Here is a 72089-nt window from a genome sequence, read left to right as displayed (position 1 = left end):
ATTCAGCTTACTCTTTCGCATGTAGCGTCTTCACTTGTGAAGACACGATAAGTCTTTCATATGTTCTTTGTGGATTTTAGATACATATGCCAAATCTATATTGGTCTCCGTAGAAACAGCTCTTCTGGTACCATGTACCATGCTTCTTCCACTGGTAGCAATTATACTCCCTGACCTCTGCAGGTAGAAGGATGTGCTGATTCTAGAGCCTCATTAAGATTAAAGTAAGCAATAATTGCCTCAAGCCAGGGGTGCATTTTGTAGGGAATGAAGGAAGATACCAGAGGTGTACATTTATCACATCTGCAAACTGTTCTATTACATAGCTTGAAATTTGAAAGTTAGGCCGTTCTATTATTTTATATTTTTATGTTTTTGAGCTTCAATTTTGTTATCTGGAAAATGGGGTTAATAATTCCTACTTGGCACTAGTGTCATAAGTATAGAATGGGGTGATAGATATAAAACCATTTTGTAAACTACATAATGCAGTAGAAGGTGAAGCTATTTTTATCAAATTCTTTTCTATCTTTCCTGCTATTTAGCAGTGGAGTAGACTATCTTCCTGGCTACTAAGCTCCCTATATATGGGGAAATTAAAGCAGAAATGGTCAGACACACTATATAGAGACAGATACAGTGGAAGTGATGATTGGCAAGATGATTACATGGTATTTACCAACTATAAACCTCTGTGACCCTTTGATTTTCATTTACAATTGCATTTAATTGTAAAACATTTTTTGAGGGAGTGGTGATGAGTTTGCCAAATATGCATATCAAGGACTATATATCAAAACAATGTTTTAAAAATTGTACAGATGTGGTAAAGATATTTGATTTGTGTACTATTAAGAGATGAATTGTGACAGGTTAACACCTTTAAGGTCACATTTGGCCAATTCATCTGTGTCTTTTAGAAATTGTTACCTATTCACGGAGACCTGAGAACCTTAAATCAATCTGCAATCTCAAAGGCAAAATGAAAAGCCTGTTACCTCATTTTACCATGTGATTTTCTTCATAAAGTATGGATTCATTAAATACAAGTGAATACTCAGTGCTTAGGTTAGAATAGATGCTGAAAGCACTAACTCTAATTTTTACCTTTAGTTTGATAACATATTTCCCATGGTTTGGACATGTTTGGGTTTATTCAATAAAAGGCCCCTTTGCCCTGTTTTTCTCCCATAGTTGGCAATATCCATCAGATAATGACCTGCCAGTCTAACCTGACTTACTATGCAGAATAATCAAAGTAGGTGAATACCAGCCTCTAGGAGAATCATATTTCCTGCTTCTCAAGTTAATGTATGTGTGTCATAGGAACTCCCTACAAAATTGTGCCTGGGGGCTTTAGGATCCAAGTCAAAGCGATTCGTAAAATGGATGCGTTATAAATCTAGCTGTGGAAGATTGATGTTAAGGCTCCTTAAATGCTAGCTAAGTCCATTCACGAGCAGGGATGGTACAGTTATCTCCTTTTTAGTAGCCTGCCGTTTTATTGCTCTTTAAAGAAATCATTAAAGATATTTGAAGTTGTCAGATTCAGAGAGCTCAAGTTTTGGAGGAATTCCAGGAAGGAAATGCCTTATACAGAAATGCTCCCAAGACGATTTAGATATAGCAAAAGTCTACCCAGTACAATAGACTAGTTCAGGGTTTTTAAAATCACAAATACAATCACATCGGTTTAACTCACTCTTTCATTCATTTATTTATTCATGTATATATTTATTGTGTGTTATGTGAGTCAAGTACAATTCTGGGTGCTTTGTTCTTAACAGGGAACAAGGGACACACAGTGTCTACTTTCATGAAGCTTGTGGTACAGTTTATATCCTCTGGGGAAAGTGGTGATGATATATGTGATCTTACAGTATTGGCAGCACATTAGCATATTGCACTTTGATGCATATTAGCACCTCCAAAAATGGGGACTGGCATCTCTTTGAAAGAAAATCACCAAAGTTAAGAGCAAAATTTCGTAGTGAGAGAGCTGCAAAATGATAATATAGATTTATTGACAGAATTCAAGAAGTGCATACATACCCTGCCTATGCTGTAGGTCAAATTATTGCAGGGAAGAGTTAATTAAGATTATCATTAATGTTTTTAATGATAAAAAACCACATTTCATTCCGATTCAGTAGAGTGAAACAACATACTGTCAGAATAATGGGGAATCCAAAGCCCAGGGAAACTAGGGGGTGTTGATGTTGGTGCCTTTCTATGTTCACTTCCACAATTCCCATGCCATCCTCTTGCTGCGTCTGTCTCCTCAGGATCCAAAATTGGGCAGGCCAGATGGGTGGCTTTTAGGCTTTTAAGGGCGGATATATCCTCACCTTTAAATTTTCCTGCTTAAATGCTTCAATCTCACCATGAATCCACTATGCAAACTCTAGATACTACCAGCAAATCACATGGATGTATGGTAGTGGAGATTGTCCTAATGGAAAGACATTGAGCTAGGTTTTGAAAGGAAAGAAAACAAAGATGCATTAGACAGTCCCTTACTCTCAAGATTTGTATTCCAGCTCTTGAGATAAGAGCAACTATCAGGTTAACTGCTGTTAAAAGATTGAAATAGCATTTTATGATTATAGATGCTTTTTCACAGGATAGTAGCTGATGAATTGCCAAATGAATTGCCCCACCAGGCCTTTAGCCCATTTTATTAGACACAGGAGGATGAATTCTATCATCCTTGTTGCTCAAGAGAACCCTTCTTCAGGAGTTAAAATAGCTGGAGCTTCCTCTCCTCATGTTAAGAATTTGGTTTCTAGTGAACACAGGCCAGGGAAGGAAGAGCATTTTATTATTTATTTATTTATTTATTTATTTATTTATTTTTTTATTTAAAAAAAAATTTTTTTTTTCAACGTTTATTTATTTTTGGGACAGAGAGAGACAGAGCATGAACGGGGGAGGGGCAGAGAGAGAGGGAGACACAGAATCGGAAACAGGCTCCAGGCTCTGAGCCATCAGCCCAGAGCCCGACGCGGGGCTCGAACTCACGGACCGCGAGATCGTGACCTGGCTGAAGTCGGACGCTTAACCGACTGCGCCACCCAGGCGCCCCAGGAAGAGCATTTTAATTGTTTGCTCCGTTTCTCCTTTACACTGTGCCTCTTTTCAAAGCAAACATGCCTCTCTGGTGAAAGCTCCTTTCCACAGGTTGACAATCCATCACCCATCTCTGAGTACCTCTCTCCTTTTTGTTTTTAAGCCTGATGTTCAGATATTTATCTTCACAGAGGTGAACAGAGAGAACATCTTTAAATATGGCGTCGATGTGTCCCAACCCAGATGAAAGCCTCTTAAATCAGTTCCCCTCAATCCTGTTACCACACATTAACTCTGAACAGGATTATCTACCAGCCTGCCAGTCAAGATGTTCAGGGGAAAGGGGAAAAAAAGGAGAGCAAAGAGCTTTTTTGCTCATCAGTCTGCCGTGGGACCAGTGGGATGAAATGTGTTCTGATCTCACTTTATTCACATGGCTACAAGTTACAGTTCCTGCTGTATGTGCTGAAGGAAAAGAAAATCGATCACACACACACACACACACACACACACACACACACACATGCACATACACACGTCCTTCACAGTATATCTGAATTTCCAGAAAGTTAGACAGAAACTTAATCTTTACTTATCTGCATATGTAATTCATAGCATATTTTTAATCAATAGCTTAAATACAGAAGAAATTTAGTAGTCGAGCTCTGAAGAAGTGACAGTTTAGATTGGATTGGTTTGGAGTTAATGAAATAATTAGCACCATTTCAATGTGATTAATTTATAGCTGTATATTAAGTGCTCAATTTGTTTAAGAAACTTGAGCTTCCCAAGTGCTGGGGATATGCTGAAGAAGGGATATGACTCAGCAGTGGCAACGTATGATTGAAATTTAAGTTACCAAAGTCACTGCAGTCAGCTATTGCCATATTTCCACATCACCACAGTGACCCTAGGGAAAGGCTTCTGGAGGGAGCTACCTTAGCAGACCTCAGAAGACTAGATGGGATGTAGTATGTAGTTCAGTATGTAGTATGCCGTATGTAGTACCTGGGATGTGGAGCAGGAGAGCAGGTGAGAAAGACTTGTTTGTGATGTGATTTGTGAATATCCTTTTAGACAAACAGAAAGGGAAGGATGTTAGGAGCTTTTGACTTACAGGTTATGGGGATAAAATATCATTGCCTAAAGCCCTTCAAGTTTCTCTTATATAATTGAAATAAAAATGTCCATTTCGCGTTCTTAATATATCTGATGATTCTGTTTTACTTTTTTGCTGGATAGACTTCCTGACCGCTACAACTCTGCTCTTTCTTGGTACTCCGTTTATTTTGTACTTTGTTTATTTTTGAAGTGCTCAAATATAGTTTTAAACTTCCCAGTTGCATCTTATTCAAAAATTTACAAGTTTGACATTTTTTGATTATAATCTTCTAGAGAACAAGAACATGTTTTCAACTCAACTGTGTATAGCACCTGTCTGAAACTGGGAAAAGTCTGAGATTTTGCCATCCTTGCAAGCTTATTTGTTAGCTTGACAGTTTCATGGATGCTGGCAGAAGGTGGGAGCCTCCTCGGCTAGAGATAAAGGACTTCATTACTAGAAGCAGTAGTAGCACCCACAATGTCAGATTTTTTGGCACCTTTCCCAGGCCCCAGTTTCCACAGGGTAGTGCAAAGAGGGCCAGGTAACACCTGCAGTGTGTTGCTTTGTGGAAGAGGAACACTAAGCTTAGGGGACCCAAATTTTTTATAGTGGGCAGTAAGGAAGTCTGCCTTTTTTTTTTTCAGAAGGAGGAATTGTTTCTGTCTTCTAAGATGCTTCATTATATACACATTATGGAAAAAAAAATAGTCTGGAACAGCTATAGTAAGTTCCTCTGCTTGCATGATACGCAGAAATGTGAGAGAACCACTGACAATTGTCTCCCAGTGGTACACGGCAAAAGGCCTTGTGGAGGAACTGAGCCTGTTCTCTATAAAGAAGCAGACTAAGGAGAATCTGATGTCTGTCTTCATGCAACCAAGTGGAGTTTCATCTGTGTTTCCTGGAGCTCTTATTAGGTAAAACAAAGACAAATGAGCGGGAAGTACATTAAGTCAGATTTTGAATCACTTATTTTGAGTTGCAAACTTATATATTGTCCTTCTAAAAAAATCAGTTAATGCAGAAGTGAAAGCCCTCTTCACAGCTCTCCCCCATCCCATCTTCCTAGGGTAACTACAGTTAATATTCTGGTTCAAGGAGAGAACTTCTAGTGATTAAAGCTGTCCAATGATATAATCGAGTTTTCTGGGAAGTATTTTCCTACCATGGACAAGCTGAACCACATATTGTCAAGATTATTACATGGACAAGATGACCTTTACAGCCCCTTCCAATATGTAAATTCCACAGTTCTGGTAACATTTAAGGTTCTGTGCTATTACTCAGTCTATGAGTTACTTCCATCGTTATGTTAAGGAAAAAATTAAGAGTGTGATATATGCCAGGTTAGCTGTAGGCAAGCAATCATTATTTCCAGTGGTCCTGGAACAGCTAGGCAATAGAGACGTCTCTAATGGAGGGATTTCGATATCCTTTGCTTATTAACTTTCTTATATCAGGATAGAGACCACTTGTCTAATGGTAAAGAGAAATTAGAACCCTTTCTCAGTTTGTTCTATCATGTAGACGGAATATGACATTTCCACTTTCGTTAATGTTCCACACTTGACAAAGATTGGTGGCTAGTGTCATGAAACAGAGGGCATTATCATATTCTTTTCTCTGAAAGGAGATTGTATATTGATTCTTTTTTCCATGGCACTTTTCCCAGGAAGGAGAATGGAAGATTTTGAATATAAGCTGTGGTTGCTCATGAGCGTAAGGAACGCCAGATAAGCAAAATAGGAATGAATTTGTTAAATACCAGTTTTCCAAAATTAGTTAAAGCTGTGGGGTTTTCTGGCAAAGTTAACACGCGAGCTAACTGAAAAATACTGCATGTGAAAAGTAGCCCCATCTTATTTTGAAGAATGGTATGTTTTCCCAAGGTCTCGAATCGCTGTGGAGAGCTGGGGGTATAAGAGATGGACTTGATAGCGGACTAAGCGAGTGGGTAGGGGCGGTCTTGACAATGCTGAGCACCGAGTCTGATGCACAGAAATCACATAGCATTTGTTGACACGTTTGTTGAATGTTGGTGCAGCGAGTGGAATTGGGGGGTGGTTCTTCTGTCTGTGGGTTTCACCTGCCTCCCACTGATGAATGTAAAACTGGGGAGTTTGATATGTCCTGCTGGTGACTTAGTAAAGCTCTGGGTTTTAACAGTATATCCCAGTCTGTGAAACTGAATATACCTGATATAAAAACAGTACCAAATCATAACCTAATGTGACCTTGATAATTTGGGAGGCACAGCTTTAGACCCTTCTTATGATCCTACTTTTATTTTTTTTTTTAATTTTTTTTTCAACGTTTTTTATTTATTTTTGGGACAGAGAGAGACAGAGCATGAACGGGGGAGGGGCAGAGAGAGAGGGAGACACAGAATCGGAAACAGGCTCCAGGCTCTGAGCCATCAGCCCAGAGCCTGACGCGGGGCTCGAACTCGCGGACCGCGAGATCGTGACCTGGCTGAAGTCGGACGCTTAACCGACTGCGCCACCCAGGTGCCCCATCCTACTTTTAATTTGATCTTTAAAATGCTGTTTCAAGGCTTTGGCTATTTTGATTAAATTTTGAAAGGGATCCATGCTTGTAATTGAGTCTGAACGTGAATTAGTGGCATCACCTGTAGGAATCTCTGTGGAATAAGCTGGATATAACTATATCTGATACGCTCTCTTGAATTCTGTGGAGTGGGCCACTTGAACCTTGTAATTTGTTTAATCATTACATCTGAGATGTTTATGTTTCTCTTTCTCAGAATCTCCCCCCATATCTCCCAACATATATGTATGTATCTCCACATATATCCCCCACTTACATCTACCTCTATATGTATATACACACATACCATATTTATATGATTTTATACATACATAATTTAAAAATTTCTTTCCACTATTTTTTCATGTTCTGAGGTAAAAAAAAAAAAAAAAACAACAGATGCACTTATGACTTACTCATGAACCCATATTAATATGTAACCCGGAGAGGCAGAAACAGACCATGTCAATCCCTTTTGAGTCTACTCCTTACTTAATTTCCTTTAGCTCTCTGTCTTGTGCTATAGACTCTGCACATGAATTATTGTTTGTTTTCTTTGCTGCTTTAACATTGTAATTGGATGCTCAGTGTGTTGGCATTGGTGCCCAGGATCCTGATGGTGAGCTCTATTTTCCTCAACTCTTTGTCTTAAAACAACAACAACAAAAGGTTTAAGGTTTCATAATTTATGTTAGATAATTAGTTCAAAGAGAAATCATTTTGACAACATAAAAGTTAAAACAGGATATATGAAAATTACATTTATCTTGAAAGTTTACTATATCCAGATTTATTTTTCTCTTTAACATAAATTCTGGCTAATATACTGAAATCTGTATGAAACCTTGTCCAAGTTTAATTTGGAACATAAATGTGCTGTGTTTAGCTTTTTTTCTTATTTTTATTAATTATTATTATTTTTTAATGTTTATTTATTTTTGATAGAGAGGGACAGGTGCAAGTGGGGGAGGGCAGAGAGAGGAGACACAATCTGAAGCAGGCTCCAGGGTTTGAGCTGTCCACACAGAGCCTGATGCAGGGCTCCAATGCACAAACCATGACATCATTATCTGAACCGAAGTCAGACACTTAACTGACTGAGCCACCCAGGTACCCCTGTTTTTATTTAAATTCCAGTTAGTTAACATACAGTGTTATATTAGCTTCAGGTTTACAATATAGTGATTCAAGACTTCTGTACATCACCTGGTGCTCATCACAACTAGTGGATTCCTTGATCCCCATCACATATTTAACCATCCCTCCACTGACCTCCCCTCTGGTAACCATCAGTTTATTCTCTTTAGTTAATAGTCTGTTTCTTGGTTTACCTCTCTCTCTTTTTTCCCTCTGCTCAGTTTTTTGTTTCTTAAATTCCACATATGTGTGAGATCATATGATATTTGTCTTTCTCTGATTTATTTTGTTTAGCATAATACTCTCTAGTTCCATCCATGTTGTTGCAAGTGGCAAAATTTCGTTCTGTTTTATGGCTAGGTAATATTCTGGTGTGTGTGTGTGTGTGTGTGTGTGTGTGTGTGTGTGTGTGTGTGTGCGCGTGCACACACACACAGCTTCTTTATCCATTCATCAGTTGATGGACATGAGCTGTTTCTATAATTTGTCTATTGTAGATAATGCTGCTGTAAACATTGGGGTGCATGTATCACTTTGAATCAGTATTTTTGTATTCTTTGGGTAAATACCTAGTAGTGCAATTGCTACATTGTAGGGTAGTTCTATTTTTAACTTTTTGAGGAAACTCCATGATGTTTTCCAGAATGCCTATACCAGTTTGCATTCCCACCAACAGTGCAAGAGGCTTCCCTTTTCTCTACATCCTTGCCCAACACCTGTAGTTTCTTGTGTTGTTGATTTTAGCCATTCTGATAAGTGTGAGGTGATATCTCATTATAGTTTTGATTTGTATTTCCCTGATGATAGATGATGTTGAAAATCTTTCCATGTCTGTTGGCCATCTTTTTTGGAAAAATGTCTTCTGTCCATTTTAAATTGGATTATTCAGTTTTTGGGTGTTGAGTTTTATAAGTTCTTTATAGATTTTAGCTACCAACTTTATCGGATATGTAATTTGCAAATGTATTCTCTCATTCCATAGGTTGCTTTTTAGTTTTAATGATTATTTCCTTTGCTGTGCAGAAGCTTTTTATTTTGATGAAGTCCCAGTAGTTTATTTTTGCTTTTGTTTTCTTTGCCTTAGGAGGCATATCTAGAAGGAAGTTGCTAGGCTGATGTCAGAGAAGTTAATTGCCTGTGTTCTCTTCTAGAATTTTTATGGCTTCAGGTCTCACATTTAGGTCTTTAATCCATTTTGAATTTATTTTTGTATATGGTGTAACAAAGTGGTCCAGTTTCATTCTTTTGCATATTTTTTAAAGTTTATTTATTTTGAGAGAGAGAGTGTGCAGGCACATGCATGTGCAAGTGGGGGCAGGGGCAGAGAGAGAGAGGAGAGAGAGAATCCCAAGCAGGCTCTTTGCTGTCAGCATGGAGCCTGATGGTGGGCTCAGTCTCACGAACCGTGAGATCATGACTTGACCTGAAATCAAGAGTTGGACGCTTAACTGACTGAGCCACCTAGGTGCTCCTCATTCTTTTGCATGTTGCTATTCAGTTTTCCAACACTATTTGTTGAAGGGACAGGTTTTGTTTTTTTTTTTTCATTGAATATTTTTTCCTGCTTTGTTGAAGATTAATTGGCCATGTAATTGTGGGTTCATTTCTGGGTTTTCTGTTTTGTTCTGTTGATCTGTGTCTATTTTTATGTCAGTACCATACTATTTTGATTACTACAGCTTTGTAATACAACTTGAAGTCTGGAATTGTGATGCCTGCCTCCAGCTTTTTTTTTTTTCAAGATTGATTGGGCTATTTGGAGTCCTTTGTGACTCCATACAAATTTTAGGATTGTTTGTTCTAGCTCAGTGAAAAATGCTGTTGGTATTTTGATAGGGATTGCATGAAATATGTAGATTGCTTTGGGTAGTATAGACATTTAAACAGTATTTGCTCTTCTAATCCATGAGCATGGAATGGCTTTCCATTTCTTTGTGTCATCTTCAAATTTTTTTCATCAGTGTTTTATAGTTTTCAAAGTATAGGTCTTTCACCTCTTTGGTTAGGTTTATTTCTAGGTACCTTACTGTTTTTGATGCAGTTATAAATGGGACTGATTCCTTACCTTTTCGTTCTAATGCTTCATTATTGGTGCATAGAAATGCAAGATTTTTGTGTGTCAATTTTGTATCCTGCACCTTTACTAAATTTGTGTATCAGTTCTAGCAGTTTTTTGGGTGGAGTCATTATGGTTTTCTACATACAGTGTCATGCCATCTGCAAATAGTGAAAATTTGACTTCTTCCTTGCCAATTTGGATGCCTTTTATTTGTTGTCTGATTGCTAGGGCTTCCAGTGATAGGAGTGGAGGTCCCTATCTTGTTCCTGACTTAGAGGAAAAGCCCTCAGTTTTTCCCCATTGAGGATGGTATTAGCTGGAGGTTTTCGTATAGGCCTTTTTTAGGTTGAGATGTGAGTTGTTTTTTTTTTTTAATCATGAATGGATGTTGTGCTTTGTCAAATGCTTTTCCTCCATCTATTGAAATGATTATATGGTCCTTATCCTTTCTTTTATTAATGTGATGTATCACGTTGATTGATATGTAAATATTGAACCATCCTTGCAACCTAGGAATAAATCTCACTTGATTATGATGAATGATTTTTTTTCTTTTACTGTGTTTCTGGATTTGGTTTGCTGGTATTATGTTGGGAATTTTGGAACTTGATCTTAGCCAAAAGGCCGAGAAGCGATTATGTTGGGAATTTTTGTATCTATGTTCATCGGCGATATTGGCTGGTAGTTTTCTTTGGTTGTGTCTCTATCAGGTTTTGGTACCAGGGAATTGCTGGCCACATAGAATGGATTTGGTCATTTTTAAATTGTTTTATTTTTTGGAATAGTTTGAGAAGAATAGGTGTTAACTCTTCTTTAAATGTTTGGTAGAATTCACCTGTGAAGCCATCTGGTCCTAGACTTTTGTTTGTTGGGAGTTTTTTGATTAGTGATTTAGGGTTTTTTTTGTTTTTTTGTTTTTTGTTTTTTTTTTGCTGGTTATTGGTCTGTTCAAGTTTTCTATTTCTTCCTGTTTCAGTTTTGGTAATTTATATGCTTCTAGGAATTTATTCATTTCTTCTAGGTCGTCCAATTTGTTGGCATATAGTTTTCCATAATATTCTAATTGTTTGTATTTCTGTGGTGTTGGTTGTCATTTCTCTTTTCTCATTTGTGATTTTATTTATTGGGTCCGTTCTCTTTTCTTTTTGATAAGTCTGGCTACAAGTTTATCACTTTTATGCTACATTCATCCTTTTAGCAGGTGTTATTGGTAATATTTTAAAATATCTTTTAATCACATGGTATAATATATATAGTTGTATTCAGAATGTGGGCAAAAAACTTCCTATAACCCAGCTTAAATGCAAAACACTTACCGTTCTAGAATGTTTATCTCTTAGTAATTTGACACAAAAGTGTAGTGAGTCAAACACGATTGGTATAAAATTATGCTTTGGTGTTTTCCTAGTTGAGAATTGAGGCTCTTCAATCCATTGACACAACCAGAGCTAAATGCAGTGGTCTCCATGGTTTTCAGGCTGTTTCTTCTCCCAGCATCCTCATAGAGGTCTGGCTAGCCTCTCTATCTCCTGAGCTGACACTGCTTTCATCCAGCTTGCTGTATTTTACATTTATATAGACACGTGCCATAATGTCAACAATTTAGAGTCCATAGCGCCTTGCCATATGTATGGAGTGGTTAATGGTGTTCTGTGGTATTTATCAAGCACCCATAACGTGGTAGGTGCTTTAATAATGCCTGTGTAATGGTGTCCAGCTTTGAGCACAATATAGCATGGTAGTTTGACAGACTGGATTTTTTCTTGCTAATTTTAATTTCTCAGGCCGAGATGGGAATATTGGCCCATTTCCCCCCTTCTCCATGAGACACATTTAACTTTTTTCTGGGTTTTGTTCCCTGCATACCCACTGACAATCTGAAGATGATATTGCTTGGCGCTTGAAGCTAGAAATCCTTATTTGTTCTGATATTATATAATTTATGTTTGTAATTTCAGGCAGGTACAAATTTCTCAGACTGTATGGTGTTTCTTGTAAGAACATTTAGCAAATTTGTCTCAGCTTCTTTAAGACTAGAACTTAAAAACTTAAATGACTACATTTGGCTCAATAACCACAGACAGTAATGACACCTCTAAGTAGCTAATGCAAGCGTGTAATATTCTCATAGCCCTGATTTAACTTTATTTACAGATTAAAATTGAATTGCAGTTGATTTATTGATATAATAGGCAGAAAGTGATTATCAAGCATCCATCACTGATGGAGGAAAAACCAATCAAATTATGCTCCAAGGTTTGCTTTAACCTAACCTAACTCATCACCTTATAAAACTCAGAGGATTTAAGTCATACGCTCTCACTAAAGTCAATGAGCCACAACTCCCACTAAACTCATATCTGCTCCTTTCAAGGCATGCAGGAGTTATACTAATTTGCACAACCGCAAGTTGTTATAAAAGGAAATGGCAATGGGCTGGAGATTTAGCGTCTGTATTTCCTTGCCATGCTTGCAGCCTTGGTAATATAATTCTTTAATGTTCATTGCAAATCCATGAGGGATTTGTGAAATGATGTCAACCTGTGCTGGAAAGATGTGGGGAGAGGAGGGTGGTGGTGCTTTCAACAATGACAAGCAGATTAGGAAAGGTATGTCTTTTGAAGGGAGAACCAGGGTCAGTCCATGTTTCAAAAAGCAATGAAACACCTTGATTAGAAGCAGGCAACATGCTCACTTTGGTCTTAACATGTTTATAACTCTCTTCTTCAGAACTGGACAAGGTATGGGGTGGAAGAGAACACAGTGGAGTAGATCAACCATCCAGTGCCAGCAGCTGAACTGGGTGCTCAGGGGGCCCTGGCCCAACTGAGAGTGGCCTAGGTTGGATTTCCTTCCATTTGGACCACTAAAAGCTGGTAAAATAAAGCTGAAAAATCCAGTGCTGTCATATTTCAGAATGTTGCTAATGTCATGTGGAATACATAACTAGACAGCACTCATTCTTATCACTTAGAGAATTCTTAAGATGAAAGGTTTTATGTTTATTTACTTGGGTATTATATACCCTGAGATATATTTTTTTAGAGTTATCCTTCTATGAACTATGTGGAGTTATACATCTATGAAGTGTAATGTGACACTTTTAAATATAATTTTTACATTTATCATCATCTGTGTTGCTGCTTTTACTTCATGTTTTTGATGGAAAACGCTGTGTCAAGAAGTACTGTTTAAAATTTTTTTAAATGTTTACTTATTTTTGAGAGAGAGGGAAAGGCATAGCATGAGCAGAGGAGGGGCAGAGAGGGAGGGAGACAGAGAACCTGAAGCAGGCTTCAGGCTGAGCTGTCAGTGCAGAGCCCGACATGGGGTTTGAACCCACAGACCGTGAGATCATGACCTGAGCTGTAGTCGGATGCTCAACCGACTGAACCCCCCAGGCTCCCTAAGAAGTACTGTTTTAATTATACCTTAGCCCTGAGGAGGTTTGGAGAAGGCATAATTATTACAAATCCAAAGCCATATAATGGAATATTCAAGTTTGTTTTTATTACATTGTTCAGTTGTACCTGTGGTGTTGTACATTGTTAAGTATATTCATCTATATTTAGGAAATGAAACTGCTTTTTCATTGTTCTCAATATCATGTTTTCCAAATATAGTATATGATACTCATGGACTTCAAAAAATATTTCTTGTGTACTTAAGTGCCAAAAGGAATGGAGAAAAAGGAAATACTTCCTCTTATTATATAGGTAGATACATGTTCATTTTGCTGTCCCATCTAACATTGTTGATTCTACATGGTAAACTTTTTTTTTTCCTAATGAATATATTTGACTCATATATAACCTTGTTCATCCTCTGCCCCGTATACATATTTACCTTTCATAGTATACAAATAAGTATAATTTAAAGGAAAGAAAAGAAGCGATATGACCCAGATATCAGTTTGGGCATCTCTCTGTTTTGGGAGTAGGCAATACAGAGAAACACTGCTTGGCTTCTTTCTTCTATAGCAGCATGCTTTTCAAACAGGGGGAAACATAAGATTTGTTTTAGTCTGTTCGGACTGCGGTAACAAAATATAGATTAGGTGGCTTAAATGACAGACCTTTTTTTGTCACAGTCCTAGAGGCTGGGATATCCAAGGTCAGGTGTCAGCATGATTGAGTTCTTGGTAAGAGCCCTTTTCTTGCCTTGCAGATGGCCACCTTCTTTCTGTGTCCCCACGGTTGGGGGGAGAGAGAGAGAGAGCTCTTGTCTCTTCCTCTTCTTATAAGGGCATAAATCCCATCATGAAGGTCCACCCTCATAACCTTGTTAGGTATAAACACCTCAAAAAGACCCCACCACTGAATGCCTTCACAACGGGGACTGGGACTTTAGCATATGAATTTTGAGGAAACACAAACATTCGGTCCATAACAAGATTTTATTAGAGGGGAAGTGGCTATGCTCAAATACTTTCATTTAAAAACTGGAGCCTGTGTGTCGTGCATCCAGTCTACGCCCAGCACATAACCACAGCACCATTGTTCTTGCTTCCTAACTGCCTTCATCTTCTTTTCTTTTTTACCTCAATGTGTGTCCCATTATTGTACATGATATGCCCCATATTGCATATGATATTCTCTCCTAGGATACCCTGTGGGTTTCCTTTGTTTCATACTCTTCATCTTGCCACAAATCTCTTTCCATTCTTTGTCATGGAAAGTCTCCTCCATTTATCATTTTAGTGTCCGCCCTTAATAGCTTGTCCTGCAACACTGCTCATCACACATTTCACTGTGGCTCCTTCAGGACATGGAGTCTTCTTCTGTGAGCTATCATGTTTCTCACTGTAACACTGTCACTAACATCCAGTGATATCCATCCACTAAACAAACACTGGAAGCATTTAGTCTGGGGAATTTAGAAAACAAAACTATTGCAGGGCATAAGATTTTCAATGTTAACTTGCATTAAAGATACTGGTTCTCAGTTTTACTTTGAGATGTTGTGCAACAATTTGTTTATTTAGAGGTGGCTGCATTTCATAGCTTGCGGATTATCACAAGAGATCATATGAACCTTGACAAATATTCTGTTTTACTGTGAGAATGTGGTAGTTGGATTATTCTAAAAGAAAAGGGAAAGTCTAGCTGTAAATGCCATTATCTGTGTGCGCTTGCTAGAATTTTAACTCTGGTGCAGTGCTCTTACAGATTACCATGCCTCAGGGGACCTAGGGAGCATTAAGCACAGGCCATTGATAGAATAAACCATGCATGCTTTGTAGGCATGCACACCAAATACTCTTATGAAAAAGCACTTGCTTTTCAGTGATTGAGTTGTAAGCACCAGCTCCTTGACTGCTTCGTGAGAAACTCATTTCATATTCTATTTCATTCAACTAATATTTTATTTAGCCCGTAGTACAATTCATTCATTAATATAAGTCCTAGAAAAATAAAGATGAATATGGTTCAGCTCTTGCCCTCAAGAAGTTTATGGTTTGGGGATGAGAAAAGCATCCATATAGTAGATACAGTGCAGTGAGGTAAGAATTAGCCAATTTAAAAATGTGAATGTGTGAATGGACATATTTATGCTGCCTATGAAGAGTGAGTTAAATTATGTTAGCAAGAAAGGAGCAAAGAGCCTTCTCTAAAGAGACCAACATGATGACCAGCATGGTCCCAAAGGAGGGATTAGATAGCCTGGGACTTTTATTTTATTTTATTTTATTTTAATAGCATTTTATTTTATTTTATTTTAGACTCTTGAGTCTAGGGCTCTGAAGGGATAGTCAGGGCTGGAAATACAGATTTTGGGAGTTACTGGCTTTTTTGTGCTTTCAAAGCTATAGGAAGACATCTTTGAAGGAAAGAATGTAGAGAAAATGTGTAACCCCCCAATAATAATGAATAGTTGGAAGAAGAGAAGATAGTAGGAGACCAACAAAGAGAAGTCAGTAAAGTTTGGATGACAACGGGACTAGACATGCTGAGGCTAAGGGAAGAGCTTGAAGAACAAAAGCAGTTGATATGTATATTCTGTGTAGATAGGTCTAAACCAGTATCTTAAAACCTTGGTCATTCAGCACACTGAAGGATTTTGTTGTTGTTGTTGTTGTGGTAATTGTTTTAAGACATCTTAAAAATCTCCTGAGAGATTTTTCCCATGTGGAAATGCTGAGCATCAAATTAGTTTTTCCTCTCAAATGTTCAAGCCGTGCCATAATTATAACTTTTTAAGAATGCTGAGATTTGATCTTTCTTTCTTTCTTTCTTTCTTTCTTTCTTTCTTTCTTTCTTTCTTTCAGGAGGCCCAGGGTTAGCCCTAAGTACATTGAGAAGTGTATGAAATCAGTTTTGGCACCCTTCCTTTATCCCCAGCCAAATTCTAGAAAGATGGTCTACTGGTACTTAAAAGAGAAAGTGCTAATAACTCACAGCCAAAGTGAAATTGCTTAGATGAGTCTTGCCAAATCCCTCTTTTGAGTTTGAAAGGGTTGTTACCCTGAAGCTCAGGAATTTCAGGGACCTGCTCTCACACAGAGGACAGTAACATTAGGTGAGCCTCAGGTGATTAAGCAACGAGAATGTTGACCAAATGATCATTGCATATCTGGAGGGAGGCCGCTGACCCTGCCCTTTTCAAAACTTTCATCAGCAATTTGGATGAAGTCCAAGGAATACACCAATGGAGAAAAGCCACAGGGATGTAGATATTTGTTCTGCAAAAGGTTATACTTTTTCATAGTTAAAGTCCAAAAATGGTATGGGCCTGTTGATGGCAGAGAGCTCTTCATCACCGGAAGTGGTAAGTGCTATAAAGTCCTGAATGTTTTAGGGTCATTTTCAGCTCATGGTGAGGGATTGGATTAGGTGACTGCTGCTTTCTTTTTCAATTCTAAATTTTTTTTATTTTAAGGATATTCTTTATGTCTGCATATTCTAGTTGTGCTTTCCTTGGAACAAGAGGGAAATAAACTTGCCACAAGAATGGTGTTCCCTTTGAGCTCTTCTCCTTGTGTGTAACCCCACCCTTTTTTCTCCTGTGAGCTTGACTCTATGAAGCAATTGTAAATCACATTCCTGAAGAATTGTGCCAGAGAGTCTATGGCATATTTAGCACTTGTTTTCACTTATTATTTGTAGCAGGTTACATCTCTGTGGCTCAACCTTTCTCTATTATTGAAAGAATAAAATCCTATTTTTAAGCTCTGTGAAGCAGGCAATATTAAGTGAATCATATATATACAGAGGGCTGAAACAGTGTCCTGGAAGTGATTCTTCTTAAGGTCAGGGACACATGCTTGTTTTATATCTAACATCTTTCCAGAATGTGCATCTAGGACACAGCTACTATTATATAGCATCAGATCATAACCTATGTGCTCCCATGTTGTCAGGCTTTGAGCTGTCTGCATTAGGGCCACTAATCTACTTCACTCCACACCAATTAGTTAAAGCAACTAGGGATCTAAATATATGCTTGTTCCTTTTTCAAAAAATCCCTACTTCCTAACAATCCCCATACTTTTCACTTGATACATTTAGGGAATACATGCATGCCAAGATTCTGCACAAGAACTTCATTTTAGAATTTCAGACATTCTTGGATTCAGCACATCAGAATTCAATTCTTTCCTTTTCAGTTATATATTCAGGAAACCATATTAAGCTAACTAATCATGTGATTATTGTGATAATTTAGAATGACTAAATACAGAATTTCACATTTGGCTGATTGCCAGCATTGTCTTTATCTCTTTTCTGACATAAACTTCCCGCAGAAAAGAATCAATGTAAGAGCCAAATAATTTCTGTAGAAATTCCATGGCTATATTCTATTTCCGTATTCCTTATTTTACTTCCAGGTACACATAAAATGATCAAGTTAGTCTAGTATCCCTTTAATCTGCATGCTGTTTCTCATAGCCAATTGCCTTTTGCATTTATGACAGGTATTTGAAAGATTGGTGGCAAACCAACTTTTTTGAAAGACAGTGAAAAAAATCAGGAGGTTTAGAGGTCAGGCATTTTAAAATATCTCATACAATTGACAGTGGTTTGTCCCTGTCATGACCTATTAGTGGAGGACAAAATTCTTAAAAAGTGTTTAATTAACATGTACATTTAGTGTAACAAAAGCTCTTGCCTTAAAGTGCAGGCTACATGGAGAGACAGTCCATGAAATAAAAAAAAAAAAAGTATTTACCTCCCTCTATAATTACTGTGGCCTTTTGTACTAGCATTCTTCATCTTATTAACATCACAGTAGGATGGTATCTCTAACTGGTACTGGCAGGCGTCTATCTGCCCTGCTCCTGGGGAGACTTTTCAAAGAGGTCCAGGGCTTCAAATACCAATTGCTCCTTGTGAACTTTGCAATGCTCCATCCTTTTAAAAAAATTAAAGCTCAAATTTTTACAAAACTGAATTGTCTCATTGATTGAGAGTCCTGAATTTACCTCTTTGAAAACCACTTGGGTTTTACTCGAATACATATAAAGCCTGTGTAGAAAATTTTGCATTTGTTGATGTTTTATAAAAATCCTCATCAAATAATGTTTTGTGTCAACTTGGACACCAGAACCTATATCTGTGCTATGCTATCTGTGATGTCCATGTTCTCTCATCAAAAGAATTCTCTAAATTTGCAAACCATTTGTTTTTGTTTGCTTTTTACCAAAGTTGTTGATCTCTTTAAGTGGGTATGTCATCAATGTATCTGTAAATTAAATGATTCTTTAACTATATGAATGGTATGAAATTTAAGAATAGAAGTTGCTATTTCAAAGAAGGGTTTTTGTTTGTTTGTTTTTTAATGTGATTTATTGTCAAGTTAGCTACCATACAGCGTATACAGTGTGCTCTTGGCTTTGGGAGTAGATTCCCATGATTCATCGCTTAAATACAACACCCAGTGCGCATCCCAACAAGTGCCCTCCTCAAAGCCCATCACCCATTTCTCCTCTCCCTCGCCCCCCATCAACCCTCAGTTTGTTCTCTGTATTTAGTGTCTCTTATGGTTTGCCTCCCCCTCTGTTTGAAATCATTTTTTCCCCTTCCCTTCCCCCATGGCCTTTATTGCTTTGAAATATGGTCAATGGAGCTTAGAATTTTTCTCACTGTGAAAACTGTCTACGTCCAAGTCCAGAAGCATTTTGAAATGAGTAACTGAAACAGTTATACTGTAAGTTAGATAAAAATCCTAATGTTGAGTGAGAGGAGGGAGCTTGGGTCTCAGTTACGTTTGATTATTTACATTAATTAAAAAGCAATTTTATAGCTAGGTATGAAGTTTTTATTGCATTATTATATTTTCCTGCTTCACAGCAAGGTTTAGCCAGAGTTTTACTCACAGTTTAAGTGATTTAGGATATTAACCTTGACAGGTGAGTTTCTGGCTATGAATACTTACACAAGGACCAACTAATGGGGGGTTTGAGCACAGTGAGATGGTACGATAAAAGTGACTTATTAAAAAAAAACCTTTTCATTTTTGCATTAGGAAACATATATTTTTGAAGGGCATAGACAAATGTTTTTTTTATCACACCATGAAACACAATACGCACATTTTCATTTGTCCTTGAAATTAAAACTTTTCTAGAAATCAAAGAATGAAATTACTTAGTTCACAATAGTCTTTTTTCTCTGGAAGGCTTTTCAATTTAAACATTTTCTGTAGACCTCTCAGTGCTTAGTACAGGGTAGAAGAGACTATGATAGAAACAAAAAAAAAAATCACCCTATTTAAAGAAAGACTCAAAGTACCTTCCTGCACATGAAAATGTTGGAGGTCTATATGGGCACATAAAGGACACTGGAGCCATAGAAGAGATTATTGCATTCTCTGCATGCTGATGCTTTTCTTACCCTGTTTGGTAGTAGATTATCCATTAATTTATCCTTTGTTCCAATAGCTTCTCTAGTCTTTATTTTCTGATTATGTGTATTTATTCCATTTGGCAGTCATTTAGGAGATAGAGAAACAACCAGGTCATGAGATCCGATATTGTTACCAGCAGTAGTTAATTGAACCTGACAGAACAGAATTGAAAATGTAGACATTTGAAGATAAACTCATCAGCTATTAAAAAGTGAGAGATGTTGTGAAAAATGGCACACACAGATACAACAGCTGTGTGGCGAACTCTGTAGTAATTATGGCTTGAGCAAACTTGGTTATGCAAAAGGAGCAAGAAGAAAAGCAGATGTAGGATTAGGAAGAACTCAGTTTGGAAAAGCATGGCGGGATGCAACCGCATTGCTGAATTCTTAATTCTACCCTTAATTAATTTTTCCTAACATTTTTTTTAAAGTTCATGTGTAGGAAATATTCAGAGCCAGAGTTTAAAATTTTACAAAATGTTGCACTGTCGTTGAAGGTATTTTACATTTTGATATTTTTTATTCATACCATAATACATTCTTCTTTTGATAATTATAATTCAAAGGAAGATTATATTACAATGCCATGTGTTTGATCCCTCCAAAGATCATAGCATAGTCCTATGTATAGGACAGGTGATCAAGATAAGTCGAGTGAATTAAACTTCAAAATTTTAGAGAGTTTCTGGATTATTATTTTCTAATCAATTAACAGTGTACAGTATTATAGAAAGCATTTGATTTTCTTGATGTTTTTGAATCTTGTTAAATTATACTTGTAAATTGAAAAAGCTGAAAAGTATATTTTTAATATAATCTTAGAACAAAAGACACAAATAATCAGTACTATTGGAGCTGTATTTCTCCTGTTATAGTAAAACATGAATGCTAAAACTAATTTTATGTTAATTAAATGAAATTCCTGGAATTTGGTTTTGGTTTAATTTGTTAATTTAATGCATAATCAGAGCTGCCATGATACTTGATGCTGTTTTGTTATGATATGGACTAGATAGTGGGGTTTGTAGCAGTTTTTGGTTGGAGTTCTTATTTATTTATTTCTGTAGTTTGGCACTTGTTCCACTCAGTGGGGATAATGTGCTGCAGTGCCTGATAGGAACAAAATGAGTTCTATCTTGGGGAGAGGAGTTATGAGGAAACAGAAAAAGATGCCAAAAACTTCAGTCCCTTGAGGAAGGGGTTATAACCTACTGATGCAGACCCAGTTCAGTTGGAATGTAGTCATTACAAGGCAACCGGCAGAATGGGAGAAGGTATTTGCAAATGACATATGGGATAAAGGGTTAGTACCCCAAATCTATAAAGAACTTAGCAAACTCAACACCCAAAAACAACTCAGTGAAGAGATGGGCAGAAGACCTGAATAGACATTTTTCCAAAGAAGACATCCAGAAGGCCAGCAGACCCATGAAAAGATTCTCAACATCATTCATCATCAGGGAAATACAAAAAAAACCACAATGAGATACCACTTCACATCTGCCAAAATGGCTATGGGGAGAAAAGGGAACCCTCTTGCACTGTTGGTAGGATGCAAACTTGTGGAGTCACTGTGGAAAACAGTATAGAGGTTCCTCCAAAAATTAAAAATAGAACTACCCTCTGACCCAGCAATTGCCCTGCTAGATATTTTTCCAAAAGATACAAAAGTGGATTCGAAGGGACACATGCACCCCAAATGTTTATTAGCAGTGCTGTCAACAATAGGCATATTATGGAAAGAGCCCAAATGTCTGCCCAACTGATGAATGGACAAAGAATATGTGGCATATATATACATATATATATATATATATATATATATATATATGTATATATATATGTATATATATATACACACACACACACATATATATACATATACGTATGTATATGTGTGTGTGTATATATATATGCATATATATATACACATATACATATATGTATGTATATGTGTGTGTGTATGTATGTATGTATATATATATATATATAACGGAATACTACTTGGCGATGAAAAAGAATGAAATCTTGCCATTTGCAACAACGTGGATGGAGCTAGGGTTTATTATGCTAAGCGAAATAAGTCAAAAGACATATATCATATGATTTCACTCCTATGTGAAATTTGAGAAACACAACAGATGAACATAGGGGAAGGGAAGGAAAAATTAGATAAAAGCAGAGAGGGAGGCCAACCACAAGAGATTCTTAAATACATAGAACAAACTGAGGGCTGCTGGAGGGGAGGTGGGTGGGGGGAATGGGCTAAATGGGTGATGGACATTATGGAGGGCACTTTTGGGGATAAGCACTGGGTGTCATGTGTAAGAGATGAATCATGGGTTCTACTCCTGAAACCAAGAGTACACTGTATGTTAACTAACTTCAATTAAAAAGAAAAGACTTTAGGAATATTCAGCTTGGAAAGAAGAGGATATAGGCTCTACTTTGGACTGCTTGAATAAAGTAACTTATGTGCTGAAGAAGTAGATTTTGTCAGGAATTTTGTTTGAAATGAAGCAGTGATGTAGCTCAAGAGTCCCATAGGGTGTAAAACAAATTCTGAACATTTGGAGTCAGCTCCAAATAGCTGAACTATGATTTAGGGTAAAGTTCTCTCATGTGTTTTAATAATTTCCTGGATGTGTTGGGGAAACCCTAAATGCTCAGAAGTTTCAGGGAGAATAGAACCATTCAAAGGATCTAGATGTTTTAGAATTATTTAAGAGGAAGTTTCTACTTGGTACCAGCATGGTGACCCCATTGTGGTAGTTTCTACATAGCAGAATAAATTAATAACTATTTTGAGAATTCTCTAAGCAATTTGTTTCTTTTTTTTTTTCTAGTCCAGTTCACTTATGCATAATATGGGTTGCCAGATTAAATATAGGGCACTCAGTCAAATTTGAATTTCAGATAAACAATGAATTTTATATAAGTGTATCTCAAATATTGCATGGGACATAGTTAAACTAAAAAATATGATTTCTACAGAAAAATAATAGAGTGATAAATATTCTGAATCTTTCAGATTTTAGAATAAATTTCAGTTATCTTTTTGATATAAAGGGTAGTTTAGCTAGCCTAATATTATTCACTGAAATACTCGTTTTGAAAAATGAAGGTTTTTAAACATATGATTACATCCAGGAATTTGTTTTACAGAGGAGAAGGTTGAAGCTGACATTATTTTAATTATTTTTCCTTCTAGGATGCTTCTTGGATTACTTATTTATCCTTGAAAGTTGAGTTTTTGTTGTGCTATTTCTTGTTGTTAACATGTTTTTGAAAATGCTTAGGCAAAACTTCAGGTTTTAAAATTTTGTTCTGATCTGGATTGTTTCTGTCTCTATCTTTGACTATTACTTCTGAATTGTTTACTCTTGTGACTTCTCCAAAGAAGTATACTATTTTCAGTTTGCATCTCTGTTTGCTGTCTTCTCCATGCCTGGTATCTTCCTCCTCATTTTTCTTTCCATTCACTTTGCTTCTCCTAATTCTTGGCTCGTTTTCCTCATACTGTTGATTTTATATATATTTTTTCTGTTTTACATCTACTTTTATTGTTTCTAAAAGTGATTTCTTGTGTTTGTTTTATTTTTATATTATTCAACACTATTTTAGATATGCTCTTATGTAACATAAGTTATTGTGTGTATATGTTGGAAGCCTCTCCTTCCTATTTCTTTAATATTGTTAAATAAATTTATTTCAGGGAAAATGATCTTTTAAGATCCTTTATTTTCCTGTGATTATTATTAATTTGCAAATACTTTTCTATTTGGTTATTATGACTCAAGATAGTTCAAAGAATGGTGATATTAAATGGACTTAATTTACATTTTTGGCTAAACATTTCAGACAGTTCAGATAGGTATTTAAAGCAATTTTGATTTTAGTTCTATTGACTTACATATTAAAGACATGTGTGTGGGGCTTTAAAGTCACTGTTCTCTGCTCGAATTAAACCTGAAGAACAGAGATACTTTTTGAGATTCTTCCTCAATGCTTATTTCTATCATAAATAAATGGCTAAAATTAAAACAAAGAAAACTGGGTGGATGGTTACAAATTATACTTTATCAGATCATAAGTACATGATAAAAAATTCTTATTTCAAGACTGAATTCTCTATGATACCTTATTTGCCATATTGTTTCTTACACAGACTTAACTGAATGCAGTCCATATTTGTATTTTTGTTGTGTCTTTACTCACTGATTTTTCAGTAAGGGCAAACTAATTATAACTTTATTGCCATTATTCTCCTTTTTTGTGTTTTAAAATCTCGTAGATTTTTCTAGGGAGTTTTCAGTAAGGGCAAACTAATAAAAACCTTTATTGCCATTATTCTCCTTTTTCTTCATGGTTTAAATTCTGCTAGATTTCATAAAAATCTTCCTTTAGCTTCAGAAGTTGAACTAATAGACTTTCTGATCTGGAAAGGGTCTCTGACCCTCTTAGCGTTTCCTACAGTGAATCTGTGGCTTCCTATTCTTCATGCTGAACTTTGTCTTTATTGGAATCACTGCATTATTTATTTACTTATTAGAGCCCTGTTCTTCAAAATCCCATGGCAGAGAGTAAATAACTGAAACAAGGATCCTCAAATATGAAATTTAAAAGGGGTCTAGAAAGGAAAGCCAGTGTGCTAGGTGTCACATGTTATATTGTAATCCTTACTCCTTTTCACTCTGAGCTCCCTATCTGTGAGCTTTCAGATCCCTATTGTCTATCCAAAGAACTTCCTTTGCCCAGAATCCTGGTAAGCTCCCTGTGACTGTAACTGAATGACTTATTTGGACTCTGATAATATTTCAAGTTTCCATCAGAATCTTACTTTATCTTAAAGATGTGTTGTCACCTATCAACTAGTAGCTCTGCCAGTGGCAGTGACACTTTAATGTCCCCAGAAAGGGCTTGTCTTTTACCTGCTGCTCTTATGTCTAGTTCTTTAAGAATGACATTCTATCTATAGTCTTTTTGGGATTTATTTTTCGAAACCTGGTAATGATTTATTACGATGGGTTCATTGATCTATTTATGGCAGTAACATTCTTTGGAAAGTGGGTTACACGACAAAAAATAGAATGTGAACAGCTATTCTGTGAACAAAAACAAAGGAATCTGACTTTCAGGACTTGGCATGTATCTAGCAAACTGATCATGATCCTTTACAGATAGAAACATAATTACCCAACTTAAAATCTAAAACATGATTTCATAAGAAATATAGAGGAAAACATTTTTTTCAAAGCTAATCTACCTCTTAGAAGCTCTTAGTTACTTTGAATTTCTTTTCCCATCTCCTTTAATAGATATTTTTAAATCTTTGTTAATTAAGAGGATGCAGTATGATATTGTAGAAAGGTTAACAAACCAAAAGTCAGAGTCCTGAGTTAAAAAAAATATTTTTAACATTTATTCATTTTTGAGAGAGAGAGAGACAGAGCATAAGTGGGAGAGGGGCAGCGAGAGAGGGGGACACAGAATCTGAAGCAGGCTCCAGGCTCTGAGCTGTCAGCACAGAGCCTGACGCGGGGACCAAACTCACGGACTGCGAGATCATGACCTGAGCTGAAGTCAGATGCTTAACCGACTGAGCCACCCAGGCGCCCCAAGAGTCCTGAGTTTTAATGTCAGCTGTAGAACTAAATAAAATAGCTGTGTGATATTAAATTGCATTTATTTTTTTAAATGCTTATTTATTTGAGAGAGAGAGAGAGCGAGAACACGAACATGAGCAGAGGAAAGGCAGAGATAGGGAGACAGAAGATCCCAAGCAGGCTTCACGCTGTTGGCACAGAGCCCTGGGCAGAGAGCCCAGTAAGGCGCTCAAGCCCACAAACTGGGAGGTCATGACCTGAGCTGAAATCAAAGTCAGATGCTTAACTGACTGAGCCACCCAGGCGCCCCTTAAACTCATTTCTTTCATTCTTTCTTTCTTTCTTTCTTTCTTTCTTTCTTTCTTTCTTTCTTTCTTTCTTTCTTTTTAGTTTTTGCTTATTTATTTTGAGAGAGACAGAGACAGCACGAGTGGGGGAGGAGCAGAGGAGTGAGAGAGAGAGAGAGAGAGAGAGAGAGGGAAAGAGAAAGATAAAAAAAAAGAATCCCAAGCAGGCTCCACGCTGCCAGTGTAGAATGCGATGCAGGGCTGGAACCCATGACCTGAGCTGAAACCAAGGGTCAGACACTTAACTGACTGAACCACCCAGGAACCCCACCTTAAACTGCATTTCTAATCTCTCTGGTCCTCAGTTTTCTAATATGTAAAACAAACAGATTAAATTCTGAGATATCATCAAGCTCTTTTTTTATTGAGATGTAATTGACATATGACATTGTATTAGGTTTAGGTATACAACATAGTGATTTGATATTTGTATATATTGCAAAACGATCACCACAATAAGTCTAGTTAATATCCATCACCACATATAGCTACAGATTTGTTTTCTTGTGATGAGAATTTTAAGATCTATTCTCTTAGCAACTTTCAAAAATGCAATAACCTACTATTAACTATAGTCACCAGGCTGTATATTACATCCTCAGGACTTATTTATTTTATAACTAGAATTTTGTACCTTTTGACTACCTTCACCCATTTCGGTCACCCCCTACATCCCCACCTCTGGCACCCACCAATCTGTTTTCTGTATCTATGAGTTTATTTCTTTGTTTTAAGATTCTACATATACATCTAGACTCTGTCTTAATGTTCTTGATGGTGGGTATATGTGGATAATTTGGACTATCTACTGTTAATTGAATTTTCCCCTCTCCTATAGCACATGAAAGTTCATCTGAAACAAATTATAGTAGCTATTATATAGGGCAAAGAAAATAATTCTGATTACTGACCAGAACCTTTCAAAATAATTCAACTTATATCATTTAAAACATAATTTCTATTTTACCATATTGAAGGAAATAAACAACTATCAGAAAAACAACTATAACTAGTTTTTTTTTTTGTTTTTTTTTTTTTGAGAGGGAGAAAGAGAGCAGGGGAGGGGCAGAGGGAGAGGGAGAGAGAGAATCTTAAGCAGGCCCTGAGACTGACTTGGGGCTCCACGTGGGGCTTGATCCCATAATCCTGGGATCATAACCTGAGCCAAAATCAAGAGTCAGATGTTTAACTGACTGAGCCACCTAGGCACCTCAACTGTAACTATTTTAACCATACATACGGCATGGGATGAGCTGAAAATACCCACACACAAACTTAAATTATACTATCATGATGGAGTTTAGATAATGCAAGTCTAAAATTATTCTATACCAATCTTCCAAACATGACAAATTTTATCTAATTGTTCTTTCTCAGATACCAACACAATTAAAAATGTGTGATTGTAGGTTATGGAAGGAATTTTTCAGTATAGATTAGAATGAGTTTTCTGAAAGTCTTGAATATCTTAGAGACTTCCATGTTTTAGGTGTGGGAAAGACCATCATTTTCATCATTGAAGAATTCATTTCTTTCTCATGAAACATGATATTGGCAAAGCAGAGTGAGTGTTTTTGGTAATTTTTTCCTGTTTAATACGTATTCAGATATATCAAAGAGAAGACTTTTTTTTTTTCTTTTTCCATTGGCCATCCTCCAATTTTGTTGGTCATCTTCTGTTTATCCTATTTTCACAGAGCACATGTTGACCTAGAGAAAAGAGTAATTTTGTCATTTCCTCACTCCTCTGAAACAACAGATACAAATTATTTATTTGCTTAAATACATCATAATTTTCTGGGAACATGACCAAAGGAAGATGAAAGTCCGGCTTTAGCAATTTAAACAAAACAATGAGATCAAACTTTCCTGGCTAGAAGGTACTTACAAATACTATTTGTTTCATTCTCTACCAACAATATTATCTCTTGTTGGAAATCCCATGTTGCCCAGACTTTCCACTCATTGTTAAGGAATACTCCCTATTTAAAAACTCTTTTAAAACTAGGATGCTATGTTTTTTGACCAAAACAAAAAAAACAAACCTCAGAACAACTCCAAAAACTAAACTCTGAAGAGTTCTAAATTAAAAAAAAAAAAAAAATGAAAACCCTAATCTTCTCTATTCACATGTACTTGGCTGACCCAATTTCCATGATTTCCATGATGGTGTAATAGAAGGTATTAACTTCCTTAAGTTAACAGCTTGATATTAGTCATTTCATTGATTTATAATAACTCTGTGAATGGTACAACATTTGACAGATAGGCTTTTAAGAATTTTGCTGATTTTTAACATGTTAGCTATTAATTTATGTTCTTTTACATAGATTATATTCATCCTTTTATTAGAAACTATGGTGCTAAATTATATTTTGTGGACCATATTCAAAATTAATAGAAACTCCATGCCTAAAGTATAAATATATTGGTTCTTTCTTTTTAGGGAACATATTCAAGTAATATGAGATCAAAATGGTTCAGTTACTAAATAAGAACAGAGGTTTCAAATCTCTTTTTCTAATGCTGATTCATAGTAAGATGTGAGAAGATTTTTTTTTCTGATCTGTTGTGATTATAGTAATGAGGCACCTTGAAAATGTAAGCTGTTAATTAATAAGGCTATGTCTAATTGTAGCTGCTTTATACCAGTATCTGGCATTTTGAACAGTAATCAGATATTAATGTACCCTCACATACACAGAGTTCTAGCCACCACCACCCCATAATTTATTTTTAATCCACCCTCTCTGTTTAGCTCTCTCTCTATCTAGAGTTAGTATCTCCCATCTCTTGCAGTAATTACTTTATTGTAATGTTTTTATCTTTAGGAAAAATATAGTTTATTTTCTCCTCCAGATCAGTTTAACTTGTGTCATTGTCTTTCATTGATCACATTTCATCCTTGCCTGTTTCTAAAATGAGACATCTTTTTTTTAATGTTTGTTTTTGAGAGAGAGAGATAGAGAGAGAGAGGGAGGGAGGGAGGAAGTAGGGGAGGGGCAGAGAGAGAGAGAGGGAGTCACAGAATCTGAAGCAGGCTTGAGGCTCTGAGCTGTCAGCACAGAGCCTGACGCTTGAACCTACGGACCCGCAGGATCATGACCTGAGGTGAAATCAGATACTTAACTGACTGAGCCACCCAGGTGCCCCTAAAATGAGACATTTTAATTGTTCTTTGAGTCTCTCTATACTTACTTTAATATTTTTTTTTCAACATGATAAATCTATTTCAGTCATAGCCATAACTGGATCCCATTCCCTACTAAAATGGAGATGATTTTGATAGGGATTTTGTAACAATTACAGTACTCAAATGTTAAATGGGCACTAATTTAAGGCCAAGTGTTATGCCAGTTAACAGTAAAATTAACCAAGCAGTTGGAGGTTCAAGACTATGACTTGAGCATGTCTATCCATCTTCCTCCTACCAAAGATCTCATTGTAATGATAGAAATTATATTTTTGAAAGAATAAAAATCAGAGAGCCCGGGTGGCTCAGTTGGTTGAGCATCCGGCTTCGGCTCAGGTCATGATCTCAGTCTGTGAGTTCGAGCCCCGCATCAGGCTCTGTGCTGATAGCTCAGAGCCTGGAGCCTGCTTCAGATTCGGTGTCCCTCTCTCTCTCTGCCCCTCCCCCACTCATGCTCTGTCTCTCTCTGTCTCAGAAATAAATAAACATTAAAAAAAAGAATAAAAATCAATACTACATTGGAAAACAATATCTCATTTTGAAGAATTCCATGAAGATAAAAACCTGAGTGGAATTGGAATGATTGGAAAATTTAGAAGTGAGAAGATGATAGCCAATGGGATCAAGCACAAATATTATTTTTCCTAGAAGAGGTTAGAGAGGCTCTAAGAACTGAGCTCTGCTATAAAAAAGTAGCATGTACAAGAAGGCCTGGCTAAGGACAATTATCAGGGAAACTAATTAGCAGCTGCTTTGGAAATAGCTGTTTCTTGTTCATGTTCAAGGAATCTACCATTCATAACTTTGCTGGCTTCTCTAAAGATGTGCACATCTACTTGGCATGAACTCCTAATGTGGGGACCTGAGAGAGAAGCCTGGTGGAGCTTCAGGTTAACTCTGAAACTTTACCACTTGACACACATGAACATACACCTCCACGTCTTTTACACACACACACACACACACACGCATGTGTGTGTGCACGTACACACACACACACAGCCAGTATACGGAAACTGAGCTGTTGTTGAATTTTGAGCTATTGTACCCACAGTTGTGGAAATTCTTCCCCTGATTCATCGCCCCCATTTCCCCACCAAGCCTGCTTTTGTACACACACTACTCACTTCCATGGAACATGTAACCAAGCCTTATTTTAAAGAAGTTAGGGTGGGGGAAGAGGGAAGAACTTCTGTAAATATCGAGGCAATTCTGCCAACTATTTAACTCAATCAGAGGTTCATAAATGCACAAGCATTGGGAGCACCAGGCTTATAAGGAAAACAAATAGCATGAAGAGAGGCACAAAGATGAAAACTATAACAAATGATCTCAAAGAAAATAGAGATAATATCCCACACGAAGTTAAAAAAAATGCTAATTGTTAATCTCAAAGAAATTTTAGAAAATACCACTTGCCAAAAAGAATAGGGAAACATAAAATAGGAAACACTGTGGGTAATTTAATGATATGAATGTTAAAGTGCAAAATTTAGTGAAGAGGATGAATAATAGAATGAACATGGCTGAAAGGAAAATTGGTATATGGAAGACAAAGTTGACAAAATCTCCCAGAATTTAGGATAAAATTTTGAGATGATAAATATAAAAGTACAGAGCAAGTCTTAACAGAAGTTCTGTAAGAAGAGGAAATAATTGCAAAAGTTAATAAGAGAAATTTCCTGAAGTTGTAGAAAGTTCAGGTCTCAGGAGATCTTGAAGGTGAACTGAATACTAAGAGAAATTAATGAAAAAAGAAGAGAAAGTATAGAAATATCTTGTTTCAATTTAAAAATTCTAAGAGAAAAAATTCTTAAAAGCTTCTGGAGACATGAAGATAATTCATTTATAATAGGAAAGAGCAATAATCTTAGCAACTCTGGATACTTTGATGCAGTGATTTGAAAATTATACCAAGATGACAGTCAATTTGTAATTCTCAATGATAATTCAAGCTTTCCATTAAATATTATCTAAAAATTCATATTTTGAACATGTAGAAACCCAGAAAATTATACACAGTACCCAGTATTCAGAAAAATTGCCCAGAAGTACGTAGGAGAAAAAGAAAAAGTAAAGAGGATGAGTAGATATATGACACAGAATGATAGCACAGTAAGACTGGAAGAATGTTTAAAGGGAGTTGGGAGTCTTGTTACTGTTGACAAAGCAGGAATTTAAGGTATAAGTATTTTATTTAAAGCTCCATTAATAACCACCAGCAGAACTAAAAAGAATTAATCCTACTAGTGGTTCACTCTTTGAAGCGATTCTAAGGATACAGAATTTGAGGGATTTTTACTTTTCTGTCTTTCTGTGTTTCTTGAAATGTATTTTACTACGTAACTATAAGATTTTATAATGATAACAGTGATAAAAATAACTCATTTTGAAAAGAAAAAGTCCCGTGTTCTTTGACATAGTATCAAAGAGTTCTCTCTTTTAAAAATTTTAGAGATGTTTCAGATTTTTCTTAAACAGTTGAAAGGGATCAAGGCGTAGGGTAAGAAGCAGCATTATTAGGGAATGACAAAGGTTGAAGGCAAGGAGGGCTGGAGATTGAAACGATAACTCTAGGTTGGGAGGAGTTGGAAACAAAATGGATTATGATCGAACATCTAGCTCTTGCACCAAGGAAAAGTAACAGGCAGAGTGGGCTTCGTGGCTTGTGACCAGTGTAGTTGCTCTGAGCCCCATGCTCAATAGCATTCCTTGTTTAGGATTTAATGCTCTGTGGTTGCAGTCTTTAAATTCTTAATCATTTTATTTCTGAATATGTATTTTGTAAGAGAGTCCAATACAATGCTAGAATATGTGCTGGGGACTCTGAACCTTGGAGCCTTGGCTCAGGTTTGGTCTACCCCCCTCTCCCTGCCTACTTCTCTAATATTGGTTCTCAGCCTCCTGGTATCAGCCAGTTGGTGCTCTGGGTTCTGGTTGACCCATCCCCACCTTGCCAAGACTGTAACCCTTCTAGTCACATTGGTGGGAGGTTTGTACATGCTGCCACTGTCCTGATTTAGGAGGACTTGGGCATTGGCACAGGGAAGGTAGGGGTTAGTCAGATACCTCATGGTGTCTCAGGGTGAGATAGGGCTGTGACCATCTCTTTTCCAAGCTGGCAGTACAATAGCACAGTCTGCAGGCAACTTAACAAGGGGCCTGCAATGGAAAGAATGTTAGTTGAAGCCTCTAAAAATTCCTATGCCCCATTTCTCCACATCCTCTCCAGCATCTATAGTCTCCTGATTTGTTCATGTTAGCCACTCTGACTGGTGTGAGGTGGTATCTCAGTGTAGTTTTGATTTGTATTTCCCTGATGAGGAGTGACGTTGAGCATCCCTTCATGTGCCTGTTGGCCATCTGGATGTCTTGCACTGTTGGTGGGAATGCAAATTGGTGCAGCCACTCTGGAAAACAGTGTGGAAGTTCCTCAAAAAATTGAAAATAGATCTACCCTATGACCCAGCAATAGCACTGCTAGGAATTTACCCAAGGGATACAGGAGTGCGGATGGACAGGGGCACTTGTACCCCAATGTTTATAGCAGCACTTTCAACAATAGCCAAGTTATGGAAGGAGCCTAAATTTACATCAACTGATGAATGGATAAAGAAATTGTGGTTTATGTACACAATGGAATACTACTTGGCAATGAGAAAGAATGAAAATTGGCCTTTTGTAGCAACGTGGATGGAACTGGAGAGTGTTATGTTAAGTGAAATAAGTCCTACAGAGAAAGACAGGTACCGTATGTTTTCACTCTTATGTGGATCCTGAGAAACTTAACAGAAGACCATGAGAGAGGGCAAGGAAAAAAAAGGCTAGAGAGGGAGGGAGCCAAACCATAAGAAACTCTTAAAAACTGAGAATAAACTGAGGGTTGATGGGGGATGGGGGGGGTGATGGGCATTAAGGAGGGTACCTGTTGGGATGAGCACAGGGTGTTGTATGGAAACCAATTTGACAATAAATTTCATATTAAAAAAATAAAAATTCCTATGTCAAAATTCTTATGTTCAAACCCTAATGTGATGGTATTTAAAGGTAGGGCTTTGGGATGGATTTAAGTCATGAGGGTAGAGCCTTTATTGAATGGGATTAGTGTTCCTATAAAAAGAGCCAAGAGAGCTACCTAGTTCTTCTTCTACTTTGTGAGGATGTAGCAAGAAGACAGCCCTCTGTAAACCAGAAAGAGAGCACTCACCAGGAACTTGACCATGCTGACTCCCTGATCTCAGACTTCTAGGCTCTAGAACTCTGAGAAATAAATGTTTAATGAATGGATAAAGGCACTTGTTGGGATGAGCATTGGGTATTGTATGGAAACCAATTTGACAATAAATTATATTAAAAAAAGATGTGTATAATGGAATACTACTTGGCAATGAGAAAGAATGAAATCCTGTCATTTGCAGCAACATGGATGGAACTGGAAGGTATTATGCTAAGTAAAATAAGTCAGTCAGAGAAAGACAGATACCATATGTTTTCACTCAGATGTGGGTCTTAAGAAACTTAACAGAAGACCATGGGGAAGGGGAAGGGGAAGGGGAAAAAAAGTTATAAACAGAGAGGGAGGGAGGCAAACCATAAGAGACTCTTAAATACAGAGAACAAACTGAGGGTTGATGGGGGTGGGGGAGAGGAGAAAGTGGGTGATGGGCATTGAGGAGGGCACTTGTTGGGATGAGCACTGGGTATTGTATGGAAACCAATTTGACAATAAATTATGTTAAGAAAAAAGAGAACGACATGTTTAAGCCACTTAGTCTGTGGTAATTTGCTATAGAAGCCCAAACTAAGAGTGTTTCCCATTGCCTATCCAAGCACCACGCATAACACAAGATGGGCATTACAATATGTTAGAGTACACCTGCCTGCTGTGGGGTAGGGCTGTAGGCCTTTGGAAAGGAAAGACTGACTTCCCTGTTTGCAGCAAGAACCATAGATTTTCATTTTGTACTAGGCCCTGCAAATTATGTAGCCATCCCTAGAAGTCTACTCCATGTAGAACAATGGCCATGACATCTTTGGGCACTATCCTGCTGTTTCTATGGGTGGTGTGTGTGTGTGAGGGGGTGTCATGCTTCTGTCCCCCTATTGCCAAGAGATGATGGAATATCAGGATTCTTGTTGATCTTCATGCTCGTACCCCTGGAACTGCCATAGCCACTTCCTGAGATGATGTGCCCTTCTCATTCTCAGTAATAGTTTCTTCTCTTGGAATAGTGACCATGCTGCTCCAAGCTTCAAAAAGTCTCCCATGCCTTTGTTGCCAGCCCCAGTTCCAAATCACCCAGTGGATTTTTTTCTACCTAACTCACCCCTTTTCATCATTTTTATTTCCATGTGTTTTGCTTTCAGCTACAGGAGGCCCTTATTTGTACTTTTCTGTCTCTTAGGCTTTTCTTCTTTGTTCCTAATCTAGTGGTAAGATTTAATTTATCTCTTACAAGATCTAAAAGTAGGTGGAATTTTAGATTCTTACTAGTATTTATTCTCTTCCAAGCCATTTTTCATTTTGGAAATGGCATTTTTCAACATGTCATTATTTGTTCTTTGAGCTTATGTTGAATGCTTTGTCTAAGTCAAGATGCAGTTCCCCTGAAATTCAGAAGTACATCTATGCTTTTAATTAACTTTATTCCTGTGGATCTTCATTTAAATTCCTCAGATGGAACTTGGTTCCTTGGGTGCCTCAGTTGGTTAAACATCTGACTTTGGCTCAAGTCATGATCTCATGGTTCATGGCTTCAAGCCCCACATTGGTGTCTGTGCTGACAGCTCACAGCCTGAAGCCTGCTTCGGATTCTGCGTCTCCCTGTCTCTCTCTGCCTCCCCTGCTCATGCTCTGTCTCTGTCTTTCTATCTCAAAAATAAATAAACATTAAAAAAATCCCATTTGAAATAATTTCTGAAAACCAAAAGTCTATAATGCTCAGTAGTGGGGCCTGGCAACTAACATATAAAATTCTCCCTTAGAATTTTTCTGGACAGGTGCTGTAATGAAACCAAATGAGAGTTCATCCACCCAATATATAGCCAGCCAGTAAAAACTGATACCAAGCCTTTGCAGTGAAGAAAGATAAGCTATTTACTATTGTGGCACCATCCAGTAGAATGGGAAGCTAATGCTCAAAAGTCCTGAACTCTGCAATGGATTGCAAGAGAGGGTTTTCAAAGGCAAAATTTGGGGCAGGGGTCTCCTGAGAAGGTGAATGCCATTGATTGGAGGCCTATGAGGTAATGCTAGCAGGTGTTACCTGATAACTTCTGGTGCCACTTTGTTTGGTTCCCTAGAGATCTATTCCATCTCAAGAGACTTGTAATCTCAGAAATGTTTTTGTTCTGTATGTCAGAGGTTTTATCAGTGCTGATTAACTACTTGTTCTACAGGTCCTTTGAATGATAAGCATTCCCATCCCTTGAGCCTGGGCCTGTGGGTTCCTTGGCTGGTCCAGATGTACTTGGTTGGGGGGGGCATGTGATATGACCCCCAGTGTTCATTTTTCTGTCTCAACTGACAAGATAGACCCAGGCTTCACTGTTCCTTCTTGAAGTAGAAGGAAACTATATAAATTACAAGTATTTTTCACTCAGTTTGTATTTCATTTTGGTGTTCAGTTGACCATTAGGCATATTTCATAGGAAATTAATATCAGTGTTTCAAGTATTACCACCAATATTTCTTTTTTCTTTCATATTTTCTGACCCAGCCACTAGAATGGTCCAGATCTCCTACTCTAGGAATAGCAAATAGGAAAGAGAAACAGTGATGAAGGTGAAGTTAGAAGAAGAAAGTGTATTAGAAGTCTTTGCCAGGTCACTCTGGCCTCCTAAGGCAGAGCTTGGAGAACACCTTGACAAACTTAAAAGTGAGTCTGGCTTTCATATTCTTCAATTAGTATTGGTTGATAGCAGACAATGCTCTAGATTCATGGTAAAGGCATAAAGGAAAAAAATAAAACTGTAATATTTACTGTATCTTCTGTGTGCCAAGCATTATACTAAATGCTTTACATATGGTATTATTTTGTCTTCACAATCCCTATGGGAGTTGGATATTATTATCCCATTTTGTAAGAGAGAGCAAAGGCTCAAAAATGTTAACTTTCCATAGTCTGACAATTGATAGAGCTCAGTTTCATACATAAGTCTGTCTGATTTTATAATACTCCACTGCACTACTCTGAGAATTCTATTCTTCCTTATTTATATTTGCTTCGTTTTCCTTATAAACTCAGTGGACTAATATTCAACTTTAATTTTAACAAGACAGCCTGCTGCCTGACCTGTAAAAACCTCACCTTTTCTCTTAGGAGCCATCTTAATTTAAAGAGCTGCCAGTCTAGGAAGGGTCAGTAATCTCCTTCCTGTTGAATTATCATGCCTCATACACTTTGTTTTATGGCTTCAGATTAGAGCTAAAGTCCTCCCTTGTTATTCATTGCCTTGTTTCAATAAGGACAGAGTTGGTTAATGTTTTACTGGGAAGATCCCCAGTGGTCACATTCCAGCATGTGAGAAAAATTGGATTTATTTATCAATATATAACCAGCTGTGTGGGAGATCTCCACCCCCCCGCCCCCCCCCACCCCCCCACCATTTTAGTCTTAGTTGATTTGGGAGGAATGTAAATAGTGAAAGGAGATACAAATTTTGAGGTTTTGGTTCTTCAAAGAGACGAATCATTCTGGGCCCAACTTCCCAATCCTGCCCCTCTTAACCCCAAATTTTAAACTTTTAATTCAGAAGATCCTTGATAAAAGCTAAGCCAAAAGCAATGTGAGAGACAAAATTGTTAGCCATGTTAACTGCTGGGATAGTTATTCTTTGCAGTATTCCACTGACCTTGTAAATTAAAAAACCTACATCGCCTAGATGTAGGGTAGTTTGGAAGCAGCAAAATGAGAATGATGATAGCCTAAAACTGCCACGGCTACAACTGTACACACAGTGTTTGGGGCATGACGCTTTAGAGGCTTGCTCCGAAATTACCTTTCTAAACTTTTCTTTGAAGCTCTTTACAGCCCTGTGTCCCGGAACTTTTCGTGTCCATTCGTTTTCTTCTCCTAGTTTAAAATTTTTACTCAAAATATTTACATAACATTTATTATATAGAAAAATTTAATCCTATGAACAAACTACATCAAAAGCAAGAAAATAACCATGGTAAAGTCCTTTGCTATTCTTTTGTATATTTAGACACTATGCTGCATCTCTCTAGTATAATCATTATTTCATTTAGAAAATTTTAAATAAAGAAAATGATGGAAAGAAAGCCATTTTCTGAATTCAAATTTACCCTTTCAGTTTTAGAATAATTACAAAGGTATCTGGACAGTTTCACCTTTTTTGTGTCTTCACTGGGTTGTTCCGTCAATTAGTTTAGGGCTTGCATAACAAAGTACCATAGATTGGGTGGCTTAAACAAAAGAAATTTATTTTTTCACAGTTTTAGAGGCAGAAATCCAAGGTCAAGGTTTTGGCAGGGTTGGTGTATAATGAGCCACTCTCCTTGGCTTGCAGATGCTCATTCTTTACCCTAGGTCTTCATGTGGTATATCCTCTATGTTTTCTATGTCCCAATCTCCTCTTCTAATAAGGACACCAGTCATTGGATTAAGGCCCACCCATATGACCTCATTTTACCTTAATTACCTCTTTAAAGATTCTGTCTTCAAATACTGTCATGTTCTGAGGTATACTTTCTGGTATAAGGAAGAAAAAAATTTCCCTTTACCTTGTAGGTTCTTGTCTGAGAACCCCTAACCCCAATCATAAAACAGAGCAGCAGGAGAAAAACAAACAAGTTTAATACCATGTATACTTCATATACACATGGATGATGCCCAAGAAAACTGAATAACCCCTGAAATGGCTCAAGGCATCACCTTAAATGCCATCAGCAGCCAAAGACAAAACATGTTGGGGGTGGGGGTGGGGCCAGTGATGGGAATTTACCAGGAAAACACAATTAACAAGTAACAAAGGAGAGTGGTTATTATGATGCCTTCTTTATTGATAAGAATTTCTAGAGATTTAATCTTCCTTCCTTTTCTTCTTGGTACAGAGAGGAAGACAATCTTACAAATGGAAATTTCCCTAATAAATTAAAATGTAAGTTTCTCATACAAAAAGGATACCTCCTACTTGGATAACTCTTTTGTGTCTACTGTTTCTTAAAAATAATTAGCCCCAAGTAATCAATATACCAAAGAAGGACATTTGGGATGGCAAATTCTTTGTTCCTTCAAGGAGTTAGGACTTTGCCATGTGATTTTCAGAGGGACACAATTCAGTTCATAATCTCTATGTAATCTATTCACAAGCTGGCAAGCAGAGTAATCTTTGCTGAACACAAGTCAGACTGAGTCACTTCTCATCTCACAGTTGCCTTCTTGCACATTCCCATCAGGTGCCTGGCATGGAGGAAGCACTCAGTTCATATTTCTTGAATGAATGTTTTAAGTGTGCTTTTAAAATTTCAAATTAACACCTGTTTAATAAAAAGAGTGCTCTGTCCACTCTTTCCAAAAAGTGCAGGTAATAACCATGTGTTTTGGTGTTTGAGGCTTTTGGTTTACTTTGCTCCAAGTGTATTCTGTATGTTTAATGCATCCTAAAGAGAATTTGAAAGGCACAGAAAGGCCAAAGATCAAAGATTTCATGACTATGTCCTTTAGTCCCATACAAGTTATCTTACCTATTGTGGGCAGCGCATTTCTCAAAACCATATGTAATTGATGCAACGTTTAATTCTAAATATCCATACAAAGTAGAGCAGGCCTTCTATTTGATGTAATTCTCTTGATATCAGAGGAAATGTGCATCAAACTTTCTATTCATAAAGTATAACTTAGTGCTTTTAACAGCAGGCTGGGTAATTAGTTGGGCAATTAAAGGACTGTAAATTATAATTTTAACTCAGATAGACATCCTCTCTAACACCTTGGGAAGTCCATTTACCATTACTTTCTCTGTTTTCCCATGTATAAAATAAATCTAAATATAGATGATTCATAAACTTGCTGATGAACTAAAGAAAGATGGGTTTAGAAATGGAAGAGGTTTTGCAAGGTTATCTGGGTAGGTCTCCAGCTTCCATGCACATTGATTTTGTAAGGATAGAAAGTTACCTTCTCTGTTTTATTCTTGAAAATTAAATATATATGTGTGTGCGTGTATATATATATATATATATATATATATATATATATATGCATATATATGTGTATTTATACATATATATATATGATGTGTTTTAATGTTATTTTTATAGAATTTTATGTGAAAAACATTACAAAGTGATTTCCAAGTATTATAAGTGTGCATCATATGGAAAGCTAAATACTAGCTAACGTCTACTACAGAGGTGAATATATTTATTAGCTGCAGCTTGGATGCATCTTAAATTTCAAGGTCATTAGTGAGTTTAAAGTAAGGTAATCCACTTTCATTAAAGATGTTAGTACTTGCAGATCCTGATTCATGGCTCCTCTCCACAGATCCCATTCCAGATTTGGAACTGAATTTTGATATTCCTTTCCCTTTCTGAAATCATACTCTCTTGAAAGTGCTGGCTTGTATTTTTTTTTTTTTTCTTATCTTGCTGCCTCTCTTTTTCTCTCTCTCATTAATACATACTGTGTTACTACCAAAGCCTTCAATCAAACCCTTTATACGTTTTTACAGTTCTGCATTTCTGTTATCCCAAAGGTATTTTATTCCTATAATATTTACTACTGGGCCACATTTATTCATCTTACCATTTTTGGGGAAAAAACACACATATCCTTTCTTTATACATGCAGTTTTCTACTACACTGTTCCCTTGGGACACTGATGTAGTTGAAGTTCATAATACTTGAGAGGTACCACATTTTAGAGCAGTTTCACCTAGGTGGCCTACTGGAGTGGTTCCCAGTTTGGGCATAGGAGGTGGAAGTTTACCAATTTCATTGCCTAGTAAGGTCACATGGCAAAGAAAAAAAATCATTCTGATGCTAATTAAATTCTTGACACCTATTCAATTATCTCCATTGGTGTTAAGACTATTGCAGTAGGGGAGAGAGAGATGAAACTCAACTCCAAATACAAGAACAAGTGGGGTTATTTAGCTAAGAAGTGGTGGGTGTGGGGGTTGGTGGATGGAAAATTATCAAGAGGATACATCAAGGGTAGGGAGAATTCTTGCTAAAGTGACCTAACAGTTGCTGAAGGCAGCCCACGGTGATGACATAGCAGGTGTGAGATGGTAGATGATGAGGAATTTGATAGATATCAAGAGTGATCAGATAGGGGGCATGAGGGACTCTCTTTAAACTGGCTTAAAAGGATGCTTGCTAAAACTGGGCTGAGCAGGCCCAGCCAGGGCCAATGTCAGGGCCTAGTCATGAAGAGGGCTCAGAGGAACCCAACTAACTTTTGGAATGTTAATATTGTGGGTTTGGATCAAAAGCATGGGAAAAGTAGGCCTATTCTGCAAATTTCAAAACAGCTCTTCAAAAGATCTTGATGCTGATAGATGCCCTGGTTTGAGAAAAACTGGCCTAAAATGTCTTCGTTAATCTGGCCCCTCACCAAAATGTCAGATGTTTTTGACTACGTAAATGTTTTCTACATTGGTTGTCAACCCCAGCTACATATTGGAAACATCTAGAGAACTCTTTCAAACTACAGGTGTCAGGGCACCCCTCACCTCCATAGACTAAGTCTTTAGAAATTGGCTTTAGTCATTAGTGTTTTTTAAATCTCCCTAGGAAATCTGAGGTGCAATCAGGGTTGGGTCCCATGTCTCTAATTTAATACTATATATTTAAGAAAAAAATAATCAGCAATGCCCCTTCTATAGAAAATGATTTCTATAGTTAAAATTTGCAAATTATTAACATTTTCTTCTTTCAGCTAAACAGTCACAATTCTCCTATATTTTTCTCAAAGGAAAATTCTTTTTCTCACATTTTTGCCATTCATCTATGGACTGATAAGAACTGCATCACATCCTTCTTAGTCTGGATTTTCTACATCAACAAAGTTCTGACTTATTTCTGATACAGTAAAAATATTTCCTGGTTCTTGCATGACTTACTCAAATAAATATGTTACTGAAGTTCAGATTACTATTTTTTAAAAAATTTTAATGTTTATTTTATTATTTTTGAGAGAGAGAGAGAGAGAGAGAGCACGTGCGCGAGTGAGTTGGGGAGGGGCAGAGAGAGAGAGAGGGAGACACAGAATCCAAAGCAGGCTCCAGACTCCGAGCTCTCAGCCCAGAGTCCAATGTGGGGCTTGAACTCACAAACTGTAAGATCATGACTTGAGCTGAAGTTGGACACTTAACAGACTGAACCACCCAGGCGCCCCTCAGATTACTATTTTTAAGTCACCCTTGTATCAGATTGTCTTTTTTTTTTTTTTTTTCAAAGGAATTATATGAGTAAGGGTTAGAGGGGCAGTAAGGTATTTAGGAGATAAGCATTTGGGGTAATCTGCGATTGTTGGGTGGGGCAGAAATTTAGTAAACTACAGAATATTATGTAGTCTACTCTGAAGAAACTGTCAACCTGGCACTGAGTTACCAGTGATTATCCTTGGTCAGAACAAGGATAAGAGCTATCCTTTTATTCTCGTGAATACTTGACACCATCAGTGAGTCACCGTCTCAGGGAATTTTATGGCTTTTCACGGATCCTTTCTTTTTCCTTTTTTCTGTAAACAGTTATGAAACAAATTGTTATTAACAAATTATATTTCCATAACATCGTTCATCTGCCAGAGCTCCCAGGGGACAGTACATACAGAAATAAAAACATAAACAAAATTACTTCTTATACCTCTTAACTCTGTCTGCTGTCTGAAGCAATCATTGTCAATCTCAAGAATTTCACGACTATTTTGAGTTAAGTTCTATACAATCATCCAATCTTGGCGGATGGCAGCCTGTTAGGATGAAATATTTGCAAGATGAAGGGCTTTAAACTTTAAAAACAACTAAAAGATGTATAAAATCTGACTTTTTGGACAGAAAGAGCCTTGAAGAAAGTTTAAAGAGTTGTAAATGTTATATATTCGAGGCAAGGTTTTACAAATGTCTAGCCATATCTTAAACCAGAAGAACCTTTAGTCACTTTGAAACTTAGAGTGTTTTTGTGCTGTTCTGAAGGGGTACATGCACCCCAATGTTTATGGCAGCACTATCGACAATAGCCAAAGTATCAAAAGAGCCCAAATGTCCATCGACAGATGAATAGATAAAGAAGATGTGGTATATCTAGACAATGGAGTGTTACTTGGCAATGAAAAAGTATGAAATCTTGCCATTTGCAACAATGTGGATGGAACTAGAGGGTATTATGCTAAGCTAAATTAGTCAGAGAAAGACAAATATATGATTTCACTCATATGAGGAATTTAAGATATGAAACAGGTGAACATAAGGGAGGGGAAGCAAAAATAATATAAAAACAAGGAGGGGGACAAAGCATAAGAGACTCTTAAATACAGAGAACAAACTGAGGGTTGCTGAGGGGTTGTGGGTGGGAGGATGGGCTAAATGATTAAGGGGCATTAAGGAAGACACTTGTTGGGATGAGCATTGGGTGTTGTACACAGGGGATGAATCATGGGAATCTACTCCTGCAATCATTATTGCACTATATGCTAACTAACTTGAATGTAAATTAAAAATAAAAAAATTTAGAGTGTTTTTAAAGTCTAGCTTAGGATCTTAGTCAAAGAATATGATTAAGTATAAGTTTTTGGTACAGTTTTAATAGCTATTATGAAAATGGGTAGGTTTTGTGCCTATAGCAGTTATCTTTTAAATTTGTCTTAGTGCTCAGTGCAAACACCAAAGAATGGGTAATCAGTTGAAAACAAAATATATAGCATAAGCAACAAAGCATCATGTGTGAAGGTATCACAAACATATGGGATTGTTTCAAAGGCAAATACTTATTGAATGTGTAAAGAATGATAAACTTCTTATAGAGTACAATCGAACTCTTAGAATCCTGTAAACATAAAGTGTGTTTTTTTCCCCTTAGACCTCACTACATTTAAAATAAGTTCCATTTTTTGGAACCAAGTTTCTTTTTTGCTTATATGTGATAAGCTGTCACATCTGCACTACTTATAGTATAAACAAGAATCATTGTCTGAGGTCAGGCACTTTATATAGATTTTTTAGGATTAACTCTTCTCTCTGGAGGTTACCTAAAGTTTAGACATTTCCCTGATTCTGGTCACTTTGGGAATTAGGGTGTAGTTCATGGTAACTGAGCCCTCTGAGGTCACTTGTTAGAACTAATACCTTTTAGAAATCAATAATTAGGACCACAACTTGTCTGAAACCAGTTGATGATATGTAAGTCTATTTGTTTTCAGAGAATCCTGCACACTGACATGGTTCTTGAAATCAGTGGGGCAATGATGAAGTGGTTAATCATTTGTTCTCTAGCCTTACACATATCTGAACTTGTCATTAATCATCAGTGACTGTGGGTGTGCTTGCTTTTTTTTTTTTTTTTGACTGTTGAGTTATAAAAAAAATATATACCTGGTGAATAATGATTAACAGAAAGTGTATGGAGAAATATCAGTGCTGTCAGTTCATTGTTTTGTGCTTAACTTTTGCCAGTATTCATTACAACAGAAGAATATTTGAATGACTTCATGTCAACACTATGACAAGCAGTTCAATCCTTCAGAAATATTCATAAAATACTTTGAAGCCATGAAAATTTTCACTGTGGCATATAATGATAAATCATCTCTCTATATTGCTCTTTGTGTATATGCCTAGATTCAGACTTGGAAGATTATGTCCCTCCAGAACTGAAGTATATTTTATGTGTGGGTTATTTCAGGGTCCTGGTTAATTTTCTCCCTGATTGTATATTTCCACACAATTTAGAAATTACTTAGATTCTATCTCTAAGCCTAACTATATTATTTCAAATTTAGACATATCTTAGTTACATTTCAGGGAAATTTTTAGACCTGAAAGGGGTAAATTCTCCTTATACTTCCTGGCACTAGACACTAAACCTTCTGGGGTTTGCTCTGGCCTTGAGGCCAAACATTACCCACATGGTAGTCTCAGTAGGCAGAGTTGCTCAATAACCTTTTTGGTTCAGTGCATCTGACGTTTATCCCTTTCTATCAATTTTATCATAACTTGATTATTTTAGTTGTTAGAATGTGAGGCACACAAGCTATGACTCTTGGCAGTTACTATTCTGCTCTGTTCAGTTATCCACTTCTAGCATCCACTTTGGCTAATCAGTGGGAAAATACATGAACAAAATTCCACATTGGTCAGATCTGGCTCTCATAAGTAAAGCAATAGCTATGTGTGAGTTTATGAGTACATATTCCTAATCACTGAGAATCTCGGACAAGTTTCTTTGGCAAACGTAATCTTTCCTTTTGTCATATATTTGCTTCTTGAATCTTCAGTGCCTTACTAATTCCCTTATTTTTGAGTGCACGGTGTTTAATCCCTGATGGCTCCACCTCTGCTAAATCCCACAATCTCATAGAATGTTTACCAGAAACACAGCATTCCTTTTCAGATAGAGAAATCAGAATTCAGAGAATTGACTTGACTTTAATGATTTGCTATAGCGGTATTTCAGGCATTTGGCCCATGATTCACTTTTTTTTTTTTTTTTTTTTTTATGATTCACCATTTAAACCTTGTCTGATATGTAGGAGACACTCAGTAAATATTTCTTAAATGAATGATTGAACAGTGAATTAATCTTTAATGATGCTAACTAACCTCATACCTTATCATGCACCTTCATTTGCTGTTTAAACATTTCAGGGTTTTTCATTTTTTGTTTTTTTTTGTTTTTTGTTTGTTTTTTTACTGTGATACAGTCTTAAATTCAAACTCCTTATCTTGTCAGTCAAATTTTAAAATAATTTACATCATACGTATTTTCCATCTTACTTTGCATTGTGTCCTAGTAAGAGAGAAAATTAAAAAAAAATCATTAATGCTTATACTAAGTCATATACTTACTATATGTGAATAACATACATGTCGTACCTTCTCTTTTTTTGTAATGATGGCTTAGGTATTTGAACATCATATATTAGTATTTGAATATTGTCTCTTTTCTCGGACTACAACATTTAATGTTGAGAGCCAAGTGGATGAGATTTTCTTTCTCACTGATTTTCCTATTCATTCATTTTTAGTCATATTAACCATAAAATCATTATGACAATATAGTGAATATATCTATGGATTGAGTTCTTTTTTAGTTAAATTTCTTTGTTGAAAACTGCTGGCTGAAAAACTTTTAGAATTATTTTCCCTGTATTTTTTCCCTATAATTTATAGTTGTTTAAATGGAAAGAAAAAGTGAAATGAATACAACTTTAAATAAAATATCACCATATAAGATGAATACACAATGTGACATGTTATGACAAAATTTATTAGTAAAGAAAAGTCAAATCTAGGAAATCTAGGAAGCAGGACATATATATGAAATTATAGTACATATTAAATGCAAACAATTCCCACCTATTTTTGTTAGAGCATTTAAAAAAGATAAAGATAATTATATTTTGAAAATGATGAAAACAATAGGAATTTGTGATATACAAAATATTTTTCCCCTAGATTTTATATATACTTAGTATGAGCAATTGTTGAAACAATTAATGAGAAGAGTGGGAAAATAGATCTACACTTGATATTTTTTTTTTTTAATTTTTTTTTCAACATTTACTTATTTTGCGGACAGAGAGAGACAGAGCATGAACGGGGGAGGGGCAGAGAGAGAGGGAGACACAGAATCGGAAACAGGCTCCAGGCTCTGAGCCATCAGCCCAGAGCCTGACGCGGGGCTCGAACTCACGAACCGCGAGATCGTGACCTGGCTGAAGTCGGATGCTCAACCGACTGCGCCACCCAGGCGCCCCTACACTTGATATTAATAAGACCTTTGCCTTAACTTCTCTAGCTATATATTCTGATGCTTCTCAGTGTTGAAACATGTTTAAATATCTTTCTCTTCACAGATAAAATAAAACACTAAACCAAATCAAACGAAAACACCTGTCTCAATCAATTTCTCACCTAGCTTCCAGCTTTTCCAATTTTTTAATTTATTTTTTAAATCTAATTTGTTGTCAAATTGGCTAACATTCAGTGTGTACAGTGTGCTCTTGGTTTTGGGAGTAGGTTCCCATGATTCATTGCTTATATACAATACCCAGTGCTCATTCCAACGAGTGCCCTCCTCAACGCCCATCACTCAATTCTCCCTCTCCCCACATCCCCATCCACTCTCAGTTTGTTCTCTGTATTTAAGAGTCTCTTATGGTTTGCCTCCCTCCCTCTCTGTAACTATTTTTTCCCTTCTCTTCCCCTATGGTCTTCTGTTAAGTTTCTCAAGTTCCACATGTGAGCGAAAACATGTGATATCTGTCTTTCTCTGACTGACTTATTTCACTTAGCATAATGCCCTCTAGTTCTATCGACATTGCTGCAAATGGTATGATTTCATTCTTTCTCATTGCCAAGTAGTATTCCATTGTATATATAAACCACATCTTCTTTATCCATTCATCAGTTGATGGACATTTAGGCTCTTTCCATGATTTGGCTATTGTTGAAAGTGCTGCTATAAACATTGGGGTACATGTGCCCCTATGAATCAACCCTTCTGTATCCTTTGGATAAATTCCTAGTAGTGCTATTGCTGGGTCACAGGGTAGTTTTATTTTTAATTTTTTGAGGAACCACCACACTGTTTTCCAGAGCAGCTACACTAGTTTGCATTCCCACCAACACTGCAAAAGGATTCCTGTTTCTCCACATCTGTGCCAGCATCTGTTGTTTCCTGAGTTGTTAATTTTAGCCACTCTGACCAGTGTGAGGTGGTATCTCAGTGTGGTTTTGATTTGCATTTCCCTGATGATGAGTGACATTGAGCATCTTTTCATGTGTCTATTGGCCATCTGGATGTCTTCTTTGGAAAAGTGTCTATTCATGTCTTCTGCCCATTTCTTCACTGGATTATTTATTTTTCAGGTGTTGGGCTTGGTAAGTTCTTTTTTTTTTTTACGTTTATTTATTTTTGATAGAGAGACAGAGCATAAGTGGGGGAGGGGCAGAGAGAGAAGGAGACACAGAATCCGAAGCAGGCTCCAGGCACCAAGCTGTCAGCACAGAACCTGAAGTGGGGCTTGAACTCACAAACTGCGAGATCATGACCTGAGCAAAGTTGGATTCTTAACTGACCGAGCCACCCAGGTGCCCTGGTTAGTTCTTTGTAGATTTTGGAGACTAACCCTTTATCCAATGTGTCATTTGCAAATATCTTTTCCCATTCTGTTGGTTGCCCTTTAGTTTTGTTGACTGCTTCCGTTTCAGTGCAGAAGCTTTTTATCTTGATGAGGTCCCAATAGTTCATTTTTGTTTTTAATTCCCTTGCCTTTGGAGACACATCGAGCAAGAAGTTGCTGTGGCTGAGGTCAAAGAGGTTGTTGCCTGTTTTCTCCTCTAGAGTTTTGATGGTTTCCTGTCTCACATTTAGGTCTTTCATCCATTTTGACTTTATTTTTGTGTATGGTGTAAGAAAGTGGTCTAGTTTCATTCTTCTGCATGTTGCTGTCCAATTCTCCCAGCACCATTTGCTAAAGAGACTTTTTTCCATTGGATACTCTTTCCTGCTTTGTCAAAGATTAGTTGGCCATACATTTGTGGGTCCAATTCTGGGTTCTGTATTCTATTCCATTAGTCTCTATGTCTGTTTTTGTGCCAATATCATACTGTCTTGATGATTACAGCTTTGTAGTAGAGGCTAAAGTCTGGGACTGTGATGCCTCTTGCTTTGGTTCAACATTATTTTGGCTATTCAGGGTCTAGAATGCGGTAATTGCAGGGGACTTTAATACTCCACTTACAACAATGGACAGATCATCTAGGCAGAAAATCATTAAAGAAACAATGGCCCTGAATGATACACTGGACCAGATGGACTTGACAGATATATTCAGAACTTTTCATCTAAAAGCAGCAGAATACACATTCTTCTCAAGTGTACTTGGAACATTCTCCATTTAGATCATATACTGGGTCACAAAACAGCCCTCAATAAATATAAAAGAATTGAGATCATACCATGCATATTTTCAGATCACAGTGCTATGAAACTTGAAATCATCTGTAGGAAAAAGTTTAGAAAACCTCCAAATGCATGGAAGTTAAAGAACATCCTACTAAAGAATGAATGGGTCAACCAGGCAATTAAAGAAGAAATTTAAAAATATATGGAAACAAATGAAAATGAAAACACGACAGTCCAAACCCTTTGGGATGCAACAAAGGCAATCCTAAGAGGAAAATACATTGCAATCCAGGTCTATCTCAAGAAAAAATAAAAATCCCAAATATAATATCTAACAGTACACCTAAAGGAACTAGAAGCAGAGCAGCAAAGAAACTACAAGGCCAGCAGAAGAAGAGAAATAAAATAAAGATTAGAGCATAAATAAGCAATATAGAATCCAAAAAAATAGAAGAACAGATCAATGAAACTATGAGCTGGTTTTTTGAAAAAAATAAACAAAATTGATAGACCCCCTAGCCAGACTTCTCAAAAAGAAAAGAGAGGAGCCAAATAGATAAAATCATGAATGAAATTGGACTTATCACAAGCAACCCATCAGAAATACAAACAATTATCAGAGAATACTATGGAAAATTATATACCAATGAACTGGACAACCTGGAAGAAACAGACAAATTCCTAGACCTCACATGTTACCAAAACTAAAATGAGAAGAAATAGAAAATTTGAACAGACCTGTAACTAGTGAAGAAATTCAATCAGTTATCAAAAATCTCCCAACAAATAAGAGTCCTGGGCCAGATGGATTCCCAGGGGAATTCTACCAGACATTTAAAACAATTAATACCTATGCTTGTCAAGCTGTTTCAAAAAATAGAAATGGAAGGAAAGTTTCCAGACTCATTCTATGAAGCCAGCACTACCTTGATTCCTAAACCAGACAGAGACCCTACAAAAAAGAATTACGGGCCAATATCCCTGATGAACATAAATGCAAAAATTCTCAGCAAGATACTAGCAAATCGAATTCAATAGCATATAAAAAGAATTATTCACCGTGATCAAGTGGGATTCATTCCTGGGCCACAGGTCTGGCTCAGTATTCACAAATCAATAAATGTGATACATCACATCAATAGAAGAAAGGATAAGAACCACATGATCCTGTCAACAGATGCAGAAAAAGCATTTGACAAAATACATCATCGTTTCTTAATAAAAACCTTCAAGAAAGTCAGGATAGAAGGAACATACCTAAACATTGTAAAAGCCAGATATGAAAAACCCACAGCTAATATCATCCTCAATGGGGAAAAACTGTTAGCTTTTCCCCTGAGATCAGGAACACGACAGGGATGTCCATTCTCACCGCTGTTGTTTAACATAGTGTTGGAAGTCCTAGCCTCAGTAATCAGACAACAAAATGAAATAAAAGGCATCAAAATTGACAAAGAAGAAGTCAGACTTTCACTTTTTGCACATGACATGATACTCTACTTGGAAAGCCTGAAAGACTCCATCAGAAAACCGCTAGAACTGATATATGAATTCAGCAAATTCACAGGATACAAAATCAATGTACAGAAATCAGTTGCACTTTTATACCCAATAACGAAGCAACAGAAAGAGAAATCAAGAAATCGATCCCTTTTACCATCGCACCAAGAACTATAAAATACCTAGTAATAAACCTAACCAAAGATGTAAAAGATCTGTATGCTGAAAACTATAGAAAACTTATGAAGGAAATTGAAGAAGACACAAAGAAATGGAAAAACATTCCATGATCATGGATTGGAAAAATAAATATTATTAAAATGTCAATACTACCCAAAGCAATCTACACATTCAATGCAATTCCAATCAAAATTGCACCAGCATTCTTCTCAAAGCTAAAACAATCCTAAAATTTGTATGGAACCACCTTTTCCAAATTTATACTCAGATCCAAACTTCTCACAAGTCTTGTCTACCTAAGTGGCAACATTTCATCACTTTCCATTCACTCCTCAGTCTAGTCTGGCCCTTTCTTTCTTTATTTCAGCAAACTGTTTTTCTCTGAGCCCATGAGTGAAATCCTCATCTCTAGATCGATTTTGATATACTTTGCTTCTCAGTAGCAACTGACATCCTGGCCAGTCTCCCTGAAATACTCACTTCCATTGACTTCAGCTTCGTGGGTCTTTCTTTTACCTTTCAGGCTACACCTTTCCTTTACAGGCTCCCCCCCCCCCCCACTCCATTTGGCCATTTAATATTGAAATTCCTTAAGAATCAGTCATTTACTGCCTTCTGGTTTTTGTGTATTCTCCCTAGGGTTTCTTATTCATATCTAGTTTAGTTTAATATTGAAATTCCTTAAGAATCCATCATTTACTCCCCTCTGTTTTTTTGTGTATTCTCCCTAGGATATCTTCTTGATACCTAGTTTAGTTTACCATCTGTATCATAAAAACTCTGAAATTAATATTTTGATCTTAGACTTCTCTTAGCTCCAATTTTGCATGTATCGTACCTACTTAAAAATCTCTTTTTAGATGTTTCCAAGGGGCCTTAAACTCAGTATGCCTAAAGATGCATTCATTGCCTCTGTCCCAAACTCAGCCCTCCTCCTGTGTTTCCTATTGCAGTGAACGTTATACCTCTGACCACATCTCATTCCAGCTTCTTCTTTGTTGTGTTCTAGCTGCACTGGCCTGTCTGCCATTCTTTGAGTAAACCAAGAAAACTTTCATCAGAAGACCTCTACACTTCCTTTTCCTTTTGCCTGAAATATCCTGCCTCTAAATCTTTGCAGGTCTATCCCTGGAAAGTTTCCATTTACTTCTCATCTCCAACATTACTTCCTCATAGAAGCTTTCCCCTCAGCACCTTATCTAAAGGAGTGGCTCCCCTGCCCATGCTATTCTCTACATTTGCTATTTTTCTTTTTTTATGCATACATGTATTTACTGGGATGTTATTTTTATGTATGTATTGCATTTTCCCAAACTAGAATCTGAGCTCTAGCTTTTTGTGTTGATCATAACTGTCAACAATATTGTCTACCAAATACTATACATCAATTTTACTTAGTAGGTCTGAAATTCATTCCTCTTTCTCCCACTGCCACGACCCCAGTCTGAGCATCCATCTCTCTTGGATGCAATAGCTTCCTAATTACATCTTTTTGTACAAGATGTAATTTTTATAAAATGATGTAATTAACTTTATAAAAAGTTAACTTTTTAATACACATATTTCCTGCCCTACAACTAGAGTGAGGTTTTTTACAGAAGCAGGTCTGATAATGCTTCTTTACTTCTTAAAAGCATTCAAGCATTTCCCCATTATTCTTACGATAATGATAAAAATCTTTAACATGTGTTATAAAGCCATGAGTGATCTTCTTCATCTCTTACTGCTTTTCAAACCCTTGGTCTCTTTCTTCTTATTACTGTGGTGCTCTGAAAGTTCTTCAAATGCACCGTTTTTTTGCCATCTTGAAATCTTTCATATTTTTCTTTGCTTTGGAAGTTTCTTCAACTGTACTCATTCCCGGCTCTGGACTTTATCTGGTTAATTCTTACTTCTCAAATTTCAGTCCAAAGTTCCAAAATACTATGTCCAGCAAAGTGCTATGTGCTAAAATATAATGGTAATCTACTTTCTTACCCTTTAATCTAAATTTTTTTTTCAACGTTTTTATTTATTTGTGGGACAGAGAGAGACAGAGCATGAATGGGGGAGGGGCAGAGAGAGAGGGAGACACAGAATCGGAAACAGGCTCCAGGCTCTGAGCCATCAGCCCAGAGCCTGACGCGGGGCTCGAACCCACAGACTGCGAGATCGTGACCTGGCTGAAGTCGGACGCTTAACCGACTGCGCCACCCAGGCGCCCCAACTTACCCTTTAATCTAGAACAGAAACCTGATTTAAACTCACTGGGCTTCCCAAACTAACTCTTTCTAACCCTCTAACCCTATTAGCCTTTTCACTATATATATATATATATATATATATATATATATATATATATATATACACATATATATATATACACATACACACACACACATATACATATACATATACATATATATGTATATGTATATATATATACACACATATGTATGTATATACATACAATTTATACATATATATTAATGAATTTATGGGATTGTTTTTTATCTTTCTCAGCTTCACAAAGCTTCATGGTGTGCAATACAGATTTGTGGGATGAATGAATGTATCATGTCCATTCAATAAACACTTCTTGGATACCATGGTACCTATTAGAATTCAAACTTGACTTCAGTAATTAATATGATAATATTTTATGTATTTGTTAAATATCTACAATGAAGATAATTCCATGGTTAAAATTTGAAGAATCTGTTATTACACACTTAGCTCGAGCTTTATATTCTGTAAAATTTTTTTTCTTTCTCTTGTATAATCGAAGTTTCATTTCTCTGCATATCTCTAATTAGATCTAATAGGAATCTTGCTTGTGCTCTTGTTTATAATATCCTTTGATGAAATTGCAACTTGGTCAAATATAATCCTGATTGAATGGGCTCAGTGGTCTTTGCCACAAGCATTTAAGCTAATCTGTTGGCAACATGGAGAGAACACATTTCTTTCTATTTGGCAGGATGTTAACTCATTTCAGCCATCGAAACTGTAATTTTCTGAATGGTATCCTAGTGGCTTGCAAAAGTTAATGCAGGTTTCCATTCCCTTTCTCATGCCAATGGTACAATTTACACACTGAGAATCTGGCTAGACGTACATTGAATTAAACCAATGCCTGATGTAAAACATGATGAGTTCAGTTGAGTAAGTGTGTTTTGAATTCTCTTCTGTGAAAACTCTTCTTTTTAGCACTAGTGGGGGATAGAATAAAAGGCATGAGAGGGTCAGGATTTTCAATAAATTTCAATAAATTTCAATAAATAAATTTGATAATAAAACTTACATTTCCCTGGGGACTTCATGCCATCATCAAATAGTATTGTTTATTTTTGACTTCTTCCAAAAACTGATTCCCTGTTTCAAATCCCTCCTCTGTAAGAAGGCCACCGTTTATGTGATTACTCAATTTTGAAATCTTGGAATTCTATCAGGCTAATCTCATTTCTTTTATACTATGCATCTGGTAGGTCATCATGTGGTTATCTCTTAGTCTTCAAAACTTACTTTCTCTTTTAACTCCATCATTTGCATTTCTCTGACCTACATTGCTTCTTTCCTCTACGTTGAAAACATAGATTTCTAAATGATTTTATAAAGTTGGAAATGAAATGTTATTCACATAGACAAAAAGGTAAATGGCACCCCACAGGGTCTGCAAAGAGGTGGCTCTCCTACAGAGTCAGCCAACCATTTTTAAGTTGGTTTTCAGGTGTTTGATCCCTTCAAATGAAAAGAAATTCGCTACTTAATTAATTTTAAGGTTTGGTATCTCTGACAGTAGTAATATCTTCCTACAATGAATGGAAACCCATCGTTTCTTTTTTGTTCTTTCTGTTTCTTCCATTTAACAATCTAAATATTTAGAGAAACTGCAGTTTCTGAACATGACCAGATACGTTCATCTTTTTTCTAATTGTTTCTCATAAGGTGAAGTGTCTAGACACCCTCAAACTCCCTTGAGCTGGGATAGTGTAGAATGCACTTCTGTGGATTTTAATATTTTTTTCTACAATTTTTTTTTTTGTTTTCTCATAACTGGATTTAGTTTTACCCAAGGGACTACTAAATTCAGTTTAATTTAATATTGTAAAGATAATATATTTTAAGATATTTGTTTCTAAATGTGGTAAAAAGAAAAAAAAACATTCTGGGCAGAAGGGTACTTGAGCCTAAATCCAACAGATTCTACATTCCTCAAAACAATTAGTTGATAAAGTTTTCATTGTAGTTATCATACAAGGCTAAAGAGACCAATACTCTACATTTGATAAAGTTTAACAAACTCAGTAAAATTTGAGCCTTTGCACTATAGTAAAATCTGAGGAAGTAACTTTATTTTTATCTCTAGCATGAATCTTTATTAATATTTCTAGGTATAAAATATACTTGAAGTGACAAGTTGGACTTTGAATAATTGGTTAATATAGCAAGTATTCTGTGCTTTGGAAGTTGGGACACTTTATACAGGATAACTTCAAGAAAATCAATACAATATTTCAGATATCCTCCTTGTTAAAACATTGCTCATTTTCCAACAAGAGACATAAAAAAAACTCAAAAGCGGATTTTTTGTTTTGTTCCCACTATGCTTTCAGGAGATAAGAATGATATTATCTCAATGCCTTTTCCTTTGGAATATGATAAAAAACAAATAATTATTTAGGATACAAATCGTGAGAACTAGTTTATAAAAGCAGCCTATCTGATTTGTTGAGCACCCGCCTTGCAATTATAACTGTTCATATGATTTCTATAATCCAGAGGCAAAAGGAAGAGAACATAGCTACAGAATATGCAATTGCAGGAGAGACAGCCTTCTTCCTATTCTCTGTCATTGTGGTGGACGGTAATATAACTTCAGGGACAGGACTTTGTAAAGGAAACAGAGTATCCTTTATTTTTTCATATCAGCCTTGTAAAGCAGGGACCATTTTGATAAACTTAGGTCAAGTAACCTAGGGAGCATAACATCAAGCTCTCTCTGGCAGAACCAGGGAGAACCTCTTTGTACATCTTCGTATCAAGTATATTAATGCTGTTTATTTTAGTACCTACACTTTTGAATGCATTAAAGTGTTTGAATTCTTCCCTTACCAGTGTACTTCCATTTATATTCAAACATCCCCAGTGATGTACTGATTGACACATGCAGTGGGTGTGTTTCTGTCATTCTCTTATTGAAACACTTGTGGCACGGTTTAGATGAACTCCTGCAGAGGGCAGGTCAGCAGGAGAATGCAGGGGAAGGCCATGCAGTGTTAGCAAGGTTTGCCTTTGTTTGTTATGGGAGGGGACCTGGAGCCACTTTGGAAAACTCCTTTGGCCAGACTGGAGGGGTAAGCAGGCAGGAGAGCAGAGGGGCAGGGCCCCGGTGCCACCAAAGTCCACGGTAGTTTGCTTGGTGATGGGATCTGTAGTTGCCTGAGAAAACACCTGCCCTTCCAGCACATGTTCTGAGATGAGTAAACAAATCTTCCCTGTATTATACCCCAGGCAGTTTTTAAACTTCTGCTTCTAAGCTGTAGCTCCCACAGGAGCTGTTTGTTGTGCCGTCTCTTTTAAGGATGGGGACTCAGTTTCCTCTTGCCCTCTGGGCTCCCCCAGAGTAGCCAGCTGATTTGTAAAGTTCTAGATGTTAAGTCCTGCTGATCATAAGAACTTGCAGAGGAAGTTAGGCCTCTCTGGTTTTGAAAACCAAATGTTCGAGCATTTGTCTTCCCAGGGCAAGTCTCTCGTGTGGGGTACCTGGTGTGGGGTCTGATCCTCTCCTTTCTCTGCACCCGCTGCATCCCTGTTTGGCTCCTGACTGCATTTTTGCCCTTCCTACCCTCTTGATGTGGCCTCTTCTCTACATTTGGCTGTGGAGAGTCTGTTCTGCCAGTCTTTGAGTGGTTTTCTGGGTTATTTATACTGATGTGGATATTATCTAATTGTGTCCAAGGGATGAGGTGAGCCTAGAGTCCTCCTACTCCACCATCTTCCCCGGAAGTTAATATTCCATTATTAAAAAAAAGTGTTTATTTATTTGTTTATTTTGAGAGAGAGACAGAATTCTAAGCAGGCTCCATGCTGTTAGCTAAGAGTCCGATGTGGGACTCAATCTAAGGAACCGTGAGACATGACCTGTGCCCAGATCAAAAGTCCGATGCTGAACTGATTGAGCCACCCAGGCACCCCTATTCCATTATTTTTATCTTTTCATTTATCAGTGGACACTTAGGTTGTTTCCATGTCTTGGATATTGTAACCAATGCTGCAGTAAACATGGCAGTGTCTAGATCTCTTTGAGATGGTGATTTTCTTTCTTTCAGATACATTCCCCAAAGTGGAATTGCTGGATCATATTTTAGTTCTATTTTTACTTTTGGGGGGAACCTTCTAGTAGTTGTATGAATTTACATTCCCACCAATAGCATATAAGGATTCCCTTTTCTCCACATCTTGGCCAGTACTTTTTATATCTTGTCTTTTTGATAATAGCCATTGTTAACAGGTGTGAAGTGATATCTCATTGTGATTTTGATTTGTATTTCCCTGATGATTAGCAATGTTGACACCTTTAATGTACTTGTTGGCCCTTTGAATATCTTCTTTGGAAAAAATGTCTATTCACCTCCTTTGCCCCTTAAAAATTTTTATTTTATTTTATTTTATTCTTTGCAATTGAGTTGTAGTTATTGCTATAAACATTCCTCTTAGAACTGTTTTTGCTGTATCCCATAAATTTTGATAAGTTGTGTTTCCATTTGTAATTCTCTCAAGATGTTTTTGATTTTTCCTTTGATCTCTTTTTTGACCCATTTCTCGTTCAGGAGTATGCGGCCTAATTTCAACTTTCCAACTTTTCTCCTTTTATTGATTTCTAGTTTCATACCATTATGGTCAAAATTTGTTGAGACATGTTTTGTGTCCTAACATGATCTATTCTGGTGAACATTCCGTGTACACTAGTGAAGAATGGGTATTCTGCTGCTCTTGGGTGAAATGTTCTGTATGTCTTTTAGGTCCATTTGGTCTGTAATGTTGTTTCAAATCCACTCTTGCCTTATTGGTTCTTAATGGTCTATCCATGAATCTTCTAATGGCAGGACTCTGCACTGGTCTCTGCAACCACTCCTGGTTACTGAAGTAACCAGGGGTTACTGTGCTTTGAGTTCATGCAGGCCCACAGGCTGTGCCCTCAAGTTGGGCAGGACCCCTGGCTGTGCTTCATGACCAGGTTGCTGGCTGTGCTCCTCTGTTTGGCAGGGTTGCTGGTTGGGTTCTCTGGTTGGGAGGGGCCCCCAGCTGCATCCTGTGAAGAGTGGAGCCGCTGACTGTGCTCTGAGGTCAAGGGGGGTCACTGTCAGGCTCCCTAGTTGGGTAGAGTTGGAGGCTATGCTGTGTGATCGGGTGTGGTAAGTAGCTTTGTTCCCTGTCTGGGACGGTTCTTAGTTGGGTACAGCAATAGGGAAGGATATTCACTGGGCCCAACTGCAGGGAGAGTGATGTATGCTGGGCTCTGTGGCTGGGTGGTATCATCTTGGCTGTAAAGTTTCCCTGGTTGCTCTTTAGGCTGTCTGCCCAAGCACGGTTGCTGGTTGTGCTGTACAGTTTGGTGTATTTTCTGTCTAGGCTTCTTGGTCAGGAGGTGCTGCATGCTATGCTCAGGTTGGGTGGACCTTCAAATTTACTTCTATCCCTGGGAGAGACTGTAGAACAAGCTCTGCTGCTGATATGGCTCATTGGCTGGGGACCCAAGTCAGGCAAAACTGCCAACTGAACTCTCTGGTCAGAAAGGATCACTGACTTGACTCTGTTGATGGGCAGAGCCTCTAGCTAGAATCTCTGCTCAGGCATTGCTACAAGAAACAATGAGATCTACCAAGATCTGAGTGTTGGTTGCTGTGACCCCTTCTCCCTTCTCCATCTCTATCTGATCCCCAGGGTCAAGCCCCACAGATTTCCCCCAGTGATCCCTGAAAAGTAAGACGTGGGTGAGTCTCTCAGGAAGTGTGCTCCAGCACTCGGGGAACTAGATGTCCACCTTGGAATCTCTTTCCTGCTGGAGAAATTGTAGGCCCAAAATTGTAGGCTTTCTCAGAGCAGCACCAAGATTTCCTTGCGGATGGGTGGTGTGATCAGAGTATAGCTGTTGCTCTTACCATTCTAATGTGATCTTCTTGATTCCTGTGGTTCAGGGTAGGTGCTTCAGCCTCACCCCCAGGGTTCTAGAATTTTCACAATGGTGTCTTGGCTATGAATTGTTGCTAGTTGGTCTTCTTGTGAGGGGGGCTGAAGTCAGGAATCACTGGCACCATCCTGACTGAAAGTGAGATTTCTGCAGGCAGGGGTTGTGACATTCATTTCATATAACTTTTAGTACCTAATACTGCAACAAGAATAGAGTTGACATTCATCAAATCGTTTTTGAATGAATAGGTCATTTTTTCTTTTTCTTTCACAAAGGAACAAAATTAAAAGTAAAAATAGATGAAGTTTTATTTAAACACCTATAGTTTACTGTTCAGAAAGAGTCAGATCATTGGCACACAATGGATTTCACCGTTCCTCTGCTAGTTTTTCTTTATTCCTGTCAGATTTCATAAGGACTATAATAAAACAGAGAAAACATTAAACTGCTGACACTTGAAATATCCTGTTAGAAAATCTGATGTTCCCACTATTTTCACTCCCATGGTTCCTGACTGTATTAAGCAAGTTTATTTAAGGGCAACTTAGGTCATGAGAGAACTTACTCTGGGTGACAGAGTATACTGAGCCTATGCTTTGTATGTTTCTATCACTCTGAGCTGTAATGAATGAAGTATTTGTTGTGTCTTCTTCTATTTTGTAACTGGGGTAGCAGATAGCTTGGGCCAGATGAGTTCCTCTTACTGTATTACCCTTGCTGCTGGAAATTGGGCCCTTTGGAAACAATCTTCCCAATTAGTTTGAAGATTTTACACAAGAGTGTAACATAATCAAGTTTGTATTTTGGGAAGATCAATATGGAACCCATGGGAAGAAAAACTGGGTAAGGGGTGAGAGATCATTGAGAAGACATACAATAGCCCAGGCCTAGAACCAAGAAAAAACAATCATGGAGTTGAGACATTGACACAGAAGTTTTAGAAAATAATACTCACCCTTATTTCTCATTATTTTCCCTTCCACTTTATTTATTTATTTCATTTCATTCTGTTCCTATTTTTTCCATTCTGTTCCACTGTAAAAATAAATACATTATGATTCAAGAAACCACCAGATTGATTTTTACAAACTATTAAGAGGTCACAATCCACAGTTTGAAAAATTCTGCTTTAAAAATCCTCCTGAACCTCATATGGATTAAAGGTGAATTCTACTAGTAATACCTTTATTGAAAGTAGTCTAGTGTAAGAGTTTCTAGGAGACTAATTAGGGCCCGGTGGATCTTCATGCAGGAATCTTGCTGAGGAGCTCTAAACCAGTTAGTTAATCATTTATTAATTTTCCATTCAGCCAGTGGGTATTTATGGACTCTACTCCTACTCCAGGGCACTGGAGTTGGGGATAAAGTGCTCAACACAGGGCAGATCCAGAGTTTGTGGGGCTTGACACTTACATAATTTGGTGACTCATTTTAAGACAAATAATGTAAAATTGCGAATATAAAATTGATCCCAAAGTCATTATTTATTTTGGAAGAAAAAAGATTGTACCATATTCTTTTTTTTTTTTTTTTTTTAGTGTTTATTTTTGAGATAGAGAGACAGAGTGTGAACAGGGGAGAGGCAGAGAGAGAGGGAGACACAGAATCTGAAGCAGGCTCTAGTCTCTGATCCTGATATGGAGCTTGAACTCACAAACCATGAGATCATGACCTGAGCCAAAGTCGGACGCTCAACCAACTGAGCCACCCAGGTGCCCCCACACCATATTCTTAAAGCCTCAGGACTCTTTTGTCTAAGATCCTTGTAGGGAATTTACCCTACATAAAAATGTTTATACAGTAATGCTTACTGATTGCAGTCTTGCTCCCCTCCTCACCTGGAACATCCTGCGGCCCCCACGGTTGCACAGCTCACAGGGGCCTGGGTGAGCAAATGGATCACAACCCAATATTCATTAGCTTTAAAGTCAATGCATCTGTGTTTAGCTTCTGTGTAAACAGTATCAACAGGGGCAAGGCAGACAAATTAAAAGACTAGTCCTACAATACATTACTCATGTATTTTGTGAGACAGAGAAATACAGACAACTAGGAGAACATAAAATAGGGAAATGAGACCTAGCCTTCAGCAGAGGGAAGACTTTCCTAAGGAAAGGCCAGCTGGAGAGAAAGAGTACAAGCTCATGTGCTGTAATCAGATCTCAGGACTGGTGCTGGTTTGGAGACTGACACCAGACCACAAGAAGACACATCCAGAAACTTAGAATAAGAGTCTGGAACCTTTTAGAACAACTTGAAGAAGTAATTCTGTATCTATTACATCTGATAATACGGTTTAAGCTTGCATTTTTCATGCTTTTAAAACAAATTTTGTTTTCCTCCAAATTCATTTTTTCTTATATTTACAGAAGCATGAATCTGCACAGACTTTAGGAAAAAAAAACCCAAAAACCTGGCTCTTCCTCATTGGTACACTGAGAAGCTCTGTCAGAGACTCTTCTTATAGCTGAACCCCACTTTTCTCTGCTTTCTGCCATTCTTAGAATAAATAAAATTAAATCAATAATAAATAAATAATAATTAAATTAAATAAGTAAAATTAAAGAGAAAATAAAACACAATTTGGAGTAAGGACTAGACATCAATAAATATTATCATTACCTTAAAACAGAAAGCTTTTGGGGTACCTGGGTGGCTCAGTCAGTTAAGCATCCTACTCTTGATTTTAGCTCAGGTCATGATCTCGCATTTTGTGGGATTGAGCCCTGCGTTGATCTCTGCACTGACAGCAAGGAGCCTATTGGATTGTCTCTTTCTCTGCTCCTCCCCCCTCAAAATAAATAAATAAACGTGAAAAAATAAAACAGAAAAGTCTAAGTAAATCAGAATGATATTTTAAAAATAGGATAGGAAAGTTAAGAAAAACTCAAAAAAGGGAATGAAAAATTAGGATGTGGTAGCTTTTGAAAAATGTATCAAGTAATTAAGAGGATAAATCACCGCATAATATGACTTAACATAGAAAGAGTTCAAATGACAATGGAATTTTTCAGTTAGGAGCTAAAAACTAAATGGATGCCCATGTACTCCCAACACCAGGTTTGTTCTCTGGCTGAGAGCCAGAGATGGTAGAGATGGATTCCTTGATCTTGTCCTGGGTGCTTGACAGTCCCCACATCCATATTGCTTTAAAATCCCAAGCAGGGAGGAGACACCAAATTCTCTCAGTGCAGGATGTGTCTATCGCCATGTCTCCAGTGTGCAGTCTGCAGCAACTCCATTGGATTGTCCGATATCCCCGTGAAAGTTGATCAAACGGTGATGTAGTAATCACATTCTCAGATGATTCAACAGAACATCTATTAGAAATACAAGGACAATGTATTCTAATTTTCAGAATCCACAGCAAATTAACTTTTTGGTGTTTATGAACTAGGAAAGAGTTTGCTTCTAAACATTTAATTTCATTTCACAGTGGTCAGCAAAAGAATGTTTAGGCATTGAAGGAAGAGATACGCATTTTACCTTAAACATAAGCCTTTACCTCACCTTTAAAATAATTTCTAAGTGTTCAGGAGAATTTAACCTTTCATGCCATTTTTATTAGATTTATAGACAGAAAAAGTAAGAAACCAGTATCACATTTATATTGAGAATTTCTCACTTGTTTTCTCAATCACCTCTGTTTTAAGCTTATCACATATTTTCTACTTTATTTTTTTTTATTTATATATGAAATTTATTGTCAAATTGGTTTCCATACAACACCCAGTGCTCATCCCAAAAGGTGCCCTCCTCAGTACCCATCACCCACCCTCTCCTCCCTCCCACCCCCCATCAACCCTTAGTTTGTTCTCAGTTCTCAACAGTCTCTTATGCTTTGGCTCTCTCCCACTCTAACCTCTTTTTTTTTTTTTTTTTTGTTCCCCTCCCCCATGGGTTTCTCTTAAGTTTCTCAGGATCCACATAAGAGTGAAACCATATGGTATCTGTCTTTCTCTGTATGGCTTATTTCACTTAGCATCACACTCTCCAGTTCCATCCACGTTGCTACAAAAGGCCACATTTCATTTTTTCTCATTGCCACATAGTATTCCATTGTGTATATAAACCACAATTTCTTTATCCATTCATCAGTTGATGGACATTTAGGCTCTTTCCATAATTTGGCTATTGTTGAGAGTGCTGCTATGAACATTGGGGTACAAGTGCCCCTATGCATCAGTACTCCTGTGTCCCTTGGATAAATTCCTAGCAGTGCTATTGCTGGGTCATAGGGTAGGTCTATTTTTAATTTTCTGAGGAACCTCCACACTGCTTTCCAGAGCGGCTGCACCAATTTGCATTCCCACCAACAGTGCAAGAGGGTTCCTGTTTCTCCACATCCTCTCCAGCATCTATAGTCTCCTGATTTGTTCATTTTGGCCACTCTGACTGGCGTGAGGTGATACCTGAGTGTGGTTTTGATTTGTATTTCCCTGATAAGGAGCGACGCTGAACATCTTTTCATGTGCCTGTTGGCCATCCGGATGTCTTCTTTAGAGAAGTGTCTATTCATGTTTTCTGCCCATACATATTTTCTACTTTAAAAAAACATTGTTTTAACATGAGCCCTGATTTCTCAAGTAAAATTTATATAATTCCTTTCATCAATAAAATAGTGAAAATTTGGTTATCTCAAGAAGTGCTTTATTAATGTAGTACAAAACACACTATTTTTTAATAAGTTGCTTATCATAAAGAATATTTAAAGTATTATTTTTTTCAGTTGAGCTAAACTAACAAACTATCTAATCATGTGCTTACCTCTGTAAGCTCCTAATTCTTACAGGGTATATTACATCCTTCTAAAACTAATTCATAATTTTGTCAATTATTTTTCTTGACAGATTTAGAACATTGTATATTGGGTGCATTTAAAAGTGTTCCTATATTTACAAAATAGCAGGAAGGGATGACTTTTTTATTGTAGCATTCTTCAGCCATTATGTCATAATTGCTTAATTTAGACAAAGTAATGCCATGTCACAGTAGTAATTTAGCAAAGATAAATCACATTTTTGTTAGGTTGTTCTCCCTCTGTGTAGTAAGAATTATACATTCATATGGAGCTGGTGAAATTTATAAATGGGGTCTTCTTTGAACTGAATTTGAAGGAAAAGAAAATCTTAACTGAGATTAATACAGAAAAGATTTGTGTTTACCTGCATTTTCTGTTTTTGTTATTAATGTTTGTGTAAGTCACTTAAATTACAGAAAACTGGCAAACTTTTAGAGACATGTCCTATGCCAAAACTGGGGCACATGGATTGCAGATAATTTATTTGAATCATTGAAAATACACCTGTCAACAGGAAAGGAAACACAGAGGACTTGGGTCTCTGTTGGATAGAATTTTCTTTTACAAGAGTTTTCTTTGTTCATTTTGTACCATGACACAGAAATGTAAATGTCTCTTGGATAAATTGATGTTGATGGCATTTTCATAAGTCGCACTTTCTCGAATGCTCTCTGGTCACAGTATTTGGAAAGTGTGAAAACTATAGACAATTTTATGTTGGTTAGCATACTGCATAATCATTTGTCCAATAGCATCAAGGAAGGAAGGAAGGAAGAAAGGAAGGAAGGAAGGACTAAATGATACTGGGGGGGGGGTACTGGAACCTTGATTACAATTCACCAAACCCCTTGAAGTATTTAGGATTTGCTAGAAATTGAGTCTTTCCATGGACTTATTAATTTGAATAGTGTGATAAATTGGTCAAGTCCATTTCCCAGACTCCTGGAAGAATTTTTTTGAAAACAATAGCACTACATGGTTGTATACTTTAATTTTTAACGTATTATTTATTCTTCTGAAGACACATTTCAAAAGCGAAAGTACTTGTTGCAGATACTGTGGATCTAATTACAGAAACACACAGATGTCATAACAAATATACCTTTGGGGTCCAGGATATAAGTTCAGGGTTTGAAGTCCAGGCCTCTGTTGAGGTAAGATCCATGGTTCTGTAGCAAACAAACATTCAGCCTTCTGAAAATGAGAGGCATGATGGTATCTAATAGTGCTTTCCTCCCATTTTATTGATAAAGTTCACCTGCGCCCAACTGTGCAAAATAGATTGAAATTCAGTCTTATTTTAGTTGGCTTCATTTGGGCTAGTTTTGATATACAGTTGTCAAATTAGATTTGTATAATAAAAGAAATACAGTTAATTAAGAAAGTACAAGTGAAGTGAAATTGCTCATAAACAAGATAGTTATGAGAAGAGGAGTAATTTGTTGGAATGAAAAAATGTGTATTTTGGATAATATATGTCAATATTAAAATAGTATTTCTCGATCATGCTTATAAAATATCTTTTGTAAAATCTAGATAGAGAAGTTACTCCCTTAAAAGTAATCATTTTACCCCAGGCCTGGGTGTGAGAACTTAGCTTTCCTTTTAGTTCAAGCTCGTCATTACGTAGCAAAGAAGAAAAGAAGAAAAGAGATTAGGGGGAAAAGCTACTTAGTAGAGGCCAGAAGCCTCTCCAAACTGAATTTTAAGTGCTGCTTCTGATGTAGGTTTCTTCTTTTCATTAAAAAGGGGTATTAAGGAAGTAACACAAGCATAATAACTGTTCACACAGCCTCTTTCACACAATGAGCAATATGGTATAATCTCAGACACAATGTTTTCATTGTGCTTGATGCATTCATTCATTTGCAGACGAATTCATTTGCAAATTACCCACAGCTCATATCCCTTTCAGACTAAGAATATGTCATTCCAAGAAGGCCAGCCCAACCATGACCCACTAGATTCTTTAAAAGCCTGCCTTGGTTCTGGTTTCCCCCACTCTCTTTTATTTTCTTTGCGAGGCTGGAAGAGTCTCAGTGAAGGAAGCATGGCCTCCTGAGGAATGTGAAGGGAGTTCCCCAACTGCACATGCCTGGACATTTCCCTCCAGATGTTTCATTGTGCATCCATTTGAAGATGAATAGAAATTGGTGAAATTAACCATAAATTGATGGAATAACCTTGGGAGAGAAGGAATTACTTTAGTTAAATTTACTTTGTCATCGTCAATGTGCAGTATGTAAATGGATGCCTACTTTATTTAGTGGGGGGAGATATCTTACATATTTTTGTATTGGATCAAGATTATCTATAATGTTTGGAAGAATAAAAGGAATAGAGACTGAAAATATTGAGAGGAAGAATAAACCACAAAAGGAACTATTAGGAAGATAGGATATAATTCTCCAATTAGCTGAGAATCAGTGCTCGACATTTTAACAGTGCCTCACAGTGTTTCAGTAGAGATTGGCTGGGATGGATCTTTTGCCTGTGTGCCAGTGCTAGACCCTGAGTTTTAGAAGCAAATGAAACAGGCTCCACCTGCAAGTTGCTCACAGTTATGAGGCATCTGGACAGAGTGGAGTCTGGCTTTGCAAGTAATCCATCTTTGATAATGAAACCCTGGAGCTGATACTTGAAGAAATGATGCTCTCAGAGTCAACTAAGTGCCTAAAGAGGGAAAGATCAAAATTTTTCCATACAGGGGACTTAGAGAAAGTGAGCAGTGTTTCAGAGAGGGAGGCAAACCATAAGAGACTCTTAAATACAGAGAACAAATTGAGGATTGATGGGGAGGGCAGGGGAGAGGGGAAAGTTAATGACTGGCATTGAGGAAGGCCCTTGTTGGGATGAGCACTGGGTGTTGTATGTAAGGGATGAATCATGGGAATCTACTCCCAAAACCAAGAACACACCATATACACTGTATGTAAGCTAACTTGACAATAAATTATATTTAAAAGAAAAAGAAAAAGTGAGTGTGTGAGATGAGTTTCAACATGGCCACATGATCTTCTTCTGGTGCTCCAGCCTCTCTACCGTATTCTCTCTTCATATTCACCGAAGGTTCATCTACACATTAACTTAAGTGTAGACTCGGTTTTGTCCTTCTGTTTTGGATGATATTCAAGATATTATTGTTGATGATAGGAATAATTGAAATAAGTTTTGTTCCCTTTACATAGGCTGTCCAATTTTTGACATCCATCTCAAGAAAGGTATTAGTACAGATCAGTAGAAATAGTTTGTGAGGAACTAAAAAAAAACTGACATTGATCTCTGGAAACTATTGTTGTTTGTACAAAATAAAACAAACTTCATTTTCCTTTTTTTGGACATTAGACAGATATCTGTACTTCAAAATGTAACATATAATTGTTCTCATGATATTCTGTGGACAAATAGGGATATATTAGGGAAGATGCTAGATGAGTAAGTAATCATTTGCAAAACTCATTAATAGTTCACATAATGTCACTCCCAAGTGAAGTGTCTAGTTAGTTACTTGACTGTTGACTATCTACTCCTGCACCATCAGCATTGAATTGAAAAATTAAAAATGTTGTTGCTAATGTTGCAGTATTACAACACACCTTTTCCCCCTTCTCTCTCTCTACAGTAATAGCCAGCATCTATTATATAGTTGGCAGTAACATACATTTTGTTTAGTCTTCCCAGTATTCCCTCCGTAGAGCATATTATATTCCATACTTATAAATGAGAGAACTGAACCAAATAAAATAACCTACTTGAAAAGTCACATAGCCTGTAATGTGGAGTGAAAATCCCAGAGATGCCTCTTCTGGATCCCAGACCTGTGCTTTGCCCAACTACTTGTGCAAAGCTTCCTTCCAACATATATGTCATCAAAAATACTTCACATTATATAGTCCTGCTGCTATCTCAAGATTGCTTCCCTTGTGGAAGGAAACATCTCTGATAAATGAGGAGAGCTGGTAAATGTCTTCCATCACTCTCATTAGAACAGATCATCTTTATGTATTGATAATTTGATAGCTTCTGACATGATGAAAACAGTATAAATGCCATTATTATTTATTTTTTAATAAACTTTTAAAAAAATTTTGAAAAAAATTATATTTGCATTAAAGATAGTACAGAGAGTTTATATACATATACTGGAGGACTACCACTGGCCAATTGGCTGTGTTTAAGCTTATCAAAGAATTCTCTTCAAGGACAGGAATAAAAGTTTATTCATTTGCATTCCTTCAAAGAACGCTAGCATAATGCCAAGAGTCATAATCATTTTTTGTAATCCTTTGCTTAGCACAGTATTGAATGAATGAATGCAATAAAAATGCAGTTTTTATCTCAACCTTTTTATATGAAATTCTCTAAAAAAATTACTATTTAACAGTAATTTGATTGAACTAGCAGGACAGTTTGGTTAAACTACTTGAACTTCTAGCTATTTATAAGAATTTAAAACTAGACTTCTAATTCTTTTCTCCTCCAGAAGGAAAGAAGGACTATCAGATTCAATCTACTTGTACTTAAAAGTCCCCAAAGTAAGTTGTAGGTTTCATCTGTGTTTCCCCACAGTAAACTATGGTTTCAGCTGTATTTGAGAAAGTTGATACATTTTATTTTTCTTTGCCATTTCTTTCTTCCTTTCTTTTCTTGTTTTCTTTTATTTACCAAAGAGGTCACTTTCTGTGGAACTGAGTGTGTGTGTGTGTGTATATATATATATATATATATATATATATATATATATATATATATTTACTTTAAGTACACACTGAGTTTGGCTATAAGACAAAAGATAGAAGAAACATAAGAAAGTTCATTTTTGCTACCCTGTTGCAGTAATAACACCTATTTTCTGAGATTCTTGGGCATTTCATTAAATTTACTTTAAAATTTAATTATGTAAAACCAGTGCATTAGAGCTTGTGAAATCATCATGGCTTGGAAGATGATCACTCAAGAGTTGCACACCCAGGGGAGCTGGGAGGTTGCATTACCAATTACCAAAATATGCTTAATGCAAGCCCATTCTTCCTCCTACACGATACAGCATTTATTTGGAAACACTCCAAAGCCTTATGAATATGTATGCCCTAAATTGTCCATTTAGCTTAGCAACAAAGAAGCGTTTCCTGTTACATTATACAATATTGGTCATCAATTACTTTTAAAAAGAGTGCTGCACAAGGTTTTGAATAAGCAGGCAAATAGAAACTACAATATCCCACACCTTTATCATATAGTAAAAAAAAAAGAAAAAAAGAAGAAGAAGAAGAAGATAGCTCCTGATACACACAGAGTATGCATACATTGGACTTCCTACATGAAAATGTGTATAATTAAACAGTTTTTATTTTACCTGTGGTATATAATGACCTTCCTGTTTTTATATGGACATACCAGTTAAATCATTTTTTATGAGTACATGTCTTTGACCGTTACTCATTAACTTAATCTCTAAATTATGTTGATTAATTTGTTAAGAGATAGTATTAGGCAAGGAGGAAGTCTGGGAGATTGAAAGTGAGAGACTGTGCTGAGGATGATGCTGTGCGTCTAACATGTCTGAGAAACAGAATTTTTTTTTAATGTAATTCCTTCTTATTGTTCAGTAACGTATCTCAGGAGGCTTACTAAGTGAGCAAGTTTAATATGCTCTTACTAAGTATGTATCCATTTTGTTCCTCAATAATTTGCGGCAATTACTGATTACTAAATGCAGCTTTCATAATCAGTCATATAAGCCCTACTTGGGGACGTGAGAAGACACATAAGACTCAGAGTCTGAGGTAAATGATGTGCCATGGATCTGTATGATAAGCTGCCCTCCATTTTTTTTCTTTTGTTTTGCCCTCCATTTTGACAAGTAAAATGCTTGTCGTGTGCTGGCTATGACATGAAGATAGTTGGGCACCAAGGAGAAAACATTCCTTTGGTTTTCTCAGCTTCCTAAGGAGAAACAATTAGATGGTACCTTTTGATGAAAGAAGAGAAATCATGTAGCAGAACTGGCCCCCTCAACAATAAAAAAAAAAAAAAAATCAAACATAATGAGAATAAATAAAGATTTATGAAGTTACTTATTTTAGAAAGTATTTCTTTCTTTAGCAGTTTTAGCAGTTGGACTCATTTGTTTAAAATTTTTATGCCAAGGAAGAAATTTTTAAAGTCTACCAGGTACCCAGCCATATTGCTACTGAGTCATACATCATAAAAGTCTGGTTGCAGTAAGCTTGGACAGATTACTTGGAAACATGACATATATTTCTACATAATAAATAGGAGTCATGAAAAATGAAGAAAACAAAGCACAAGATAATCTTCCTTTAACTTGCCCCAAATTAAATTCCAAATATTTTCAAGTGTAGTTCTCTAGGGACAAAATTGTGTTACCTGCTTGAAATGATAATTTCCACAGTGCTACTTTGGAACATGCCAGGTACTTGCTTAGGGTAGGATGGGATTTATTGGAAAATATATGAGTATTTTTGGAAATGGCTTCTTCTATTTTAAGGGGAGACCAAATTTCTCATTTTTCCTTTGTGCCATTTTATTAGGAATTCAACTTGACAAGGACTTGAAGACACTCCAAGTCCCTTGCTTTCCTGGCCCTGGTCCTCTACCAACCATAGAGCCTTCAGCCAGTCAAGCTATAATTTTTAGGAACCATCAACTCTTTTTTATTTTATCTTCTAATATTTATCAGCTTTCTCCTGTTCCAAACCACCCCCAAACTCAGTGGGCTTAACAATAATAGTAGGGTCAGGTAATCTCCACTTGATGGTATCTGGGCCTCAACTGGGAAGACTTGAAGGCTGGGGTTTAGAATCATCAGAAGACAGTTTAACTCCCACGTCTGAAAGTTGATGGCACATCATGGCTGGGACCTCAAATGGGTGGTCAGCTGGTATTTCCATGGACTTCTCATGTGGTTTCTCCATATGGGGCTAGTTTGGGTTTCCTTACAGGAAGACACCTGGGGTCCAAGAGCACACACTCTAGGGTCCAGGTGGAATCTGCATCACATTTTATGACCTAAGCTCAGAGAGCACGTAGTGTCCCTTCTACTGTAATGAAAAGGAGGAGAATATTGACTCTACCTCCTGATGGGAGAAGTCTCCAAGTCACATTGGAACTTGGGGCTGTGGGGTGGAAATTGTGGCAGCCACTTTTGGATGGTATAATCTGCCACATTTTCCCTCCTCTCCTCACCTACAATCTCTATTTTAGGTCTGTGTCCCATCACCTTTTGCTGCAACATTTAGGCCAACAGCTTCCTGTCTATAGCTCTTTCTGCCAACTCTCGGATTCTCTTCAGATCCACTCTCACATAATTGTAAGAGTGACCTATCTAAAATGTAAATCTGCCCTTCATTACACGGTTCTAAACCTCTAAAAGCTCCTTGTAAAAGAAAGGTCCTCAGCCTGGCATACAAGCTTTTCATGTTCTGTTTGCCAGACAACAAGCTTCTTGAGGTTCTCTCTCACCCCTATCCCTTTGCACCCATACACGTGCCTCTCATGCCTTTTCCAAGGGTGACTCCTTTCCCTCAAGTGTATTCTCCACCTTCCATCTTCCTCTAGCTAGTACATTCCAATGCTCTCTGAATACGATTTGGGAATGCCTTCTTTACCCAGTGTGGCACGTGATTTCAACCCGTCTTCTAAGTTGTAATCCTCCTTTCTATCCATTATGCCTTATTTCTCCCATCTATTAAATGGAAATATAGTCCTCCATTCATATAGCTCTTGGAAAAATTAAATGAATTTAAGACATGTTAAGTGCTTATAAAATAATATCCAACATATGGGAACTGTTCAAAAGATGTTAGGCATTATTATAGTTATTAGCTATTTGTATCTTACATTTCTGGCAAACTGGAATAATTCTGGAAAATGTCTTTGTATCTTTGCTTATGTTCTTTTTTGTATGGGTTTCTCTACCCCAGTTTCTATCTAGATGCATTTTTTTTTTCAACGTTTATTTATTTTGGGGACAGAGAGAGACAGAGCATGAACGGGGGAGGGGCAGAGAGAGAGGGAGACACAGAATCAGAAACAGGCTCCAGGCTCTGAGCCATCAGTCCAGAGCCCGACGCGGGGCTTGAGCTCACGGAGCACGAGATCGTGACCTGGCTGAAGTCGGACGCTTAACCGACTGCGCCACCCAGGCGCCCCTAGATGCATTTTTCTATTCCTCAAAACTGTTGTAAGTTACACAGATTCTCCAAAGAAGGCACATCTGCAATGGATTGAGTGTTTGTGTATTCCACACATTTATATGTTGAAACCTAATGACCAAGGTGATGTATTTGGAGGTGGGGACTTTGAGAAGTGATTAGGTCTTGAGGGTGGAGCCTTCATTAATAGGATTAGTGCCATTATTAAAAGAGACACCAGAGAGATAGCTTGCCCCTTTTGCTGTGTGAGGACTCAGTGAAAGCACAGGCATCTATGAACCAGAAAATGTGCCTCACCAGGCACAGAATCTTCCAGTGCCATAATCTTAGGCTTCCCAGCCTCCAGGACTGCAAGAAATAAAAGTTAATTGTTAATAAGCCACCCCATCTCTGTTGTTTTGTTATAGCAGCCCAAGCAGACTAAGGCAGCATATTTCTTCTCCTAACTTTAGACCCTCATATCTTTGTTATACACCTTCTTGGAATCTGTACACTTTATTTTTTATGTTGGTTTGTTTGAGTGTTTTTTGTTTATGGAATCCTTGAGGGTAAGGATTGCATCATATATTTTCATCACTTTAATTCCTAACACTCAGCCTTGCTTGGAGTAAGCTGATATTCACTGCCTTAAATTAGACTTAAGACAAAAGAATTACTTTATCAATATTTTGGCATTATTACACCAAGACAAATGTATGTTAAATTTGGCATTTAGTTTTATTATATTATGTCATATATTTATTATGTATTTTATACAATGTTTTGTATTATAAAGTGGAAGTATGTAAAACATTAACTTTCATTTCTAGTGTTAGTTTTGTTGATGTTTTGTTAATACCTACTTTTTATTTTGTTTCTTTTCAATTATCCTTGTTTAGTCTCTTTTCAAATTAATGCAAAAGGAGACTATTATACAAACTGTCCCCCAAAGCATCTTAAATAAAAAAATTTAAATACATATTTATACTTGTTAATTTATAATTTATTTTGAATCCAAGATATATTTCATGAACATTCAATTGGTGCCTAATATAGGATAAACATTGGGCTGCAGGGATTAATAAGACATAATTGGCATCTTCAAGGGGTGTAGCATCTACTAGGTAGAGAGGGAGGAATCAGTGGGATATACAGATAAAGAGAGAGAAGAGTCAAAAGAGATGATCTTATTTTTAGCCAAGAGGAACAGTAGAGGATTTATTGAAGGGCATGGTGTTTGGGCTGGATCTTACAGGATAAGTTTGGTT

Source organism: Puma concolor, chromosome A1, assembly GCF_028749965.1.
Source record: "Puma concolor isolate L17-30 chromosome A1, mPumCon1.1.hap2, whole genome shotgun sequence".
NCBI lineage: Eukaryota > Metazoa > Chordata > Mammalia > Carnivora > Felidae > Puma > Puma concolor.
Note: the sequence above shows the minus strand (reverse complement) of the source record.